Raw genomic sequence first — 68233 nt, 5'->3', positions numbered from 1 at the left:
GCGCTGAAACAGTGCATCCTGGGAATAAAAGAGTGTATTTTCTTCCAGTAAATGTATTTTTCGCCTATGCTAGAAAGGAGTGTGGTAACTAATTATATTTTGCCATATAACCTAATAGGGTCAACATTACATCAAATTTGCAAATCCCGAATTCAGCTTAAAAGACAGTTTGGTATAATCATTTTAAGTAGAACTAGTGAGTTCACCATGACTAGGTTTTGATTTTCAATTACTAATTATATTTATATGATTAAGTTAAATATTCTGGTGCATTCCTAAGATTTGAGAGTAGAGTTAAATATTAGAAACATTATTTGTATTCAAATATTTTAACCACACTTTAAATACAACCATAATTATTACTTTTCAGGCTTTTGTTAACTCTCCTTACAAAAAAGTTCACTTTATATAAATAAATGGTGCTATTATACAAAGTGATTTTTCATTTTTTTTGTACAATTTTAAAAGCGATTTTCTGGCAGAATGACTTGAAATTTTAGTTATTTGAATGTCAGTTTTCTTGGTTACACAAATATTTAGAAATATTATTACAGAGGTTTCTATAGAGATGAGAGAAACTATAGTTTAGTGGTTCTCAGAACTGTAGCCACATCACCTGCGAACTTAGAAATACAAATTCTCAGGTCCCACTCCAGACCTGCTGAATCAAAGAGGGTGTGGTAGAACCCAGAAGTATGTGTTCTACAAGCCTTCCAGGTGATTCCGCTGCTGTTGAAGTTGGAGAACTACAGCCACAGGAGTTGCAGGGTCTCAGGTCCCTGCAATGAGAACAGAAGACAGTCGATGGTATGCTTTGGGTAGCTTCTATAAAGTTCTTGCTGGGCTTTTAACTCAATAATCAAACATATAATGTAGCTTTTTTCTGAATAGCAATTGTTTCCAAATAATCAGAAAAGTGGGTTAATACAATATTAATTTCATAAGTTTATATGACTATTAAATGAGATATTTGTAAAGTGCTTAGCACCATGCTTTCACACAAGGAATATTACTTGAATGTGGATAATTGGTATTCAATTTATTATACTTAGTTAATGTTCTCTTCCCTCATAGCAAACCAACCAAACCAAAAACATAAAATATATATTCACTATATATTCATAGACATTTAAACTTAAGTGAAAATTTAGAGGTTACCTAAATTCAATCCTCTCATTTTATGATGCCTAGAGAAGCTGAGTGGACAGGTCCTAAGCCTCTTATTTTATAACAGGAAAACATTAGAACCCCCAGCTCTCAACTCCTGGACTAGTGTTTGCAAACGAAGCCTTTCAGTTGTAGTCATTACTGCAACTGCCCTGCTTACTCTGGGATTTTCTCCTTTAGCCTTACCAGTGTTTATCAAATGCTAATATTTCCATCTCCACTACCCCAAATGTAAATTGACACTACTATTTAAGAGTGTAAAACTATTAGGTTTAAAATTTTCTGGATATACATAAATAGAAAATTAATGTAAAATATACATGCAAAAGCCACACGTTCCTACAACGTTCAGTAAAATCTCCTTGTTCAATAAATTCATATCAGATGCAAGATTTTTGCCAATTCAAGTTTCTTGTGGATACAGGGTCACATTTTATTTTGTGTTGTGGACCAGTAAATATGCAGGCAAGGAATAAGGAAGCCAGCCTTCAATGTATTATTTTATTCTGAAGCACATTTTTGGATTAGCCCCACCTGGCATGACCTTAGGGACTGCCCTCTCACTGAGCCAGGCAGCATCAGTCTCACAAACACCCAGCACCAGGAGGGAAACTACATGCGGAGAGGGGGAGATTATGTATGTGCAAGAAGAAAACAGATCTATTTTAATTAGAAAAGCCTCCAGCGACAAACGTTTCATTTTTCTCCTCTTTCTTTATATTAGTTCAAAGTAGTCCACAGGCATTAGATAATTACAGAAAATATCGTTCATAGTAAAACAATATGAAAATTCTCTACCAAGGTAACTTCCAGGATGACTTCAAATGTATCTTCTCTGTTGCATGTCCATATCTTATATCCAAAGCTGTTTACCAGCAGCTACCTTTTCTCAGCCCAATGCAATCCATGGATGTACTCCATTCTATTCTTTCCAGAAAACTAGTCATTCCCCAAGATCAGAATTTTATATGGTCTTTTTTCTACATTACAGGACATAAAATGATGCTTTATCCACTGCTGGTAGAACAGTTAATGACACACTAGTGATACCCCTTCTCAAATGGCTTTCATATAAAGGCTTTAGTGGAAGGTATAAGGAAATAAAGGGTTCGCAGCTTACATAGAAAAACTGCTAGTTTGCAAACTGAGCACCAAACTGAAACCCCATCCTAGTTTGTGCATCATTAGATGAAAAGCCTTAGGAACTGAAAGAGCTGTCTATGCCTTTTCTACTTTCGAAAGGCTTAAAGAAGTTCTAGATTAATGGGTTTTAATAATGTGAAGGATGAGATTAAGTGCCTTGTTAATTCCCTTGACTTTCGCTCATGGAATAAGCTGCTGCCGACTATTAAAGACAATTCATGATTACCAAGGTAATCTTTTCTGATTATAAAAATCCATTATGGGAAGAAAAACATAAAATTCAGAAAAGTAGAATCAGTGTATAAATACGTTACATTTATTTATGTGACCAGAATGTTTGCATGTGGGTTTAAAATTTCTCTGGAAGGATTTGTTAAAAGAGTTTAAAATATCTTTGTAATGTATTAGCATTCAAACTATTGCTTCATCCTTAAACTAAAGATTCATGTTTGTCATTTTTTTAAAAACTATTCATAAACTTCCCAACCACAATCACAACATATGATACAGTGGAAACCTGAAGTGATGAATTTAATGTTACTACACTAACCAGCTAACAAGATCTCTATCTTCTCAGATCAAGGAGCCTGGAAAAACCCAGTTATTAATTTCATACTAACCCTTCCCGAAATTTCCTGGTTTGCTTACAGGTTAATAAGATTACAAGAAATGGTCTAAAGAAAGCAAAAGCACCATAATGACGACTGTGTTTTGAATTCACAAATTATTTTTTCTCTCCTTGAATTTATTTTCACCTAAAATAAATTAAGCCCTTGAGTGTCTGCACGTAACTTCTTGGACAGGCTGTATTCTTTTATCATCACATACATATATTGAAAGCCCGAAAGATTATTCTTAAAACCTAATTCACATTACCTTTGCCAGCATACCAAATAACCACCGGTGGGTGTATTAAAAGCTCTAAAAAGATTCTGCTTTTACTTTTTAGCCAAATGGACATGTTTTATTCAGGATCCCAAACAAAATCCTTATTCAGCTCTTCCACAGCCACCTCTGAGGTATGTCTTTCCTTCCTAAATTCAAAGGGCCTTAACAGTCTTAACTTGGCCTTTGTCCTCTCCACACTCAACTCAGAGCCCTCATCCCTGACTCTCTGGCCCCCTGAACTCACCATCTTGCCTTAGGGCTTCATTATATCTGGGAACTACCTCTTCTTCCCTCTCTAGACTGAAGGCAACTGCCTGATTCTCCTTCAGGCACATCATTTCCTTACCAAGGAAACCTTACCTGACCTCCCTCACTCAGCTAGTGGTCCCACATGTATATAAATCTAGTATCACAACCTCCTCTCCCATGCAGCAGTTATTACAGCTGTCATTTTACAGTTCACTGTGAATTTTTTTTATTATTCTATGTCTCTAACACTTAGTGGTAGTGAAGTCAGGGTTCATGTTTTTTCCCCACAATGAACCTCAAGCATCTAAGTGTCTGCCACAGAGTAAGTGAATACAGTATATCGTTGAACGAATGACTTAAAAACTGTACGATTGCCTAAAACACATCAATGCTGGCAGGTGGCCAAAGGATTAGACATATGAGTAACTGCAGAGCATTTCTTTATGAACATTTATAATGGTCTTTATTATCCAAAAATTTATAAAACACACTGACACACACACATACACACACATACAGAGATGAGTAATTTTGGTGCTTGAAAATGCTCCACTCAACAGGGATAGGTCAGGTGTTTTTTTCTAATTAACTCCTGTTATTAAAAATCCCTGAGAGCTAAAGAAGTACTCTGCATTATGATCCTAAACAAAAAGTTAGGCAGGATTCGATAGTTCCCAATATGCTTAAGGAAGCTGGTGAAAACAGAAGGACCATGTAAGTAGACAACAGATTTCTAACAATAAGTCATTTTTCTTCTGGCAGTCTTTTCAAAGATGGTTAAAAAAAGGCTTCAGTTAAATTCAAATAGCTACAGTTTGCTGGGAGATAAGTGGTTGACACTATTATGTTGAGAAAACTCTTTAGACAATAGAGTAAGGAAGGGTTGCTGGTTTGAGGCGTTGGATGGGGGACATTTGGCACAGGGTATACCTGGGGCAGGCTTCTAGGGAGTGTGTGAGTGCTCATCTTATTATAGTGTGTTATATCAGTGGGTGGAGACCCATAAAATAAGAAGGAAGGTGTTGTACCCTTATCCTGGGGAGACCCCGTGTTCTCAAACAGAGGGGAGGATGTCTTTCGAGAACATGGGTGGCTCCAAATGGAGGAAGACAAACAAATGTGTCAAGCCCTCGGCATTATAACAAGTATCTATGAATCTTGTCCTTCAAGCATTGAAGCTTGGTTGTCACTGTGGGCCCTGAGAGGAGGGGGAGAGAGTGATAGAAGAAGGAGAATTTGGGGGGCAATGGAAGTGTTCTACATGAGCATGCAATGACGGATACAAGCCATGTTAAATTTCACCCAAAATTTATAAAAGCGTATGGTCTAAAATGTCAACCATAATGTAAACTAACCACTATGGTCAGTAGCTGTGTTTTGATATTTGTACATCAGTCGTAGTAAATGTAACATCTACATGTAAGAATATCATCATTGGGGAAGGGGGAAAAGGGGAGGATGTTGGGTATATGGGATTTCCCTATATTCTGTGTGTGACTTTGCTGTGACCTAAAACTTCTTTGGAGACATAAAAAAAAAAAAAAAAAAAAAAAAGACTAGTAAGACACTGAGGAAGAAATGGAAGAGATTGCTTTGCAACTGTACATATAGGACACTTATTACAGTGCTGAAAGGCAAAACCTCAAAAAAAAATTTTTTAATGTTTTTCATTTTTTAATACCCCAATTTTTTACTTTACTTTAGTTATTCTAAATTATTATGTATTTTATTCCTAATGTTTCAACCTATCATTACTATTTCATTTTCCTATTAATTGAATTGGGAAATATATTAGGCTCCAGTTTTTAAGATGTTTTCCATCACAGAGGGATTCAACTATGGCAGGGGAGGAGCACTCTGTGGGGAGTCATTGATGGGGGATGCAAGGGAGGAGTTTGCCTGGGTATGTATATAGGGTAAATAGATATGTTTGTAAGTTCGTTGGGTATTGATACAGTGGTAGAGATTTGCATGACAACTGAGGGAGTGCTGGGGTCTCATCCAGGGGAGCTCTGTCACATTCCCCAATAGAATAGCAGCAATTCCAAGTGCAAGGGCAATGACCAGTGAGGAAGGATGGTCCAGTGATGGGCCCTTGATATTGATGATTATGCTTATGAGCCTGTTGAGTTTGGAATTTTGACTTGGCCTAGTGTTGCAGGATGCCTAAGAGTTACCTCCTGAGAGCCTCTATGTTGCTCAAATGTGGCCACTCTCTAAACCAAACTCAGCATGTAAATGCATTACCTTCCCCACCCCCCCCCCAGTGTGGGACATGACTCCCAGGGATGAGCCTCCCTGGTGCCAAGGGATTTCTACCAAGCAACAGCTCGTGATGCAACTAGAAAAAATATCTTGAATAAAAGGGGAAAATGGTAAAGACAAATAAATTTATATGGCTAAGAGACTTCAAAATGAGTCAGGAGGTCATCAGAGGGGTCGCACTTACACACATCTCAGCAGGATCTTGAAGACATCCAAAGTAAATACAACCCCAGGTAATGGTACTCCTGAGGGCTACAAAGATACCCAGGTCCTAGTCAAGATAGATGGTTCCTGAGTATGGGGGAGTTGGACTCAGATGTGACATCTCTACACATGCCTCTTTTGTCCCTTTTATTGAAACTATGGTTGGCACTAGGGTTGGTGTATGCCCAGAAGACTTGAATCTCTGGATTATCCATGTGCCAGCTGGGTCCTGAGCCTCAGCGGTATTGCAACACCTATACTCCAGTTCGTTGGGCTTACCCAGGTCAGCTGACAGGGAGGTGAAGAAGGACAACCAAGGAACCAAGAGAGTCTACAGCTATGGCACAAGAGTCCCATCCACCAGTCATGTGGGATCGAAGCCTCCTCTCAATTGAGAGGTGGGGTGGGCATCACCATCCCAGGGCCCTCAGATGGAGGAATATAATATGGATTAGAGCAGATTTACTGTAGTCTACTACAGAATTATCATAACTCTAGCAATGGAAGAAACTATATCATTGATGTGGAGACAGTGGCCATGGGAGCTGCTGAATGCAAGGAGTGGGAAAAGGTATGATGATATGGGGGCATTTTCAGGACTTGGAGTCGTCCTGAATGATATTGCAGGGATAGATGCAGGACATTATATATGCTGCCATAACCCACTGAATGGACTGGAAGAGAGTATAAACTACAATGTAAACTATAATCCATGCTGTGTAGCAGTGTTCCAAAATGTACTCATTAAATGCAATGAATGTACCACACTAATGAAAGCAGTTGATGTGGGAAAAGTGGGGGGTATGAGGAGTGGGGTATATGGGATTCTCTTATATTCTTTAATGTAACATTTTGTGTTATCTATATATATTTTTAAAATAGATAAAAAATATATTATTATTAAAAAGGTTTCAATTAAATTCAAATAGCTACAGTTCCTTATAAAATTTAATAAGCCTTTGTTTAAAATTTATTTATTTATTTATTTATTTATTTATTTATTCATTTATTTATTTATTTATTTATACTATTCTGCTATATGGGATGGTTTTAAAAATTGAACCAGGCTTTACAGACAGAAATTCTACTTCATACTTGCTGTATATTCTTTAGCTTCCTCTGCCATACTCGGTTTCTTCACCTGAAAAATGGGAATAGTTCTGGCAAACTCCACTTCAGAATAAAAGAAATCAGGTATAGAAAGCACGTAACATGGTCCATGGCCTCAGAATGTACATCTGTGCTCTCCTCTCCACCTGTCTCCTGGAAAAGCTCGAGTTGTTCACAAGAGCCTTTAGTGTATGGGTATCTGTGCGATGTGCTTATTCTAGCAGTCATTTGGTTTAGCTCAAGAAAATTAAAGAGTAACTTTGAAAGGGAGAAAGAGTTTTTCTTTTCTGCCTCAACAACAAAGCAGCCTAATGTTTGATTTGAAACATACATACAAAAACACTTTTTGATTATAAAAACCATCCATGGATATTGTGTTAGACTGTACCAGGAAAAATATTTTTCAAACATGAAAAAATGAAGTATAATGCTTTTCTGAATTCATTCTCTCTTTCACACACACACACACACATATACACACTCGCACATACATCATTCTTCCCTCACAATTCCCCCTCCCTCCAGAGTCACACCCTTCATTTCTATACTTCCCCATTAGTAGAGATTGCAGTTGCTCTCTAAACCTCTAAAAAAATTTACAAGTATTAAAGCTCCAGTTAAATCTCTCCATTGTTTCATTACAGGGCTTTTTATTCTGTCCAAAGCTGATGGAAGGTCTTGTAACACATCTTTGTGGCTATTTCCATAGTGAGTGCCCAAGTATAGAGAAAATCATAGGCAGGTTTCCACATCATCTGTAAAGAGAAAAAAAAAAAAATACTGGAATAGTGTGAAAACAGAACACAGAGAAAATAGATGCTTAGAAAATGAAAAATAAGAAAGATCTAAAAGCCTAAGACTTAAAAGAAGATGGAATATCAATTACACCTGGGCTCATTAATTTCATAGCAAAGATATTTTAAAAACTATTAGTTCCCTATTAAATTCCTGTTTCTAGAACTAGAACTTTACTAAAAATAATGATTACAAGTAAAGCCTTTTTTCTTGATCCATCATCTATCATTGTTCATTGCCATGATGTGAATATAAAATTCCTTGCAAAATAGTTTGATAATAAGTGTTGTGGAGATGAAATTTTCACTCTCTGAGAGGCTTTTGAGGCTAAGGTCAACTCTTTTAATGTCATGTGCAACTGTGATTATTTTTATGATGGCCACATATCATAGGGAGGTCTACAGTGTATTTAACACTTTTAGACATTTTATTTAAACAGTTTTGTAAACAAGGAAAAATGTGGCTTCATGATCAAGTCTAAATGAAAGCAAAAATAAAATTCTTTCATTAAAAATACTTTAATGAAATATTTTATGACAAAAGAAAGCTCGATATTCAACACTTCATCATGCTTTCCCTAAGCACCTACCCGTACCAATGACGTGGTTGTTTCCATAGAAATAAATGTACGTCAAAGGAGAACTTCACATACAAGCTCCTATGTAATGGTAACCAAGGCAACCAGGCTCGGAGAATAGAGACAAAGACAGACCCAATAAGACAAACTGTAGAATACAAATACACATACACACACAGGCTCAAAATGAATTTTCTCTAGGAAAATAAAATTAATCATGTGCTTATGATTGGAATATAAACTTTATTAATTGCTACTTTTCGGGCTCACTAAACTAATTCCGTTGTGGTTCTATCGCTTGGAAAACGTAAGAACAAAGAATCTGAGCTAAATAATATGCAGAGCTGCTCTCAGAAATAGAGACTCCATTAACAGTAATATTACATGAAGTAGGGCCTTGGGATATATTTTTTCATCATCCCTCAATATTCCATGTACTCTAAAGTTGCAGTTAAATGCAGAAGAATGAAATACCTAAATTAGCAGTTTCATTATATTTCAGATTCAATCTACATAAAAAGTCCAGGCATCTGGCTCAAAAGATGATTTGATGCTATTTATCCAAATTGGCATTCTGGGGAGCCTTGTACACCCACCTTTCACCTCTCTTGACAAAGCTTGACTCTGCAAGGTAGAGAATGGAAGATAATAATTATACCATACAAGGGTGGTCATAATGCAGCAACAGATAACTTCAGTTCTTTGTATAACCAGATCTATGAAGAATTGCACTACCTCTTACTGATAAAAGGGAAGTGATGTGTCCTTTCATCTATTTTTCTGAAGACTCACACTGAAATCAAACCTTGCCAAGTGCAAGTTGCCACTAATAACTCAGCAATGGAAGATGAGTTGAGACACATTAATGGAGCCATTTTACCAGACTCAATCTTGCTTGTAACCACTCAGATGCAAAGAAGCACAAAACAAGTAGATGATACTGTAGAAGTAAATCTTAATTGTCTGTAAAAGCACTGGGACCTATGTTCTGCATTGCATTCACTTAAAAGTCACTGATGTTCAAGTAGAGGGTACGTAATTTTTCACTTTGCCATGTATTGTTTAAAATAATGGAATTTACAACATGAAGGCTTCTGAAGTTTTCTTCCAAGTCCCTTAGTGAGTGAGTCTGATGGGAAATGTGTTTGAAGGTAGTTTATGACAACTAGCAACTGAGGGCATTTCAGTATCAAAGTGATAGTGATGGCATGATAGATTAGCATAATGTACTATAGAAAACAGACCTCTCTTATAAATCACAAAAGGTCTATTTCCAGGTTGTTCAAAACTGCGTGAATTCAAAATGCCTACATAATTAGAGGCACCCAAAATGATCCCATGTTCCTGGGTAGAGAAGCTCTGCCTCACGTATCTTGCTGCAGCACTGTGAATCGCTGTGTATAGAAAAGCCGTGAAGCACACGCAATCATGAAGCTGCTTCTTGATGCCACTGGAGACAGGAAATATATCCAGGTAATGCAAAAATTGGAAACTGCAGATTCAGGAGTGGTCCTATGAAACATCCACCCTTGCCATTCAGCAGAGGGTCATACAACTCCTCACGTTTGACAGTGTCTACTGATAGGAGAACAGGGTGGTCAGAGATACTTGGATGGGTTGCTGAACCCTGGACTTGTGTGTGTGTGTAAAGACATGTCCCAGAATCTTCCCAAATTAGTCAGAAATGCAAGGAGGGATGTTGCCTTAAACTCATTTGGGGGTTGGATATAAATTGGTACAATTGCTTAGGGCTGAAAACACCAGAACAATGTAAACTTCATGGCTTGTACTAAAATATGAACATATTGTGATTGTATCTCATTTTTGCTCCTTTTTGCAGCAAACTAAACCTGCATATTCCATCAGTGCAAAATTTGATCTGCTGTATTTAACAGCAATGTTTGCTCACAGCACAGATGATAAATACTATTGCAGCATAAAAACAATGAAAATGTTCTGAACTACACCATTGTTCATTATTTCATTTATTAAAGCAAGAGTTATGAGTACCTACTACTGCAAGAAATTTTGTTATAAAGAGGAATAAGATGATGAATGTAGCATGTTTTTCTATTAAGAAATTTACAGTATAAAAGAGAGAGAGATAATTGCACAAACACTGGCCCAGTGTATGCCTAGATAGGACTTAATAATAATGACTAAGAAAAAGTCATTAAGAAATAATTGTGGAGGTGTTTTTGGTTCTTTAAGATAGTTCATAAAATGAGACTTTTTACATGCTAATGTATAATAAAACTTAAACGAGGTTATTTTCCATGTGAAATTTTTGAATAATAATGCTTCTGCATTCTTTGTAGGTATTGTGCCACTGTGCAACTGCAAAACTTTAGTGCAGAATTTATATTTAGCTAAATGATAAAATTTATTAATAAGTATATTTTATTTTAATGATATTTATAATTCTATAGAAATTGAACTATGAAAATTGTTTTAAAAAGTCAAAAATCACTCGAATGTTTTAAATAAATGAGAGGAAAAAGAATGCTGGTTCCATTGGCTGAGAAACATTATGATGCAATAGAACTAGGATAGGTTAGGATATCAGAGTACTGGGATTAAATCTGAGTATGATGGCCTACTGAGTCAGTTGATTTGCATGAATTAATCAAGTTCTCCAAGCTTCAGTATTTTTCTATCTATTAATATAAATTATGGATAATAATTTCAAAGTCTTATGTCCAAAGTATCTCATAAAGTATTTGGCATATAGTTTCTGGCCAGACCAGAAATACAGGAAATAGGAGATTGAAGAAAGCAACTCTGTGGAAAGGTTCATTGATGAGTGCCATCTGCTAACCAGCCAAGAAACTGCTAGGAGAAAAACTGCTTTTAGATCTCTCGGAGAAAATTTGCACCCCTTTAGTGAGTCCCTGACCCAATTTTGATAATTTAAGCTGGGCCAGGAAAAAACAAGGGCAAGAGACTTGGAGAAGAGTGTAGAACTGAAGATTAATAGGAAGGGTAAATTAAATGGTAAAAACACAGACAATAGCATAAAATGACAACAGAAAGCCAAAGGACAAAATGGATGAAGTAAGTAATGCCTTTACAGAAATAACATTAATGTTAATGTATTGAATGCTCCGATTAAAAGACAGACTAATGAATCTTTGACAGACCTGGAGCAGTTAAGTACTGCTGTTAAGGTTTCCACTACAGATGTAAGAAAAAGAAGCTCCTTGTGCTTTCTCTCAGTCTGGCTATAGCAGCCAAGGTTGAATGGGCAAGTACAGGAAATTCTAAAAACACGGGGAAGGGGAAATAATCTTTGCAACTCAGAAATAAACTTAAAAACAGCAAAAAAAAAAAAAAAGACACAGACTGATAGAATGGATTTTTAAAAAATGAGCCATCTATATGCTGCTTACAAGAGACTCACCTCAGACATAAGGACACAATCAGGCTGGAAGTGAAAGGTTAGAAAAAGATATACCATGCAAACAGTAACCAAAAAAACTGGAATAGCAATACCAATATTGGAAAAAATAGACTTTAAATGCAAAACTGTTATAAGGGATGAAGAAGGTCATTATATATTAATAAAAAGAGCAGTTGACCAAGAAGAAATAACTATAATATCAGCTAACCTGAGTGCCCCAAGATACATGGGGCACATGCTGGCAAAATTGAAAGGAAAATAGGGATCTCTACAATAAAAGTTGGAGACTTCAATACACCACTCCCAGTATTGGATAGAATATGTGGACAGAGGATAAATAAAGAAACAGAGAGCTTGAATAATATGATAAATGAACTAGACCTAACATATTTATAGAGCACTGTACCCCAAAACAGAAAGTTATACATTCTTTTCAAGTACTCATGGCTCCTTCTCCAGGATGGATCATATTTTGGGTCACAAGACAGGTTTCAATAAATTTAAAATGATTGCAATTACACAAAACACTTTCCTTGATCATAATGGAATAAAAGTGGATATCAATAACGGCTAGAAAAAGGAAAAATTCACAAATATATGCAAATTAAACAACACACTCTTAAATAATCAGTATGTCAAAGAATTGTAAGAGAATTCAGGAAATATCTTGAGATGAATGAAAATGAGACCAAAACAAATCAAAACCTATGGGACAACACAGAGGGAAATTTATAGCTCTCAATGTTTACATTAAAAAGGAAAAAAGAGTTAAAATTGAAGACCTAACTATACATCTGCAAGAAATAGGAAAAAAAAAAAAACAGCAGACTAATCCCAAACCAACCTAAAAGAAAGAAATAGTAAAGATCAGAGCAGAAATAAATGAAATCAAGAAAAAAAAATAGACTCAACAAAACCAAAAGTTGGTTTTTGTGAGAAGTTCAACAAAATCAACAAACCCTTAGTTAGACTGACAAAAAAAAAAAAGAGAAAAGATGCAAAAAAATAAAATCAGAAATGAGAAGGGGAGAGGAGCAGATGTAGCTCAATTGTTGAGTGCCTGTCTCCCATGTATGAGGTCCTGGGTTCAATCCCAGTACCAAAAAAAATTTAAAAAAAAGAAATGAGAGGGTGGACATTACCACTGATCCTGCAGAAATAAGAGATCATAACAGGATACTATAGACAACTGTACACCAAAAAACTAGACCATGTGGACAAGAAGGACAAATTCCTAGAAACATACAAGTGACCTACACTGATTCTAGAGGAAATAGAAGATCTCAACAAAGCAATCACAAGTGAAGATTGAAAGTCATTAAATCGCCCAAAGATGAAACACCCGGGACCAGATGACGTCGCAGGTGAATTCTACCAGTCATTCAAAGATGAAAAAATACCAATCTTGCTCAAGCTTTTCAAAAAAAGTGAACAAGAAAGAACGTCACCAAACTCTTTCTATGATGCCAACATCACCCTAATACCAAAACCAGATAAAGCTACTATGAAAAAGAAAAGTATAAACCAGTACCTCTAATGAATATAAAGGGGAAAATCCTCAACAAAATACTTGCAAACAGAATCCAAAGCATATTAAAATAATTATACACCATGATCAAGTGGATTTTATCCCAGGTATGCAAGGGTAGTTCAACAAAAGAAAATCTATTAATGTAGTAAACCGCATTAATAAATTGAAAAAAAAAAAACAACCACACGATCCTCTTGATTGAGACAGAAAAAGCATCTGACAAAATACAGCATACTTTCTTGATAATACACTCCAAAAGATAGGAATAGAAGCTTTCTCCATATGATAAAGTACGTATAAGAAAAACCTACAGCTGACCTTGTACTCAATGGTGAAAGACTGAAAGATTTCCTGCTGAGATCAGGAATGAGACAAGGATGCCCGCTTCATTACTGTTATTCATTATTGTGCAAAAAGTTCTAGCTAGAGCTATTAGGCTAGATAAAGAAATAAAAGGCACTTAAATAGGAAAGCAAGAAATAAAAATTTCACTATTTGCTGATGACATGATCATACATCTAGAAAATCCTGAAAAATCCACAACAAATATACAAGAACTAAGAGAAGAGTTCAGCAGACATACAAACAACCAGCAAAGTAGTGAGATATAAAATTAATATGCAAATATCAATAGCGTCGCTATACATTCTGATGAGCAATCTCAGGAGGAAATCAGAAAAAAAATCATTTATAATAGTGACTAAAACAATCAAATATTTAGGAATAAATTTAACCGAGGACATAAAGGACCTGTATTTAGAAAACTACAAAACATTGCTAAAGAAACTGAAGAAGACTTCAATAAATGGAAAGACATTCTGTGTTCATGGACTGGAAGACTAAGTATCATTAAGAAGTCAATTCTAACCCAAACTGGTTTACAGATTCAATGCAATCCAATAATAATCTCAACAGCCTTTTTTAAAGAAATGGAAAAACCAATTAGCAAATTTATTTTAAAGGGTAAGAGGCCCTGAATAGTCAAAAATGTCTTAAAAATGAAGAAGAAAGTTGGTGGACTCTCACTTGCTGACTTTAAATCATATTACTTAGCTACAGTGGTAAAAAGCAGCACGGTACTGGCATAAAGATAGGAAGAAATTATATCACTGATGTAGAAACAGTGGCCATGGGAGGTGCTGAAGGCAGGGAGAGCAAAAAAGAGGTGTAAGATGGGGGCATTTTGGGGACTTGGAATTGTCCTGAAAGACACTGCAATAACAAATACAGGACATTATATATCCTGCCATAACCTACAGAACTGAGTGGGAGAGAGTGTAAACTACAATGTAACTATAATCCATGTTTAGTGGCAATGCTCCAAATGCATTCATTAATTGCAATGAATATACCACACTAATGAATGAAGTTGTTAATGAGGGGAGGGGTGGGAGGTATGGGGAATGCAGCATAAGGGAATCCCTTATATTTTTGTGTGTAACATTTTGTATAATCTAAGTATCTTTTTAAAAAATAAAAACATATATTTTTAAAAAATGACAGACTGACCAATGGAACAGAATTGAGAACTCAGAAATAGACCCTCATATCTACAAGTAAGTTGTTTTTGACAAAGTTATTAAGCCCACCCAGCTGGACCAGAACAGTCTATTCAACAAAAGGTGCTGGAAGAAGTGGATAGCCCTCTCCCAAAGAAAGACAGAGAATCCCTAACTCACTCATACCTTATACAAAAATTAACTCAAAAATGGATCAAGGACCTAAATATAAAAGCAACACCATAAACCTCATGGAAGAAAATATAGGGGGAAGTGGATGTGGCTCAAGTGATAAGGCTTCTGCCTACCATTTAGGAGGATCCAGGTTCAATCCCTGGGACCTCCTGGTGGAAAAAAAAGAAGAGAAAGTGTACCTGCATGGCAAGCCAGTGCCCATGTGATGAGTCAAGTGCCCATGCAGTGAGCCAAATGCCCACATGGTGAGCTGAGTGACCACATAGAGAGCCGAGTGTCCATGTGGGTGCCCACGCAATGAGCTGAGTGCCCGCATGGCAAGCCAAGTGCCCATGTAGCGAGGTGAGTGCCCATGCGGAGAGCTAAGTGCCCATGTGAGAGCCCACATGGTAAGCCAGTATCCATGCAGTGAGCCAGTGCCCACACAGTGAGCCAAGTGCCTGCACAAGTGCCTGCATGGCAAGCTGAGTGCCTGCGTGGTAAGCCAAGTGTCTGTGTGAGTGTCCACGTAGTGAGCCAGTGCCCATGTGGTGAGTCAAGTGCCCACGCAGCAAGCCAAGTATATGCGAGGTGAGCCAGTGCCTGTGCAAGTGAGTCATGCAGCAAGATGATGACACAACAAAAGAGAGACAAAGAGTCAAGAAGAAGCACAGTAGAGACCAGGAACTGAGGTAGCACAATTGTCAGGGAACCTCTCTCCATATCAGAGGTCCCCAGGATTGAATCTCAGTGAATCCTAGAGGAGAAAGACAAGAAGTCAAAAAAAAGAGAAATAGATACGGAAAATCAGCAAATGGACAGACACGCAAAAACAGCAGGGTGGAGGAGGAGGAAGGGGAGGGGGAGGAGAAGAGACAAAAAAATAAACGAAATGTAGGAAAACATCTTCAAGACCTTGTGGTAGGCAGTAGTTTTTTAAACTTTATACCCAAAGCACAAGCAACAAAAGAAAAGATAGATAGATGGGACTTCCTCAAAGTTAAATATAGCCTATCCACTGTGAGTGGGAATGTAGAATGGAACAGCCATTATGGAGGACTGTTTGGCATTTCCTAAGGAAGCTGAATATATACTTGCCATGTGACCCAGCAATACCATTATAAGGTATATACCCTGAAGAACTGAAAGCAGTGATATGAACACATATCTGCATACCAACATTCATAGAGGCATTATTCACAATTGCCAAAAGACAGAAACAAGCAAAGTGTCTGTCAACCAATGAATGGATAAACAAATTGTGTTGTATACACAGAATGGAATATTATGCAATTGTAAGAATAAATGAAGTACATGAATGAACATGAATGAACCTGGAGGACATTATGTTGAGTGAAACAAGCCAGACACAAAAGGACAAATACTGTATGATTGCACTATTATGAACTGAATATATTGTGTAAACTCATGGAATTAGGAATTAAAATATATGTCACCAGAAAAAAGGAGGGGAGAGAATGGAAAGCTGAGGATTAATCAGCACAGAATTGGTAAAAAGGTTGTTTGTAAATCTTTGGAAATGAATAGAAATGGTAAAAGCGTTTTTAACTAGCAGAGCTATTATGATATGGGTATGACAGTAGTTGAAAAGGAAATTCTAAGATCATGAATATTAGTAGAAGGAAAGCTAAAAAATGTAAAATGGAACTGTATAACATAATGAAACCTCATGTGAAATACAAAGATGGGTCATATGATGTATAAGACTCTCTATAAAATATAAACACAAACTAGAGTGTTAGAATAGCAGCTATGTAAGGCAGGTAAAGCATAGAGAGATTGAGTGGTAATGAGGTTTTTGTTTTTTGCTAATTATTATTGTCATTGGAATAATTAAAATGTTCTAATAATGATTGAAGTGATGAATGCAAAACTATGTGATTATACCAAATGCTATTGATTGCACAATTTGGATGGATTTATGCTTTACTAGCATGTATCAATAAAATTTATTGGTTAAAAAAATTAACCCACAAGTAAATCTGCAACTAGGTGCCATGAGTAAGATGTAGAAATAATAAAAAGATGGAGAAGAGCTGGAATCAGGGATAGATATGGAAAAGTCAAGGGCTAATAGTATCCCCAAAAGCACATCCAGGGAAGTGCTGGAGGCTCCTCTCCGTCAGATCCAGAGAGCTGATTGTCCACTTAGCCTCCCAACTCCATGCTCAGTGACATCAAATTCCTAGAAGCATACAAACTACCTATCCTGACTCAAGAAGAAATATAAGATCTCAACAAACCAATAACTAACAAAGAGAGTGAATCTGTAATCAACAACCTTCCAAGAAAGAAAAGCCCAGGACCAGGCCAGCAGAGGTGAATTTCACAAACATTCCAAGAAGAATTAAGACCTAACCTGCTCAAACTCTTCCAAAATCTTGAAGAATTATGTGGTCAACATCATCTTCCTATTAAAGCTAGATAAATATACCACAAGAAAAGAAAATTACAGACCAATATCCCTTGTGAATATAGATGCAAAAATATTCCACAAAATACTAGCAAACTGAATCCAAAAGCACATCAAAATAATTATACACCATGATCAAAGTGGATTTATCCCAGGTATGTATGAGTGGGTTGACATCAGATAAATTAACATAATATACCACATTAACAAAATAAGGGAAAAATACATAATCATCTCAATGCTGCAAAAAAACCTTTGACAAAATCCAGCACTTCTTGATAAAAACACTTAGAAAACTAGCAATTGAAGGAAATTTCCTCAACATGATAAAGGGCATACATTAAAAAAAAAAAAAAAAAAAAAAACCACTGCTACTGTAATACTCAATGGTGAAAGACTGAAAGCTTTTCCTCTAAGATCAAGAAAAAGACAAGGATGGCCAATGTCACCACTTGCATTAGTCAGGGTTCTCTAGGGAACCAGAACTGACAGGAGCTATCTGTAAATATCATGAGATTTTTATAAAATTGTCTCACTCAACTTTGATGATGCAAGAGTCCAAATTCCTTAGGGCAGACTGAAAGCTGGCAACTCCAATGAAGGTTTTTGATGAACTCTTCAAGAAAGGTTGGCTGGCAGGAGTAGAGATGGACATTCTTCTCACTGCTGAAGTCATCACTTCCCATTTTAAGACCTTCAACTGATCAGATGAGATGTCTCCCATTACTGAAAGTGATCTCCTCAGTTGATTGTAGATATAATCATTCATAGATGCAATCAACTTACTAATGATTTAAGTCCACAAAATGTCCTCCCTCACATTAACAATTAGGCCAGTGCTTGCTTGACCAAATAACTGGGCACCATTACCTGGTCAAGTTGTCACATGAGCCCAAACCATCACACCATTGTTATTCAACCTTGTACTGGAAATTCTATCTAGAGCAATTAGGCAAGAAAAAGAGGTAAAAGGCATCCACTGTCTCTCTTAGCAGACAACATGATCCTATATAGAGAAAATCCTGAAAAAATTCTCTCCAAAACTTCTGGAACTAATAAGTGAATTCAGCTAAGTGGCTTGCACACAGACTTGCTCAAAGGGTGTGTACATGGAAAACTACAAAACACAAAAATACATATTTGAATATTTGAATGTGGTTAAAAGGGAAATTTCTAGGTTGTATACATGTAAGGAATAAAAATTGTAAAAACAAAAAAAAATCATAGATCTGTATGATACAAACAGTGAACCCTATTGTAAATAAGGAACAATAGTTAATAGTACAATTTTTAAAATGGTCTTTCATGAAGTGTGACAAATACTTGACACTAATGCAAACAGTTAATAATAGGATAGTATAGGGGAATGCTGTATTTTATGCATGATTTTTCTGTAAAACTACAATTTCTGTAATAAAAAAACTAAAGGTGAATAAACAAAAACAAAACAAAAATAGGGTTAAGCAATAAGGCCACAAAAAAATCCTAAACACCATAATAAATTAAAGAGAAAATTGAGTCCTTTACCCTGGAATATTTGAAGGAATAAAATGGATAGAATAAATAATTTTCTTTCTGGGATGGCCTATATACAATTCTCCAAAAAGCTGGAAATGAGTTGAGGACTGTCAAGATCTCTTCCAGGTTTGTTATCTCATATCTGTTCAGTGTTTTAAAAATAGTTCTTCCGCTCTTGCTCAGAGTTATGATTAAGGGAGAAGATATGCAGAAGCTCTGCACTTTTGCTTTGACAAATCAAAAGAAAAGCATGTTGTTCCTGAGGGTGTGTTTTTGCTGAATATTCTTAACCACTAAACAAGTATTCTCAGCCTGCTTGTCTCTACTACAACTATTAGATATATAATTATCTTTCTTATGTCTCTAATCTTTGATTTTTTAATATTAGCCTAAAGGTTTTATGGGTCTCTTCCTTGAATAGGAAGCATGAGGCAGATAAAAGGACAGAGAATTTCTCATCTACGAGCTTTGATCTCTTAAATAGAAAGGACAATAGCATCAGTAAATGTTTAATCTATTACAAAAAGCAGTTTTCCAAAAACCAAGTATTTACATGGAAGAAATACGTGCTTTCTTTGGTTTATCTTCTTAGACAAAGTAAAAGGTAAGACAGCAATGAAAAAGTAATAAGTATAGTGCCAAACAGAACAGGAATAGAGATAAAAAAAAAAAATAGAATAAAGTTTCCCAAATTTAGAGCACTTATTCCCAGAAGCCAAAAAGACACATTAGATAATGTACTAGATAATGAAATACAACATGAATAAAAGCAATTCAGATATGAGCATAACACTCTGTCTTTTTTTTAGCTCATAAAATATGAATAGGATAAAGAATGCAATTGGTTTTAACTACCTTTGGATAATTACATTTTGCCACATTAAAGGATTAATATTCCTCCCACTTTCCTCATAAAATTATGAGTGCAACGTTTCATTTTAAGTACCATTAACTGAAGGAGTATTAAGGCAAGTTTGCCTTATTAGTGTTTATTACATGTGTTCTACCTTCAATATATCAATTACATATTCAGGTGACCTTTACATTGCCTATAATTGGTAAACACCTAAATATTGTTGAAGATAATGTTGCTGTTATCCTTAGGGTAGAAGGGAGGCTAACATACCAAGGAGTCCCCATTTCCTCAGAAGGGAAACGGTGCTTAGTTCAGACTGGATATGAGAGTCTCTGGGATAAGTTCGTTTGGGGACAGCCAGCTCTGCTTGCTCTGGAACCTCAGGGGTTATGAATGAGCCAGAGAAGAATAGAAGACCTATTCTTCGCTAGTGCATCTGCTCGAAATAATGTAACATCATAGGAAAGAATTCTGGTAGATTCATTTCTACCAAGTCCTGGTTAAGTTTCCTCACTGCCTCCCTGACATATATCTATCCCCCTTCCCCCAGCCCAGTCACAACCTTATATTAGTAGATACAACCAAATGTCAAAGTTTAAAGAAACTTGACCTTCTCCAATTCAACATTCCAGTGTAACTATTGAAGAAACTCAGGGAAAATAATAGAGTTGTAACAACTCTGGATTCAAAGGCACATGTCTTGTGTTTGAATCTAGATTCTTGACTTACTAGTTCCAGGGCCGTAGGCAGCTATAAAACTTCTCTGGATCCTATTTTTCTTTCTGAAAATAGGGGGAAAAAAAAGTTCCCAGTTACGAAAGACATTGCCAGTTGTACAAAGTAATGCATGCAAACATCCTGGTACACACTAGACAATTAATGTTATTTGGGCTTGTAGGTAAGTTTGAAGTTAAAATAATCATGCTCAAACACCTCGGTAAAAATATTCCAGGTCACCTAGCTCTAAATCCAGGGCTATTTTGCTATAGTATCAACATGAATTTATTTTAAAAAGTTTTAATAAATGCTGGTATAGCTTTTATACTTTGCAGAACTTTAGTTTTCCTGAAATTCCTCTTTGTTTGCATTCCCTAATAAAAAGTTTTTATGAAGAAAACCAAACATATAAATCAAATATTATTGTCTCTAAATCCATTTGCAAAAGCTTTTTAATATTCAGACTAATCTGACTCTTAATTCTATTTGATATTAGGAGTCAATGTAAGCTCTTGCTTACACTGATCATTCTATATTTAGTTAGTTTCTAAGGGACTCATCCACACAGCACAGTTGGTGTGATGGTATGTAAATACAAACAAATAAGCACAGTGGATTTTTTGTATAAAACAAACATAGATTTGAATGCTAGTTCTCTCATTTAAGAACTTGTAACTCTGTATAACTTACATAAATGCATTCACCCTCAGTTTGTGTATCTGTAAAAAGCAGATAGTCATAATGTCTTCCTTTCAAAATCTGTTGAATTAAGTGAGATATTTTAAAGAAGATGCTCATGATGACTTTTAGCTGACAGTAACATTCAATAAATAGCAACAACTATTATCATTTTCATTATCCATTATTTGCAATTATTTTAGCATCTAATCATACACTTTTTTAAATATTATAAAAATCTCAATCATTAAAAGTTCATCCCAACCACCAAGCCAAAATGAAATTTAGCTTTAGAGAGGAAAAAAATATCCTATCTTTCACCCTTTTTGCATTGTATTCTTTCTTTGCTTGCTTGTTTTATTGTAGCTCCTAAAGGAATGCTGGGAACTGATAGATCCGGAAAGCTTTCTAAGCATATGGATGAATGTTAAATGCTGAGGACAAAGATACACAGAAAGGATATTAAACAGGTGGAAAGAATTCTATACACAATCTTTACCTCACTTACAAAAAATAAAATTTAGCTGTTTAAGGCTTACCTACTTCCCCACTTTTAATCTAGACAGAACAAAGTGTCCAGATACTATATCCACCAGTCAGAAAATGAGGAAGAACAAAGACTGAGGCTAGAACATAAACTTTTTTTTTAACATTTAAAGAAATTTATTGAAGGTAATAAAAGATATAAATAACTAAGTTAAATAGTCATTGGGTAGAAAGTCCCTTAAGTGATAATGACATTAAATCCTTCTCTGAAACCACACTGTAAATTAGATCCTGATTAAGTGCTGACTACCAAAAAACTTATAAACCTACCTTACCAGTTATAACCCTCAACAGATAAGTTGTTTCTGAGGTGGAAAAATAGTATGATTAGAAATTTTTACTTCACAGGGGTCCCAAAGGGAGGGTGGTCCATTCTTGTGAGTCAGATAAGAAATCAGCTTTATCAGGTCTATTGGTGCCTGCAGTTGAGGTAGAGCCCAGTGGGTATAGGTAGAAGGTAATTTGGAGAGGGAAGTGAATCATTAGTCTCTGATGAATAGGAGGAAAAAAGCATAAATTTTAATGTGAGGAAGCTGTTAGGGAAATTGGAATGTATAGTAATAATCCTCAAAAGGCTAAATGAAGCACCCAGTTTAGGTCTGTAACTACCCTGGCCCTAAATGTTTCAGCATTTCACCTTATAAAGTCTGATTTTTTTTTTTAAAGTGGCTATTTTTCTATTATTATATTGATTCCTGTTTTTTAAGTGAAATCCCTAAATATCTTCAGAAAAACTCCAATTAATTTTCACTAATTTTCACAGGAATACCTTGGCCTTAATTATAACTTTGCATAGCATAAGTGTAATTTTTTCCAGAGAAATACTCTGAAAAATATACTTTGCTGATAGATTGCAAGTTTTATAGTTTTGCTTCTATGTAGAAAATGCAGTGTCATTAGAAAAGCTGAGTAACATTTCTTCAAATTTAACTTAGGAGATGATACATTTAAAAAGTGACATTTTCAAAAGTCTCCAAAGAGAGAATTCATTTGTCCTTAGAAAAGAATAAAAGATGAACAAAAGAACTCAAGAAAAATCTGACAAATACACTGTTTTAGTTTGCTAAATGCTGCCAAAGCAATATATCAGAAATGAGTTGGCTTTCACAATAGGATTTGTTAGGCTAAAAGCGTATAGTTCTGAAGCTGGGGGAAATGTCTAAATCAAGGCTTCAGGCAAAGTTCTCTCCCCAAAGGTCAGATGCCAGCGATCCTGGATTCCTGCCACATGGCAAGGCACAATAGTGGCTCTCCTTATCTCTGCCTTCTCCTCAAGACTCACTTTCTCCCTGAGCTCAGTAGTGGGAAGGCGGATGGCTCCCAAGGCCTTCTATCTCAGCTTCTGGATTCTTCTCTATCTCTGCAGCTTCATTCTATGTCTGCAACACTTTATTTCTCCATTTATGTAGGTCTTCAGGAAGAGGATTAAAACCTCCCTGGGCCATGCTCTATATTGAAGTGATGCAATCAAAAAGAGCTTCCCTTAACTGAATCTAATTTAAAAAGTCCCATCTACAAAGGGTTTTACGGGAATGGACTAGCTTAAAGAGCATGATCTTCTGGGATGGTACTATTTTAATATCCTCTATACTTAAATCTGCTTGAGGCTTGATAAAAATGCTAAGATAAAGTTGGTTGTGAAAACATTACTTGAATGAGGAAAAAGAAAAACTGAAGCAATTTGTTTAAACCCCTAGCCCCAACCACACCTCCCGGCCTTGCCTCTCAGGTGCCACTTGCACTTGGAGCAGACTGAGACCATTAAATGCACGCGCTCTCCAAACAAAGGCCTGTGTGCCAAACTTAGTTCATGACTTTCTAGCTGTGCAAGTGTAAGCAAGTTACTTAGCTCCTCTATGCCTTAGATAATGTGTCTTCCCCACAGGTTTTTGTTGAAAGGATTAAATAAATTTTGTAAAGTTCTTGGAACTGTGTCTTTTAGGTACAATAAAAATAGAATGAAGGGAACAGCAAGAAGTTGAAAAGGAGAGGAAGTGAGTGAAAGAGCTCAATTGCAGGCACTGGCCCAATGTAGGGAAATTTTTGGAGTCTGTGCCGTCTGAGGGAAGTGAGATAAAAGAAACAAAAGGAGCAGGGGAACCACTAGATCTCAATGCCAGTTACCTCCCTCTGCACCTACTATCCAAAACTAATATCTGTGTGCTTGGCAACAACTACTTGACTTGCAGCTTGATCATATTTAAGAATTTTCTGCTCCCAAGAAGAAATGTTGAGCAACTTCTGTTGCTTTGTTTTGGTTTTTAGGGGGATGGAAATTACCATACATTTACTCATTAGTTTAAGTGGTCTAAAAGGCAAAGATTCCTGTAGGTGTTTGCGAATGGCCTTCTGCCCAATATACCAAGTATCTTTCCTAAGTATTTAATAACATGGATCAGAGGTGGTCACAATAAATTGAATTATACCCGCTAGAAAAACATTTAGGGACTTTCCTTTCTACTCTAAGGATTTATCAGCCTCAGGCATAGAGATAGTCATTTGTGAGTTGGACTAGGCAAAGTAAATAATGAAAAGGAGGCTGTTTGTTGACCTTCAAAAAGATTTTGGGAAACCAAACTGAAAACAAAACAATTAGAGAGAGACCAGATGCTTAAAGAGGTTGAAAGAATGAATAACTCTGATTACCCTCTCAATAAAATCTTTTAAAAACAGCCTTGTTAACAGGAAAAAAAACAAAACAAAACACAACTCCTGATTCCAATTTTTAATTGGTTTACTGAAATATCAGAATTAGAACAGCCTATCCCAATCATATTGTTCTTTTCTTTGATCTTTCTTAGAAGTTTCTCATTTTTAGATCATTTAGTAAAGACTTGAGTCCATCAGTCCATCGTAAGCACTGTACTTTATATTATGCTAATTTGTAGATTACAGTGTCCTTCTAAATTTATGGAGAGAAATGTAATTTATGAGGGAAAGGTATGTCTTCATCTCTGGCTGCTTCTGATAAAAGAATTTGTTTGTTGTTTGCCGTTTGTTTTTAGAGGAGCTCTTGCTGGAGAGTCAGGCTCCAGAAACCTAGAATCTTGCCGGCTGAGATGGCCACTGAAGCCACAGGGATCCAGCTGACTGCTTTGACTCTTCTCTTCAAGGAAAGTTTGCCTTGCCCTGCTTACCCAGCAGGTTGGTGTAGTTACTTCTAAGAAAAAAATCCTTGAGAATTTAATACCTAGCTCTGAGGCCAAAACAGAAATGGAGTACACAGCTTCTGCCTCCTACCAAACCATCATCTAGTAAGAGAGAAGTTTTTCCTTAACTGAACTATCTTTAAAAGGTTTACACTCATGTTGAGAGGAGAGTATATAACATTTATATGTGCTCATTGAGAGAATATTTTTAAGGTTAAAAAATTGGCTCACATTTCTTTATGGTCATCTGGAAGAAAATATTTGTCTAACTTGTGCCTAAAGTTATACATTTGTTTTAACATTGATGAAAACAGTATTTCCATGGTAAATATTTACTTTGTATTGAGTGCTGTCATTCAGTATTTGACATCTAATTGTTCTAATACTGTTTGTATTGTGAAGGAGATAATTAAGTTCTTAGGTATATCACTCTCTTCCATTATTAGTGACCCAATAGCATCCTCTTACTGCTTTCTGTTACTGAGTTTATTATATCTACCTCCATGTCCTGACTTTGTGCATCACCTCCTTTCAAAATTTACCTCTCCTATGTCCCAACTTATTATAGCCCTGCTGACTCCAGGGCTGGAGTAGTCCAGCTGGTTGGCTAGCCAGTTTGGTCAATTCATTTGATTGGTGGCCATGTTACTATGCAGTCCAATATGAGAAACATCAGCATATTTTAAAGGCTCTCCTTGCCTTAGTTCAAAAGAGCAGTGTGTGTATTTCAGACAATTTTGACAGGTTAACAGGGGCAGGGACTTTCATTTGTGGGTCCCTTGGGACACACCCCCAATCATTCCATGCGTGTCATGCAGGCTTGGTTACATTTGCTTTACTAGGACTACAGTTTTTCATTATCCATTTGGCCAAACAAAAGTCTCATCTCAGCAGCAACATCTCCAGCTTTTCCTGGGTGAGGAATTTCCTATGCCTCCATTTGTTGCTTTCTGAGTCTTACTAGTTTTTCAGCTAGTTCCCTCTAGCTTTGTCCAGGCTTGACAGCTGAAGTCAGAAGAGCAGCCTCTTGGGAAGTGGACTTGGTCCAACGGATAGGGCGTCCACCTACCATATGGGAGGTCCGTGGTTCAAACCCCGGGCCTCCTTGACCCATGTGGAGCTGGCCCATGCGCAGTGCTGATGCGCACAAGGAGTGCCATGCCATGCAGGGGTGTCCCCGCATAGGGGAGCCCCACACACAAGGAGTGCGCCCCATAAGGAGAGCCACCCAGCGCGGAGGAGAGTGCAGCCTGCCCAGGAATGGTGCCGCACACACACACAGAGGTGACACAACAAGATGACACACACAAAAAACAGATTCCTGGTGCGGCTGATAAGGATAGAAGCAGACACAGAAGAACACACAGCGAATGGACAGAGAGAGCAGACAATGATGAGGGGGGAAGAGAAATTTAAAAAAAAAATAAAAGAATAGCAGCCTCTTAGATGAGCTGTACTACTAACCCTAGGCAATTTATCTTCAGCAAAGTCTGCAACAACAGTCACATGTTATTATTTAAAGCAATTAATTGGGGCTTGATCTAATTAATTCAAATTTTCATGTGCATATTCTAGAAACTAGAGTCCTTTTTCCACCACACATGTAGTACACTTTTCCAAAAACCCCCAAATTGGATTCACTTTTACATAAATCCATCAAGCAAAACACAGTGGACGGAACTAGACTAGCATTAGGGGAGATCTAGAACTAACTCTGTGACTAACTACTTATGGGGCCTTGGACAAACAATGTAACTAATGTTTCCTAATTTCTTATAAAAGGAGGAAGCTGAAGTAGACACTTCAAAAAGTACACTGAGTTCCTACCAGTCTATGATTGCTGAATTCAGGCATGATTATTTACTCTACATAAAATAATTCCTTGCTTTATCAGAAGATTGGCTACAGGATTTTTCTAAATAGTGACACACTCGTGCTGGTAAATACTACTCTACTTTTTACCAAAATGTGACTTAAAACTTCCCAGAAACATGCCTATTGCATAAAAATGAGACACTCCCACGCCTTTAGCAAAGCTATTGAGGTTTATGATTTAAAATACTTAACTATCTCCCTTTAGTACTAGTATAATGTTACTAAATATAACCCACAAGGCATTGAGGAAAAAAGATTTATTCTTCTAAAATGCAAAATGGAAAACTGTCAGACTCCTTCTTAATCAGGCACTGAGTTTTGTCACTTACCATGACTGTTTCAAACAAGCCTGTGAGTTTCTGTTTTGCCTTAGTACATTTTTTAAAGCATGAGCTTTTATCTATCTATATTTCTTTGTCTAGATGAACAAATAAACAAGTTTTGTTACCCATCCTTACTTTAAGGCACTTAGGAGCTTTGTTTGCCAACGTGAAACAATAAGTTTTATGAATAAGCAAGTAAGAAAACCATTTCTAAATCAGTCCAAAAGAGAGTTCATTCCCATGGAAGGGTACAATTTGAAGGATTATAGTTGACCTATGGTTTGCATACAAAGGTTATATTCTTTTGTGAATTTATTCTGAGGAGTTATTTATTCTCAGGAGGGAGAAGAGGTACTAAGCCAGCACCACTGAAGATGCATTTAGTAAACTGTGGAGTGAGTGCCCCTAAGCTTTTTCTAGTTTCTTATTGGGCATTCAAGGAATCTGTATTTAGAGTCACAAAACCTGAGTTTAAAATCCAGCTCCACAAAGTAGAGGACTTCCGATGGATCATGGAATCTCTCTACTTGTTGATTTACAAAATAGATATACCAATAATACCATCCTGCATAATCAATCCTCTAGGATCACTGAAAGTTGAAGCAGATGCTAAAGTGCTTTAGAGAGTGTCAAATGTATAAGAACTGACTAAGCAGTTAGATCCTTCAACCTTTATCAGCTCATTTCCACCCCAAAATAAATATAAGTATAAATATAAATATAAATATAAATAGGTAGGACCTCTATTCCCCATATTCCATCACCTTCTGATCAGGTTGTCTGGCCTGAGCGCCTTCCATACAGCAACCTCAAGCCTCTACACAGGCACATGAGATTTTGTGACTCCTTGGGAACTACTCCCTTGAAAAGGCTTTTTCCACAGCACTCTCTAGGTAGCCACCCAAGGTACTCTATTACTTAGCATATCCCAACTTTTAGTAGGTATAATCAGGCATAAACTTTAAACCATTTGGCCAATATTATTTGACCTTTTATTAGGTCACTAAGAGAAATGAGAAATTTTCAATTCACATGTTTGCTTAACATGAGCTATGGAAGGTAATGAGCTATTGTAAAATACAAGTGTAGCTTCCACCAGGTAAAACAGCCTCTAAAATTTGTTCTCTGTAAACTCTGAATGGCCAGGATTAAGTGAGCATGCAACATAGTTTTGTAGCCCCAAGCATCAATTCAGAAGCTACACACATCTTTATATCAATCTTTATTTCCCTGAAACATCATAATAAAGCTATCCATTTAGGATGTTAGAGTTTTTAACACTTAATCCTGCTCACTATCATTTTAGAATCATTAAAATAGTTGGAGAAGAACTGTTTTAGTTAGACTTATTTCTTTACTATAAAAAGTACTGTTCATGTCAGAAATTAAATTCTTCTCCAAAAGAATGCTTTCTCGCCTTGTTTAAAACATTTCTCCTCTGTATGATCCTGCCTATATAATTTCACTCATCTTCTACAGGATACTAACCCACATTGTTATAATGGTATTAGAATTTACTACACATACCACACACATACACATACATTTTACTCAATACAACACACACACACACACACAACACATGCATACATACTTAGATTTGTTCCAAGGAGGCATGGTGGCTTAAGGCATGAAGCATGGTTTTGGAGCCAAAAATATTTCAAATCCCATCTCTGATATTTACTAACTTTGAAACCTTGGGCAAGTTACCCAACTCTCCCAAGACTCAGTTTCCTCCATTTGTAAGAAGATACTAGTTATACTTACTTCATAGAGCTATATTGGCTAAATAATATAACGTATGTAATACTCAGTACGTACCAAACAAGTAGGAAGCACTAGAGAAATGTTAATTCTCATTATTCCCATTTAACCATTTTTAGAAATCTGTACTTTTCCTACTTTTATAAAATACTGAATTTCCACTTTAAAGCCAAAACAGTTCTCCATCTTCTTTATAATTCCCCAATGTGCCTTACACCGTGCTAAACACTATGTTGAAAAAAGTCGACCCTGAGAGATCTATTAAAACATGAGGATTGAGAAGAAATTAGAGATGTCATTTTGGGGGGTTGTATTTGCGTTGTATAAGATTGTATAAGATTGGATCTTTAATCTTCCTTTAAAATAAGATGATTGATCTTCAGGAAGCTATTTTTTAGGAAAAACACAATTTAATCTCAAATTCAAGAAACCAACTATATTAGCTTCTAGAAAAAAAAACAAACTCTATATGTTGTAAAGTGGCTTCAATTTATTTGGGACTGCTGAGAATTTTTTAACTTGCCCTCTCTTCTCTTTGGTTATAAATATTGTCAAGGTAATAAAGCTATTTGTTCTCAGTGACAGATAAGTTACTATGATCAAGAAATAGCATAATAAGTTCATAAAGAAACTTCCTCATATTTCTATCAGCATGACAATCTCCCTTTAACTTCTTTACAACATAAGAAACTTTTTCTGTTTCTTTGTCTGCTTGTATTCGATTAAAATCTTCCAGTGTCACATGTGAGTAACTTAGGACATCAGCTAAACTTTCCAGTCATAAACTTTTATTGATGCCAAGGTAAATACAACTTACTAGATATAAGCCAGATTTTTAAAGGGCAGGTCAATTTTTTCTAGAAGCTCCCCAATTGTAAAGACACTATTTGACATAGACGTTACTTGTTACTTTGAAATTACTCTGACATTTTTGCAATGCACAAGTCCAATCTTACCTCAGAGGACTCCCATATACCATTCTTTCACTTTGGACTGTCCAATGGATTTTCTTTCTCTACTCCAAGAAGAGCTATTGTGTCCCCTTTGAAATATTCAAGTAAGTAGTCAGTCTTGCTTTGTCTTAACACTGCCTTCAAAGTTATTCCATAATTGGTCAAATTCAATTTTTTATCTTGAAATGTGGGGTATTTAAAAGGCACTGTTTGTAATAAAGGAAAAGACTTCATTTCTTTCTCATCCTGCAAGTGATGGGGTAGATTGGAAAAACTTTTTAGGTTTGGGGCTAGATCAGTTATAATGACAGAGAACTGTGTTATGGGTCTACCATTGGGAGGTGCTACTTGGACATGTAAAACAAATATGTGTATTGCCCCATGCTCAACTAAAGAAAATAAAAATTGCTGATGAACTACTTCACCTGTTCACAACTGTTCTTGTTTAATTTCTTTCTTTTCTTGTACCTTTACTTCAAAATTAGAATCACACACACACAAAAGAAATATTAAATCTTGTGGTTTGTCAAGTAAAAATGAATGTTTCCTCCAGAGCAGAAATATAACTGGAGATATGCTTTTCCCACTCTTTTTTATATCAGTAATTGTGAGCTTTCCTGGCATATAGCTGTGTCCACAGACTGAAAATCACAATGAAACTGGGATGGATATATTTGGGTCCAGAAATTCCAAGTGAGGCGGTTTTGTGGCTATAATCCCAAATGGTGGCCACTGGTGAGAGAAGAGCTTTAGCTTGTGTGGCAACCACCAGATACATCACCTAACTCAAGTCAACTAGCTTGACTTGAATGATGTCTTTAGAAATGTAGCAGTTGTTTAACACTTTGAAAGGGCCTCCTTTATCCAGGTTGGGGAAACACACCATTTCTGTCATGACTTGACTAAAACGATCCTTTTTCACTTCAGTCCCAATTTTCATCTCCAGCAAAGAGCCTTTCTTGTGTTGAGGTTGCCTAACATGATTTCCAACAGTGGGCTTAAGTGCATGAACGATCATGGTTAGGAGTTTGTGGAGGCTCCAGAAAAGCCCATAGAGATATCTCTTGGTGTTCACCAACAGCTACATGGCCTTGGGGCACATGAACAGTGATATCTGTCTCAGGTAATTGTACTGACCCTCCTTCGTGGTTTAATTTACAAACTAAGGTGGACTCTGCAACTTGTGTTTGGGACCATCCAGTATTCTGATTGATTGTATTCCAATCCACACAAGGAGCGGGCCAGCTGGTGTCCACTTAGAAGCCATTTTATAAGCCTCTCGATCATTTGGAAGCCATTCTAAATCTTGTACTAGGATCCTGTTAGAGGTTTGTGTATTCTGATGGGCATGTAAAAGTTCTGAAACACTTTTAGATCTTCCATATTTCCTTGAGGAAACTGTGTAAGCCACTGATGGACATCAAGGAATCAAAGGAATTTCCAATTACTATTTCTTTAAAAAAAAGAAAAGGGTCTTCTTTCAATATAGAAATATTGTCTCTCCTCTAGTTATTTCTAAGTTGAGTTATATCAACCCATATCATCCAAAAAATGGGTTAGAAACAGATAGTTTATAACAAAACGGATTTGTAGCTTTGAATATATTATTGCCATAGGGGTATAAGCAGCTGCACAGTTAAGCACATCTGGGCCTTGACATTCTTGTAAGTTAAACAAAAACAAAGCAAACAAAGTTAAAGTAACATTCTGACATAAATCCAAGACTAATTTTCATCATAGCTTAAAAATTCAGGATCTACTTTTTCATTTGCTTTTTGCTTTCCATTCTAATAGTTACTACAAAGCTCCATAAATTATCCATATTTTTCTAAACATTAGTTTGCCTCATTACATCTAGATTATTGATTTAATATTTTAGAGAATATGCAATATTTGAAAAATATCAAATACAGCTGTTAACAACTGAAATATTTTTTGAAAAAAAAAAAAAAACGATAAACTAAACAATATAGTTATCCTGAGTTTCTTAGGTTATTTTCTGGTAACTTGGTATTGGTAAATTTTAATAACTTATATTTGAAATACAGAACACTTTTGGTGTACTGTTTGGAGTAATTCTCCTCCACCTCCTCCCATGCATTCAATGAAGTAACAAAAAGCCAATGTTCAAGACAATCCAGAAGAGGAAGCACATGATAGCTACGACACATCAACATCGATTATAGATATGTACTAAGACAATGTGAAGTTGGAACAGAAGTAGTTCAAGGGAGCAGGATAGAGACTTCAGAAACAGACCCACCCTTATATGGACTTGGTCTATGACAGAGGGGGCTAGGCAGAAGTGTGAAGAAGGATGAACAGGTCAATAAATGGGTGATGGTATAATTGTTTGCCCATGCTGAAAAAGTTACATTGATCACTACCTACTAACACACTCAAAAATTAATTAATTTAAAGACTTAAGGCTAAAAGTAAAATTTGAAAACAGAGACTAAGAGATTATCTTTAGGTATTCTGAAAGTGAAGAATTTCCTAAAAAAGACAAACATTAAAAATACAAACAATAAATTTAAATTTAGAAATCCTTTATCTTAAAAGACATCCTTGACAAAGCGTTAAAACACAAGCCAAGGGAAGCAGACTTGGCCCAATGGATAGGGCATCTGCCTACCACATGGGAAGTCCACAATTCAAACCCCAGGCCTCCTTGACCCATGTGGAGCTGGCCCATGCACAGTGCTGATGCGTGCAAGGAGTGCCCTGCCACGCAGGGGTGTCCCCCGTGTAGGGGAGCCCCACGGGCAAGGAGTGTGCCCTGTTACAGAGAGCCACCCAGTGCAAAAGAAAGTGCAACCTGCCCAAGAATGTTGCCACACACACGGAGAGGTGACCCAACAAGATGACACAACAAAAAGAAACACAGATTCCCAGTGCCTCTGATAAGGATAGAAGAGGTAATAGAAGAAAACACAGTGAATGGACACAAAGAGCAGACAACTGGAGGGGGGAAGGAAGAGAAATAAATAAAAAATTTTTAAAATCTTAAAAAAAAAACAAAACACACAAGCCAAAAATTAGGAGAAGATATTTTTATGACATATACCAAAAAAAAAAATTACATTCCAAAACTTATTAAAAACTCCAAAAAAATTAGTGAGCAAAATACAAACAACTCCATAGAATTTTTTTTCAAAAAGCTCTAAGCAAGTATTTCTTGGCAGAGGGAACACAAATAACCCCTAACTATACAGAAATATACTCAAGATCTTTGGTAATTAGGGAAATGTAAAATGAAACCACATGAGGCATGATTACTACCTACCATAATTACAAAAAATTTAGTGAGGCAATACCATCTGTTGGCAAAGAGCAAAGAGAAATCCTATATTCTGCTAGTGGAAGTGTCAATTGGTACAAACACTTGGAATTTGCCATTATCTAGGAAAACATTTGTTACCCACCAAATCTAATCCTGGTTACATGCTCTGTAAAACCTTTCATGTGTGCATCATAAGACATATACATTAATGTTCATTACATGGTCAAAAAATTTGAATCAACCAAAATATCCTTTGCCAGATGAATGGGGAAATAAATTGTGCTATTTGCATACAATAGAGCACCAAACAAATAGGAAAACAAATGAATCACAACTAAGGCAAATTAAATGTGCTTGTGCTAGATGTTCCATTGCAGATTCAGTCTCCTTTAGATACCTGATTTTTCTTAGTTCCATGATAACACTGAAAAGTAGGCATTTATATCAGATTTCTCAGAGTACAAAACTAAATCTCAGTAATGGCACAGAACTTACCTAACCAGGTCAAAAGGCTGCTGTGTGGCTGGCCTAGAAGTAATTACTCACACATATTCCAGCTACTCTATACAGTCCTGAGCTCAGAACACTTTATACGCTTCCTCAGACTCAAAGCCCCCAATGGTATATTCAGAGAAGAGTTCACCTTCCAGTTACCATTTCAGTTATGCCAAACTTAACTCTGCTTTCCTCAGAGACTTAACCATGCCCCCTTCACCTTTGACTCTTCTTTTTGTCATACTCTTCTTTCAAGTTCTTAACATTTTTTTCAAAGTTTATTTCCGAAGAAATTAAGTCTTTTTCTACTACAAAACAGAAAAAGAAAGAAAAAGAAAGGACTGAAAAGAAAACAACACAGGAAGAGGTTAAAAATCATGTTTTCCAAACATGATAAATAAACACAAAATTTATCCTATAAGGTAGACTGGGATAAAAGCATACTTAAAAGATCAAAATCTACAAGAATATTTTTTTTTCCACTGGCAGGTGAAAGTAAATGGAAGGATTGAGTGAAACCCTAAATTATGCAATATGTAAATTGAACTGACCTCAAGTTTCCTGGCAAATTTTCAAAATTCTGTGGTTGATTTACCAAATATAATGTCCAATATTAAAACTTCTTACCATGCACAGTGTATGGGTAGCCAAAATTCTGAGGTAGGAAAACTGAGCTCAAGTCCTTCAGCAAAATTAAGCAAATTAAATTAACATATAAAAAAGTTTTAAATGGAAAATATTTTTCAAAAAGATAAAGTATATTTTAAATGTCAAATTAGCTAGCATCCACCGTACCTAAACACTTAATTTCTTGTGGAGAAAAGAACGGAAAGGAACAACTTACAACTATTCCTTCAAGGGAAATAAGCTTTGATGTTAAAAATATTAATAACCAACTGAAAAACAGTTGGAAGTCCTCAACTGCATAAAAACCAGGAAGTAGGAAACACAACAAGGCACTTTATGTATCTAGGATCCTGAAAAATCTTAACATCTCAGAAATAGAGGCACACGTTTGTTGGTTAGCTGGAACACATTGTGGATTAGCCCTTTTCTCCAGGAACCCAAGCAGATCTTCTCTGTCCTGTAAGACAGGGATTCTAAGTGTTAGTGGGATCCAAATTACCTGGAGGGCTTGAGAAAGCAGTTGTTGGATCCACCCCAGAGCATCTAATCCAGAAAGTCTGGGGTTGAGCCTGAAAATCTGCATTTCAACCTAGTTTACACGGTGATTCTGATGCAAAGTCATGGAGGCACATCCTGAGAACCACATTCTAAAACCAGCACATTAAGGTCTCTTTTCCTGGACAACTATTATAGTTTTCTCCCTCTTCACCAATTCCCCTTGTCCCCCTAACAAATCCCTCTACCCCCAATCTTTCTGCACATACGCGCACACATGCACATCTCACAAGCTTATTTTATAAATCAGTGTGTTTTGCTATGAACAAAGGGAGAATCGGTATGGGGAAGAAACTTTTACTGGGAGCACAAGGATGTTAACCTGTGGAGGGCAGTGCTTGTTTACACAGATGCAAATAGCACTGGCCACATTTATCATTTCCCTGTGTTTTCTTGAAAGTAAACTCCGTAGTCCCTAGCAATTGCTGTCCAGTAACTGGAATTTTAGAAAACTTTTTTCAGAGAAGAAACACGAGTCAGTGTTTATTGCAGTGAATACATGGGAAAAGAGTAGTCCACAACCCACTAAATTTGGGACAAGGCCTTCTCAATAGGCTTTTTACGAATGCTTCGATTCTGTGTGATTTATTGTTTATTCCTCAAAAAACTGATGGAACAAAGATTTTCTCTTCATTTATCCTACTATTAAATTAGGCCCTAAGCAACTGGGAATATTTGCCAACTGAACAATTTATTTATTTATTTTTGTCTTTATTTATTCTTTTAATGTTACATTAAAAAAATATGAGGTCCCCATATACCCCTCAACCTCCTCTCCCCATTCCTCCCCCCATAACAACAACCTCCTCCATCATCATGAGACATTCATTGCATTTGGTGAATACATCTCTGAGCACCACTGTACCTCATGGTCAATGGTCCACACCATAGCCCACACTCTCTCACAGTCCACCCAGTGGGCCATGGGAGGACATACAGTGTCCGGTAACTGTCCCTGCAGCACCAACCAGGACAACTCCAACCCCCGAAAATGCCCCCACATTACATCTCTTCCTCCCATTCCCTACCCCCAGTATCCCCCATGACCACTTTCTCCACACCAATGCCACATTTTCTTCAATTGTTAATCACAATAGTTCATGAATAGAATATCAGTAAGTCCACTCTAATACATACTCTATTCCTCCATCCTGTGGACCTTAGAATGGTTGTGTCCACTCTACATCTATATCAAGAGGGGGCTTAGATTCCACATGGATGCTGGATGCAATTCTGCTTTCAGTTGTAGGCACTCTTGGCTCTCTGTTGTGGTGGTTGACCTTCTTCACCTTCATGTTAGCTGAGTGGGGTAAGTCCAATAAACCAGAATGTAGGCCAACTGGACAATTTAGATCTCATAAGCTATTATGGGGGTGTGGGGTTGGAAAAGAGTAACCAAGGAAACAATACCATTCAAAAGAATTATTCCTTTAAAATGGGCTTCCTTCAAGTGTTTATAGTTGTCACTATAGAGTAAAAAACCTAGCAATTCAAAGTGGTTGTTTTTTTCCAGTTTGTCCTTGGATACCTCAGAACTTTACAAGTTACCTAACTTTGAGCTAATATTGAAAAATACTTCCATGAATGCCATAAGCCTTAGAAGTGGCAGCAAAGGCCAAAAAGCCTGGATAGCAATTATTAGAATCGCAGGCTTTCCCCACCAAAGGCCAAAGCTACCCAACTATCACTGAATTATAATGTAAATACGAGTGGCACCAAAGCCCTTAGTGGCTCACGAAGGAACTGCCACCAGCTGATGATGCTGGTGGTGTGGCCTGACTGGAGATCACTCTCAGGACCCTTTCTGTTGGTCCACCGCACTTTCTGATTGGTAGTATATATGTCCTACTACCAGTTGTTAGATAGTCTTACCCCTAATCATTATGGCAACTATTTAAGAGAACTGGTAGGGAAAACTGTCAGCAGTCACTCTTCCTAGAGGCGAATGGCTTTACAAACTTCTCCAGGGATGGCAGTAAGGACTCTGGTGCATTAAGCAGTGTTAATAGCGTATAAAAATCTCTACAATGCCTCCAATTGTGGCAACACAAAACCTCACCTTGCTAATATGACCATGTCAAGATGTTCCTCACTTCCATTATATCTAATTACCCTTCTATTACTGACAGAACTGAAGTCCAGGAAATTATAGTAATGGTGAAAACTAATATCACATTATTGTGCAAATCAGGAGCAGAGAAAACAGTAGATTGAAAACTGTTTTTATGTCCCATATAGGGATGTAGCCAAGGGTTTGTTACTTCCCAAGAGCCTCAGTCTAGAAGGGAAAGTGTAAAGGATTTTGAACAGATATATAGAAGGAAATCACAGGCTGCAATATAGTGATAAATAATAATAATAGCTATTATTTACTGGGAACTTGCTGCATTTCAGGTACCTTGACTTTCTCATTTACAACCAGCAACACTTTCTATAAAGTTGATCCTACCATTATTTCTATTCTAAAAGGAAAATAATAAAACAGAAGCTTTGGGAGTTTATTTGCCCAAGATTATAGTAGCAGAACCAATGTTTGTGCCTAGGGATATGAGACCCTAGAGAAGAAGCTTTTAACTCTACACTACACAGTGCATCTTCTCCATGGGTCAGACATTCCTTTCTAGGAGATGAGATTTAAGGCTATGTTCTGGGCTTGTTGCTGGAGAGAAGCATCAAGTCTCAAGCTGAGGAAAGTCAGAATTCCCGGAGATCTTCTCCAAGTTCACAGCCAAGTCTGCAACATACATGTATGATCTGTGCAGCCTCACAGGGCCCACCCTCAAGAGGACACCATGCTTGGTTTAATGCTACGCTGTCACCATCTTGAAATTCTTAAGTTTTGAACAAGGGGCCCTACATTTTCTTTTTGCTCTAGGCACAGCAAATTATGTAACCGGTCCTGGTTCACAGAGTTGGTAACCCTTAGCCTTCAAACCCAGGTAAATGGCTCAAATTATAAGTGGCCATGAATACAGGAGAAAACCCTTGTTTTAGATGAAGAATGTTTCTTTTACAGGTAAGGTTGAATGAGTTGCCCAAGTTTGTGCATTAATCACCAACTGGGCCAGAAGTCAAACTATCATTTCCTGATTCTAAATACCACAAGAAAGAAGGTGTGAGAAGACTTCTACCCCATTTCTATGCAACTAAATGAGTTATAAAATGAGATCTTTTAAAACTCTGCTGCTAAATGATGTCAAAAGAAGTAAAAGCTCTGATATTAAGGTCCCAAAACACACAGAAATAGTTTAACCCCAGCAATAAATAAGAATGAAATAAACTCATCTCCAGCTGTAACTTTTCCTATCAGTGCATCTATCATCATGATGGAAGAGGTTGCTGATATGGAAGGAGTGAGGTAGGGAGGGTGGGGGCGTATATGGGGATGTCATTTTTTTTAATGTAACATTTATAAGAAAATAAAGAGAAAAAAAAGACTAGGGAAAAAAGTCCTAAGACGTTTGATAACCTTCCATTGCAAATTACTATTTTTTAATATTGAACTTGGCATGCAATTGGTGATCAATACTTGTGTTTATTTTAAAGTTACTCTAGTACCTTTACTTATGACTATTGAGACTATTGAGTTGGTGTCTTGAATTCCCTTCCATATATTCCTTTTATGATGATATCTTTGTGGCTACACACCCACACCCACACACTCTTCATTGGTGTAAAAGAATTTGAGAATGCTTACAAATATTTAAGCAACACGAGTTTAAACAACAATTAAGTGTATAATATTTTCAGTAAAAAACATTCAAAAAGAAAGCAAGTAACTGAATAAATTAGGGTGACATTTTCAGGGAGTTATTAAGAAATATCAAAATAAAAGTAATTTCACACACATAATGCTGTGAGTTCCAGCATGAGCCACTTATAAGAAATGAACCACAAATTTGGCTCATTCACTTTCTAAAAGTGACCACAATAAGGAAAATATTATTAGTTACAAGCTTCACAATGTCCATATGATCCAAATAAACCACTTAGCACAAGCACCAGCATTACCAAGAATTAAGAGTATTATCTTTCCCACCCTTTACAGCATGTTCGATGTGCCTTTTGTGGAACTCTTTCTTGATGTGTTATCGAGGCATCTCACCCAAGGGCATACTGTCCAACCAGAAGAAGAGTAGTGGGTGGGGGTAAGCAGCTCTCTGTTGGCCTGAACTGATACAAGAATATATTTCATATGCATGATGGTTCTGTAAATCCACAACTTCTCTAACAAAAATAGAATAAATAAAAAGAATACATTGCAGGTTACACTCCCAAGAGGGCAGTATTTCACCAACTGGCAGGGAGCCTACCATACTCAGTTTCTCAAGTGAGTTCCTGCCGCTTTCAAACTCGACAGTCTATGCTGTTCTAGCCCTTGGCAAGGACCCAAGGTACAGCTCCCTTGCTCTCTCTCTGTCCCCTTTTAGAATGTAAAAATAGTGTTTTTATTGCCAAGAAATGCACAGAACAAAATTCTCTGCCTGAAACCCCACTCATTCTTCAGTGATTTAAAAGTATGCACCAATTCTTTGTTATTCCACCCTTCAAGAGATTGTGCCTAATTCCACTCTCTCTGATTGTAAGCTGAACTTAGTGACTCACTTCTAACCACTGGAGTAAAGTGGAAATGATGGCATATGATTTCTATAGCTCTTTCTCTTGAAGACTCAAACTCTTAAAATCAGCAAAGCTGAGGATGGAAGTAACATTCTCTTATGAAATTTGCTAAAAGTTAATAAATTGTAGGTCTCAACAGATGATCATTTTACCTCTGTGTATTTTGATTGTGATATAGGATACAATTTACTTCAGAACTCAATTTTGTGATCACTCCTCACAGAAATAATTGGTTTTCTAGGGTGTAAAACAAGGCTTTATACATTCAAGTGGAAAATATTTAATAAATGTGTTATCAAATGCCCAGTGATGTGCCCCTCAAGTTTAACTTTAGGTGATATATGTTCCTAGAAAACCACTGAAGATAAACGTGCTACAAAACCTGTCCCTGGGAACCAAAAAAATGTAATAGTTACATGAGTTGCTGGAAATGACTTTGTGTCAGAATTGACCTTACAATTTACCCAAAAAAGCAATTTTTTTCTGGACCCTTCAATGCAAAAGAAATTTTTCCAGTTCTATTTTTCAAAAGATTCAGAAGGGGTGAATCCAGAGGCAGATTTACAGTATGCCTAAGGAAGCTGAACCTGTGGGACCCTCGCGGCATGGTCCTTTCCAAGGCCATGGAACATAATTTTGTACTTGTTTACTTATAAGCATCATACCTTGCAAAACTCACTGCCTTGCAGAATGTTTGACAGTAAGAGATTTCACCGGTGGTCTATATCAGCAGGGTTTGTTTGGTTTTTCTCTTATATGTAAATATTTTGGGCAAAATACAAATACAGGCTTTGAAGTTGGAATTCTCTTCTATCAGACCCCTGAGTAGAACCTTGGGAAAAGTTAACAAACTTTTCAGGGACTCTATTTCTCATCTACATTAATGATAACAATAACAAGTACTTTCATTATTATATAAAAAGACCACATTCTTCATGCTGATGCTACAAGGATCAAATGAAATACTGTCTATAAAGTGGCAAAACAAGGTGATTCCTTTTGTCTTCCTCTGGTCCCTCCTGATTGTTCCTGTGCATACAGAAATAACTTCAACTGGGCCCACTCCTGAACTTTCTCTCCCTCAGCTGCCTTAGACCCTAATACATTCCCTAAGGAGGAAAAAAAATCACTGCCTACCAGTTGTGTCCTGGACCCTATCTTATACTTCCTCTTAGAAAATTTTACCACCAGTGGACATTTCTCCTGGCAAAAAGAGTGCCTGGGCTCATGACAACTCAGGCATGGGTTGTATAAGACAGAATGTAGGCTCTGAAACTGGACAGATAAGGTTTTAAACCAAAGCTTAGAAATGAATTTACTGATCTGGGCATCATTTTTTTCATCTGTAAAAGGAGGATAAAAATATCAACTTCAAAAGGTATTATTATTTGAATTGTAAAGCTGTCTAAAAGTGTTGTCAAGATTAAATTAAATACAATAAGTCCCCAACGAATACCAATTCCTGCTAAAACTGACAGTTCCTGTGTGTTTTCTTTTGTTTCTTTCACATCTATACCTATTGCGTTAGGTTTAGCAAGAGTAATAAGTGACTATTAACAAAGATACTTAAAGAACATAGGAAAAGGGGAAGTTGAAAAAATACTATGGAAGTTTAATGGCCATTTTAGCTTAAATGATTATTCAACCTGATAAAGCTGCTTTCACCTCTCTAACGAGGATAGTTGAAAAATAATTGCATTATATTCTAATTAGATTTCATCAGTCCTTTTGCAACAAAATGAACAAAGTCTTACATTTTTTAGCCAGCCCTTGCCCTGCTGTTACTGGATGTAATTAATTATAAGATTGCCGATATTCTTTGGCAAGAGAAAAATAACCTCTAATGAACATTTCCCCTACAACCAAGTCTTCCTTGGTTTGAACTTTGAATACTGGTATGAATCATTTACATATCCTCTGAAAAACAGATTCACTTGACTGAATAAATATGAACATACAGTGCTGTTAAATGAGTGTGTGGTATTCTTGCACTAATATTTACCATGAGAAGGAGATCTCAGATGAAATTTTGTAGACCAACAAGATAAAAGAAAGGAAGACTAGTTTTGACACATCAAGCAAATCCTGAAGCAAGAGTTTCCCTTAAATTCTCAGCATTTCATCACATCATATTTTTAAAGTATCAGGGGATCATGACTTTTTATTTGTCATTTTTGTAAACAGAAAATGTTTGTCAATTATGAATCATTTTTCAAAATCACTAACTTGAAAAATACTATGTTTACATGTGTATGTACACATATATATTCAGAAATATATATACATATATCATTTATCTGAATCAAGTTTTTTGTTATTAATAAGACTCCACTACCCTTTAAGAAGTTGGAGTCCTGGAATCTGGAAAATCTTTTTTCTTCTAAGAGACGATTCTTTCATTATTTGAAGACAGTATCAAGTAGAGAAGGGAATGTAAGTGTCCAAAGAAGCTAAGAGAGACCACAACTACCCTATGCAAGAAAAGAAGCTGATTAAGAGATTGGGTTTGGGACAATAGGTGATTGAAGTCTAAAAAGAGATGAGGAATAAAATGGCAAAACTAACAAGAAAATTTGGGGTGAAATACTAAGTGGTATGCAACGTCAACCCTGCCCTCTAATTCTCTTACACGGTCTTCAGTAAAATCCATATTGCTTACCAGAGGAAGAAAAATGTTATACCGAATAATAAGAGGCGTTAAGATCTACTTGAAGGCAGTAATACTAGGAAAACACAGGTGCATGCGTGGACATACAAGTTACCAACCACCCACTTAGGTTTGCCCTGGACTGTCTGAATTTAAAGTCAAAAGTCTGGTGTCCGGGGAATCCTCTCAGGCTTGGGCCAACCAGGGTGGTTGTTACTCTAACCACGAACACAAAGTAGGGTGTAAGTACCTAGACCCACATGGAGAAAATGAAATAGTAAACATAAATTCCTTCTGTCTATACAAATTAAAAATATGTTTTAAAGTACCATGTGTGGAGAAAAGGATATTACTGAGTTGTAAAGAGTGATTTTAATTTTGAGGTTTAAATTATGTTTTGATATGCTATTTTCATGTGTACACTCTAAAAGAAACAGCATATCAAGTATAAAGGAAACATCCAGAAGGGAATGAACAGAATTGTCCATCATTGTCTATTTCATAATACCATCATCGAAAATGGAATCCCACACTTTTCACAGCCCAAACCGAATGTCGACCTTTCCCCAAAGGAGCTCATCTTCTCCTTTCCTCTCCATTTCTCCTCGTGTAAACAGGTCTCCTGAGATCCTTCTCTCTTCTGGGGGAGCAGTGGGCTCCTCCTGCTCAGCTGGGAAAGCGGGAAGGCGGCTCAGAGTTGTGCCCACAGCACCACCTGGTGCCAAGTTCGGGCCTTCCTGGGCTGCTCTTCCAGAGCGTCACCCTGCTCTTGCCTCCCACTCCCGCACAGTTCTAACAGTTTAGTATAAAATGGTGGTTCTCAGCTTTGCCTCTGCACCAGAATCAGCTTGAGATTGTTTAAAAAATACAGATGCCCAGAATCCATCCCGAGAGTCTGGCATGGAGCCCAGGCATCGCTATTTTTGCAGAAACCTCCCCAGGTGATTCTGATGCACAGCGTTTGAGAACCCAGTCATGATTCCAACGGGAGCAGACTGTTTTCGTTTCCCTTTAGACAAATATAGTACCATGTGTAATAAAATATATGGCAGTTCAAAATGCCCTGTCAGGCAACTCTCCACTAGCAAAATAATCTGTAGGGGCATTGAGCTAGAGATGGAATTTCAGTGTGATAGAGGGAAAATTTAGGACTCTCTCCTTCCTGTGGGTGGCATGGCCCTTCCAGGTATAGATGAGGGATCATAGCTAAGACCAATTCTGTACTGTTCTCCACAATATGCTTTGTTGGGGCTGATGTCCTTCTCTTAGAATTTTTAAATCTAGAGGGACATGCTTCTGGATATTGAGCTAACATAAAAGCCTGCTTTTAGAGTAAACCATGGCTCTGCTTGAAGCCTAGATAAGAACAGTCTTCCTGCACTTAGGTGGCATTTTCTAGCTTATGGTGGAAGTACAAGGGGGATAGGGTCTGAGCCCAGCTAGTCATAAAAACGTGTTTTTGCCTACCATTGTTCACGTCAAACCCTCCTCACAAACCTATGGTGATAATAAACACCTCACTGATGATTAAGGAACCCTCAGTTTAGCCACATTTCACCTTATCCCTACTAACTGGTCACCTCTAAAAGGTAGAACACTGCCTTAATTTGCCACGGCTGCTGTAACAAAATACAACACACCAATTAGCTTAAACAACAGAAAGTTATTGTCTTTTGGTTCTGGGGGTAAAAGTTCAAATTTGAGGTGTTGGCAGGGCCACACTTCCTCTGAAAGGGGCCCCTCTGCAGGCTTCTGGTGGGTGGCCAGCAGTCCATGATGTTCCTTGGCTTGTGGCAGCATAACTTAACCTTGGCCTCCACCTCATGACCATCTCTATCTGTCTCTGTCTCTCTTACTATGTCCAAATTTCCTCTGCCCACACCAGGCATATTGGATAAAAAGTCCATCTTAAACCAGTTTGGCCTCATTTTAACTACTAATATCTTTAAAGATCCTACTGAAAAAGAAGTTCACGTTCACAAGATCCAATGATAGGACTTGAACATGTCTTTTTGGGAGATACTATTCAATATATAACTACTTACTCCAACTATCCTGCTATTAAACTATTTTAGGGCCTATGGCACATTCATACGAATTTCCTCAAAATAGATATTTACCCTTTGGGGATTTAAATTATTTTTAAAATGAGTCAAAATGATTTAAAGCCAAGACTAGTGAATTAAATGCATAAAAATTACCAAGTGAGTCAATACAGGGGCAAACTTAGATGAATGCCTTGGGTGTGACAGGCAAACTGACTCTGAAAGTGGGTTAAAGAAATTCAACTCTCTTTTGCGGAGTAGCTTCATTATGTGAGTATGTATATACCATGGGTGACTACCAGCCTTTGGTTAGAGAGGTTCTGATTTGCTTATTTAAAAGAATTGACTCAGATGTGCAGTTTCAGAGAATGGTCAGATGAACAAAGGACAAGACAATGTACCATATTAATGGGCAACTTCCTGAACTCAGGGAATGTCTGAATCATCTTTGTACTCCAGCACCTGGCAGAGCCTCTAGAATAAGTGCTGAATAAATGTTGGTGGAATTATTTAAATTAAATGAATTCACACATGTGAAACTTATCGAAAGACAAAAGAGAACAAGAAGAACTTGCCAGTGAGCAAGATGGCAGCCCATCATAATAATCATGTTGAGAAGCTTTCCTCTCTCAGCACCTAGCAGGATTTAATGTATTTCAGTTGCAAGCAATGTAAGGAAAATAGTTTTAAAACTTTGAGGTTAAAATATAATTAAACTATTCCTTAAATTTAGGTATGAGAAAGAAATTTCCAAACGGTTAAAAAATGCCATAGGAGCAATAAAATCAATATTATAAAAACATATAATGATGTCGGAAATTACTGGTACTATAATAATGGTAAGTGAAAAAGCAAGATGTAAAATCCTTTATATACAGTATGATGCCTTCTGTGTGTGCATAAGTCTACAAACATATTTAGCCTGAAGAAACCTATTAAAAATATAAGAATAAAAAAAATCACCAATCAAAAATGAACTTTTAACATTTTGTATATATCATTTCATGTGAATAGGCATTTTTTTATTCACATAAAATACTGCCAAAAAACAGAAATATAAAGTGTGTAGTAAAAGTAATATAGTGTGCACGTATCTATGAATATGAAATAAATCATTTTAAAACTCTTTTCATATAGTATATAAAGAACAATTTTTAAAACTACATTATTATCTTTAATTTCTTCTTTTGTGAATTCCTTTACTGCCATTTGCCAGTTTTCAGTTGATGCACTTGAGAAAAATTCTTATACTATATATATCAACCCCTGATGATATTATATATTACAAATACAGATTCTTCCAGAACCTTGATTATTACTTCATTTATGATATTGTATGTCATATAGTCTAATTTTATGTTGACAAATCCATTAATCTTTTCTGACTTAACTTCTATTTAAACCATTGTTTAGAAAGACCTCATCCTCCCTTAGATTAAAAAAAAAATTCACTTTATTAATTTATAGTTCTTTATGGCCTTATTTTTTCTTTTTATGTAACTCTTTAACCCAGTGAGAATTTATTTTGTTATATGACATAAGATTGGAAGCAATAATTTCCAGATTACTTACCCTTCATACCATTAAAAATTCTGTCATTATTGATAACATGAAATAAATTATGTGAATATGAACTAAATATGTAGAGATATTTAATAAATTTTGGGTCTTTCTATCCTTTTTTAACCTCTTTAAAAACAATATTTTGAGACATATTTGCATATCCTTTTTAATGGACAATTTTTAAAATATGGCAGACAAAGATTTTCAAAGAAAAGTGATGGACTGAAATGGCATAAAAAACATTATTCTAGCCTAGGTTCGGAAAATAATATTATAGATTTTTCATATAGCTACATTTAGCATATGTATTATGTATGTATATTAATATAATAAAATGTGTATTAAAATTCATAGATTAAATGTTTAATGGCTTTAACAGCGGTAAATACACAAGAAAAATTCAGATAATATTCCAGCCTCTTACCATAAGACTATTTCACTGTCTTTCATCTTGAAGTCATGTTTTATTTTATTTTTCATCTTTCTTACCCTTTATTAGGACAAAGAGGTAGTATTTTAATGTGGTTCTTGGTCCCAATGATAAAATCTAATGCTAATAAGTTAGCTGACACTGATGTTGGAACAGCTGTAAATCAAGTCTCTTAAAACGGTTTGCAATATAACAAATTTCAGCCTCAACACTGATAAAAAAAATGTTGCTTTGTGAGCCACAGGGGAAAGATAACACTGAAAGTAAAAGATCAGTGGTAGAATCAGGTTCCACAACTGACCTCTTTGATGTCCTTGAGTATTCCTTCTACCTCTTGAGCCATATCTCATAGGACTGGTATAGAAATGAAATAAGATAATGCACATAATAGTGGTTTGTCAACTGTAAAGATAATTATTACACACAAGATGAAATGATTATGTACATATATACACTTATATCAAAATTTTACAATGTTCATTGTGATTTTTTTTCTTTAAAATGAACTGACAGCAAAGTGCATTTTTTTGTTTCAATTGTCAAGTTATAATTTAATTTCTTTTTCAGCAGAGAAGTTGTCTACATCACAGCTGTTCCTTGAAATTTGTTGAAAATTCCTTTACAATATATTAATGTTCTATGTGTAATAAAAAAATAATACATATACAGGTATAGCTCAAAGAATTGTCTTGCTGGTTAACATTTTCCCAATAGAAATCTCATATTTAATATACAAACTTTATAGAGCATATACATATATATCTTATTATGACTTTTTGGCCTATGATTTTTAAAAATTAATTGTATTTATTTTCCTGAAAAATCAAAGGAATATTTTTTAACAAAACAATATTTGAGAAAACCCAAAATTCCTTCAAATCCATCTAGAACATAATAATTGTAAGTAGTTATTTCAAAAACAAGGAGACTGCAAATTGCTAAGCAAATGTTTTAAACTATAATAATTGTGTGGTGTTTACTCTGTGTTGTATGTGTGTGTGTGAGTGGTTTACTACCTATTTGCGAGATTTTAGTAAAGAAGTTGACAGTTTTGGGTATTAATATATAATGCATTATATTATAAAATGGGAAATTTATGATCTTGAAGAACAAGTAACTGACTTTAAACAAAGGATTTCTGTATTCAATAGGCTGCAAAGATCTCATATCTATAGTATCTTTTAGATGATGGTTTTTAACTATGCTATTTCAGTATACTTCAAATTAGAATTATTTTATGCATGTTTGATGTACAACTTATTGGGGGTATGATAACATTTCCAAAATGATTTTGATTTTGTTAAATTCTCTTGTAATTCTGTCTGTTCTAGCTTTGTGTTCAGAGCTTTGCTCTTAGCTTTTTATAAGTATGTGAAAGTTTTGTTTTCTTAATGGATTTTTCCTTTACTTCTTCTCTAGTTCCTCTCTTGATCCTTAACAATTTATTTTGTTCTAAATCTAATTTTTTATATTAATACTGCCATACACATTTTATTATGAACTTTATAATTAATACTGCCATATATTAATTTTTTTCATTTAAAAAAAATTATTGAAGTATGTCACTCACACATAAACATAAATAAACAGTAAGTGTATAGTAATAGATGTGAGCTTACAAAACAAACATACATAGCATCATACAGGACTCTCAAAACTCACCCTACCACCAATATCTTGCACTGTTGTTAAACATTTTAAACTGATTAAAGTCCATTGTCAAAATATTACTACTGATCAAAGTATTTTTCCCCAACCCACCCTATTATTATTATTATCTTTATATCATTCATATAAGAACATACATAAACAATGAGTATATAGTAAAATTGTGGACTGACAAAGCAAACACGCATAACAATATACAGAGGTCCCATACATCAAGTCTCCACAAACACTTTGCATTGTCGTGAGAAATTTGTTATATATTATGAAAGAATATTGTTAAAATCATACTACTAATCATAGTCCTTATCTTACATTTGGTGTTTTTCCCCAACCCACACTATATATTATTTTTAAAGTATATTTTTTATGACAAAAGTTGTAAACTTATAAAACAATCATGTACATGTGTGGAATTCCCAAACAGCATCCACCTGTAAACCCACCACACTGTGGTGGAACATTTGTTACAGAGAAAATAATATCATCTGATTATTATCATGCCCAGAGTATAAATTTGGCACACATTCTCCATACTGCCCCATTATCAACACAATACATCTTTGGCATAGATGCAAGAATATTATATTATTACTGCCAACCACAATCCATAGGTCACTCCAGTCATATTTTTCCCATGCTTCTCCACGTTCCCACCACCCTGCAGCAGTGATGCACATTTGCTCTAGCTCACAAAGGACACTCTTGCATCTGTACCATCAACCACAATTCTCATCTACCTCTTGGTTTACTGTACTATTCAGTTCCTAGATTATTCTTTAGTATTTTGTCAACTGGCATTTATATCCCTAGACTACCATTTTCAGCCACATCCCCATTTATAAACTAGCTGTTACCATCCACTCTATACATTTCCACACTTTTACAGTAAATTAATTAAAACTTCTACATACATTAAACATCAGTAGTCCATCTCAGTCTTCCTCTTATCTCCTTTAAGAATCTACCACCTACCACCAGGTCTTGAAGATGTTGTCCTCAATTTCTTTTAGAAGCTTTGTGGTTCTTGCTTTTATTTTTAGGTTTTTGATGCATTTTGAGTTAAATTTTGGATAAGGCATGAGATAGGGGTCCTCTTTCCTTTTCTTAGCTATGGATATACAATTCTTTCAGCACCATTTGTTGAATGGACTCTTCTGCCCGAGCTGTGTGGGTTTGAGAGGCTAGTCAAAAATCATTTGCCCATACATGTGAGGGTCTGTTTTGAACCATAAATTTGATTCCATTGGTCTTTGTGTCTCTCTTTATGCCAGTACCATGCTGTTTTTACCACTGTAACTAGGTAATATAATTTAAAGTCTGGAGATGAGAGTTCACTTTTCCTTTTTAAGATTTTTCTGGCTATTCAGGATCCTTACACTTTCAAATAAATTGGATAATTGTGTTTTCAATTTTTAAAAAAATGCTGATGGAATTTATATCAGGATTACAACGAATCTGTATATCAATCTGAGTAGAAGTGACATTTTTATGATATTTAGTCTTCCAATCCATAAGCATGGAATGTTCTTCCAGTTTTTTAGGGCATTTTTTATTTCTTTTAACATTGACTTGCAGGTTTCTGAATACAAGTGCTTTACATCATTGGTTAAGTTATTCCTGACTATTCGAGTTTTATTTTTCACATTTTATTTTCCTCACTCTTTTGAAATATTTTGGCTACTTTTATTGATATAATCTTTATTTCTAGACTCTCTTACAGGCTTTTCTCTTCTGTCTTTTCTTTTCATGCTCTAGCATTCCCTTTAGTATTTCCTGAAAATCTGGTATCTTTGTTAGAAATTCTCTCAGTTTCTGTTTATCTTTGAATATTCTAAACTTCCCCTCATTTTTGAAAAACAATCTTGCTGAATATAAGATTCTTGGATGGAAGTTTTTCTCTTGTAGTATCTTAAATACATCATACCACTGTCTTCTTGCCTCCATGGTTTCTGGTGAGAAATCAGCACTTGATCTTATTGGGTATCCCTCATACGTTATGCATTGCTTTTCTCTTGCTGATCTCAGAATTCTCTTTTTGTCTTTGGCATTTGACATTCTGATGAGTATGTGTCTCAGAGTTGGTCTATTTGTTTTTTTTCAGATGGGAGTACATTGTGCTTCTTGGACATGGATACCTATGTCTTTCAATAGGGTTGGGAAATTTTCTACCATTATTTCTTCAAATATTCATCCTGCCTCTTTTCCCTTCTCTTCTCCTTCTGGGACACCCATGACACATATGTTTACATGTCTTTTGCTGTCTTTAAGTTCCCTGACGCCTTGTGTAATTTTTCCATTCTTTACTTCATCTGTTCTTTTGTATGTTCACTCTCAGAGACCATTTCTTCTAGCTCACCAATCCATTCTTCTCCTTCCTTAAATCTGCTATTATATGATTCCAAAGTTTTTAAAATTTCATTTATTGTGCCTTTCATTCCCATTACACCTGTTATTTTTCTGTGTATGCTTTCAAATTCTTCTTTGTGCTCATTCAGTGATCCTTAATATCCTTTATCTCTTTAGCTATCTCACTGAATTTATTAAGGAAATTTGTTTGAACATCTGTGATTAGTTGTTTCAACTCCTTTATGTCATCTGGAGGCTTATCTTTTTCCTTTAACTGGGCCATAGCTTCCTATTTCTTGGCGTGGATTGTAATTTTTTGTTGGTGTCTTGGCATCTGGCTTACTAGAGTATGTATTCTGAATGCAGTTTTTCCTCTTAAATTTAGGGATTCCTGCCCTTTTTCCCTTGCCAGTTGTGCAGTGGGAGACAAGGATGTAGTTGGTGCTATAAGCTGTGGACTCTCAAGCTGCTATCATTACCCCAGGGACTGATGAAGCTTTTCCCAACTTTCTCTTTTGCCAGGGGTAGGACAGAGTCACAGCTGTGTGGAATAATCCAAGTTGTGCAGGCCTAGACTGTAGTTGTCCAGAGAGACTGATGAAGCTTCATGTCCCTTTCTCCCCTGCGGGGGTCAGGGATGGAGCTGCAGATGTGGGCAGCAATCTATGCATTGCAGGTCCAAGATGACCTCAGTTGCCCTGGTAGACTTCTGATTATTCAGTCTGTGCCAGTCAAAGGTACCTGCAGTTATCTGGATAGGCTGCTGCAGGGCCCACAGCCTCCTCCCTGCCAGAGGTGGGGCTGAAGCCTAGACTAGGGCTGCAGTTTAATATGGGTGAAAGAAACTGGCTCCCACCATCACTGTGATTTTCGGTCCTGGCTTCCCCTCAGGCTGGGGGTGGAATCAAAGTGGCAGCTACTGGCCTCTTTTTGACTTTGACAGATCCACACACTATTTGTTCCTAGGGTTACACCTTAGCAGTCGCGTCTACTCATCAGTAGCCAAAATCAGTGGCCAACCACCTATTCCTTTGCTGTTTTTGGGAAATGGAGTTTCCAACTCCAGCCACAGACTAGATCCTAGGGCAGTTTGCACTGCCAAAGTAGGACAATCACTGGCCTCTGCTGCTTCTCTGGTAATTTCCCAGAGAGGCTGGCACAGGTCCCCCAGCTTCCTCCCTCCCAGAGGCAGGGCTGAGGCTTAGGCTAGACCTGCAATCTGATCTGGATGGAAAGAAGCCAGTCCCTACCAGCACTGTGATTTTCAATCTGCCCCATTTCCCCTCATCCCACGTGCAGAGTTAAGATGGTGGCTACCGGCCTTTTTATGACTTGGATAAGCTTAAACTTTAGTTGTTCTCAGGATTATACTTTAGCCTGCTGAATTTACTCAGTAGCTGAAATCAGTGCCCAATCATCTCTTCTTTTCTTGTTTTTGGGAAGCAGATTTCAATTCCAGCCACAGAACAGCTCCCAAGGCAGCTTGTGCCTCCAGTGGAGGATGGGCACCAGTCTCCGTGGCATGGAGTGCTCAACTTATGAATCTTCTTTGCAAATGGGCAATCTCTTCCTTCCATTCCTTCAAGCATGTGGCAGGATGCTCTTCTGGTCTCTTGGAGCCCCCAAACAGGTGCTTTAGCTAGCCCCAGATAGCTCTGGGTGTTTACTAGGCACCCTGTAGCAGGAGCTGGCTTAGGGGCTCCTTACACCATTGCCACCTTGTTGGTTGTCCCACCAGATATAATTTTATGCTTCAACATGCCATATATGGAATTTATTGAATTTTACAACTTTCCTCACAGTTTAATATCTCAAAAGTGAAGGTGAATATGAAATTGATGTCAGAGTTTAAATGGCTGTGTTTTTTCTTTCTTGGTACTATATAAAATAATGGTGTGTTTTGAAATGGATAGTGAATTAAATTCAAAGAAATACAATATTATTTGACATAACTTTTTTCCCTCTCCTTATTTCAACAATTCTAGCTGGTTGTTAAGTATGTAACCAAAAGCAACCAAGAAAAGGTGGATTTTTAATAAGTCACACTGACAGATAAATTCTCCTTAAATAAATGAGTTCCCTCCTTCTATAATCATTTAATATTCTTTTTATTTCTTATTTGCTCATATTCTTTTCTCCTTCTATGGATTTTAAAATTTCATTCCTTTTCCCAGAATTCTAAGCATATTCATATTTCTATTCTTTTTGTGGTAAGCTGTAAATTCTCAGTTTACCTATTTTGTTATAAACATTCATAAGAATGTCTACATTTATTTGGTATATCTATACTACTCTCAAACCAAAGATGACCACAACAAATTTCTACCATTTGAAAAAATTTCACCCTTTTGAAAAAATCTCATCTCAAATCTCACAGAATAGTAGTTTTATTTAACATACACACATTTTAAACCAACAATGATTAGTCAAAATTATGGCCATAATTTTATAAAGTTCTGTGTTCTGCATTGTTCTTATGTTCTATGTTTTTGTTCTTACTTCACTGAATTTATAGTTTAGCAATTTCAACATTTTAAAGATATTATTTTATTATCTTTTGGCATCTATTAATGTTGACAAGACATCTTCCACAAGTATAATTGGTGTTCCTTTGTAAATAAACTCATTTTCCCTTGGATTTCTCAATATCCTTAGTGTTCTTTATTTCACTGTGGTGTACATGTACACTGATTTACATCTTTTATCCAGCTTGTTATTTAGACTTCTCAGTAAGTCTGAGAGGTCATTCTTATCTTCAATAATGGGATATACCCAGATAGGATGACCTAAAATATTTTCTCTGTCCTATTCTCTTCCTAGTTTTATCCTAGAACTCTAATAAAGTGATATTGTATACTTTTCCTCCATCTTCCACAACCATTGATTTTTCTTTTATCAATTTTATCTCTTTTGACGTTTGTGAGCTGTGTTCTGAATGAATTCATCAATACTAATTTCCAATTTGTTGATTGTCTTTTGATCTGCATAGTAGGCTTTTCATTACGTAATATTCATTTATATATTTTTAATTTGAAATTTTCTTATTGGTGCTTTTTCATATTCATTTGTCCTTTCTTTAATTTCCATTTATTTTATTGCCTAATGCCTTGCTATTTTATAGAAAAACATTCCATCATATAATATTTGAAGCATTCTTTTCAGATTGTATCATAAAAGGAATTAATTGGATTAAATTCATTTAATGTTAAAGGCTGTGTTAGCTGTTTTCCTTAGCATTCCATTTCTTCATGTGTTTAGGAACTCTGGTTTCCAGGACCATGTTAAATGGAAGGCAGTTTGTCTATTTTCTATTTTCAATTCTGTATTCACCCCTCTTAGCCTAGGAGATTTTGATGGCTTCTGTTTGGCTTCCTAGACAAAAAATGACATTATTTTTTGCATTACATATATTGCAGATCTATAAAAGAGCCTGAAAGAAGTTTTCTCAGTTCCTGATTAGAGGCCATGTCTCAATATTCTCAATTTCCTAGACTGTTTCTTGGTAATAAGGTAGAAGTCAGCACGAGTTTTTCTTTTCAAACGGCTCTCATGAATTTGAGGTTAGAGGTGACTCACACAAGCCAGTAGTTTTGGTAGTGAATATGGTTCTGGTCTTCTGTCCCAAAAAGCATCTTAGATTCCATTAACTTGCCATAGCCAAATTTCCACTACTTGCTTCCACACTCAACGTAAAGTAGGCCTGTAATGTCAACTAACACTTCACTTTGTGCGTCTATTTAAATTCTGGTCCATGAAATGTCAACTTTGCTTTTGGATACAGAGATACCTCATTTGTTTTTCTATCTTGTTATCTATCATCTCTGTGTTTTTAGTGGAGATAGGAGAATGTCAAAGTCCGAACTTGATCAATTTGATGACAATTTGCTAATTTTTTTACACTAAGATGCAAATCTCTGTATTTTTTTTCAGAGATAACATAAATTTTTGATCAGTCTAGATTGTAAGAAAGAAAGCTGTACCTGTAGGAAAACAAAAGCTCGCCCGATTGTGAAGAAGAAAATAATTTTATTAACAATCTTGCAAGGGGGGGGCACACCTGGATAAAATGGCAGGCTGGCCAAACAACAAGAAACAGTGTTATTTATAACCTAAACCTAACACGCTGGTCCCTCCCCTGTTCCCCATTGATTGGGTACTTCAGGGATTACAGCCTATCCAAGAGATCTAATTTATGTGGGTCAGCTCTGATTCCCTGCTTCAGGGCTCCCTACGCTACGGTGGGCTTGCCGGCTCAGCACTGCTTTCACTGGGGTGCACTTTCCAAAGTGGGCACTGCTTTCATTACTGGTCCCGCCCCCAGCACTCAACATTGGCTCTCCCCACTCTTGCCCCGCCCGCAGCACTCACCATTGGCGCTCCCTCATTTCCGCACCACTTTTCAAATTCTTAGCACGCTAAAGCCACTGGAACCCTTATCCCCCTCCCGCCTGGAACAGCAGAGCCCCCTCTGGCTTCCCTTTTGTGAAAATTAAACTTAACCCTTTCCCACATAGATGCTGACAGGAAAATATGTACCAAAAATTTATAATTTTAATTATGCTTTATGAGAAGCAAGGAATACTGAAAATTAAAAGTTGAGCTTTCAGGTGAAGAAACTCCCTCAAAGAAAGACAGCAAAATGAATGCAATGAAAGGAGAAAGAATTTTTTTTACATTAGAGCAGATAAATATCAAAATAAAAATATATAAATCATGCAACTGAGTTGATAAATACCTCCAAAGTACAATTCAATACGAAAATATATATATATAAGATAAATCTTTAGAAAACATGCCCAGAACCAAAGTGAGAAAAAAAAGAGAAAGATTATAACTGCAGCTCCAAAGAAGAATAAGAAATTATTAATAAAATAAAAATATTTCTTTAAGCCAAAGCCTAGATTACAAAATATTTTCACTCTAAGTATATATATAATCAACACCGATAAAATAACCTTAAAATTTTTTTCAATGGACTTAAGTAAACATAAAAGAATTAGAAATGGTAATCAAAGATAAACCTGAAAAATCTTCCTGACCAATCTAGTTTTATACCAGTTTCTACCTAAACTTTGTTATAAACCTCATAAAGTATAATTATTCCAGATCATAAAGAACAATGAACTGTTTTTAAGCATAACACTGAACAAATAATTGTAGTAATATAAAAATAAATGTAAGATCTCAAATCTGTATTAGTCAGGCTTCTCCAGAGAAACATACTTATACATATATATGTAAATATTAAGAGAATTATTAACCACTGGAATTGACAAGTCCAAATTCCATAAGGCAGGCTGCAAGCTGGGAACTCCAATGACTGTTCAATATAGTCCCCAGGAGAAGCTGACTGGCTGAGGTAAAGCTAGAAATTCTCTCTTACTGCTGCAATCATCAGTTCTTCCTTTAAGGCCTCCAACTGATTGGTTGAGACGTCTCTCTAAATTAGACTTCTTAGGAAGAATGAATGCTAAAACATTAGGTAATATATTAATCTAATCATTAGATTAATTTAATAACTGGGAAAAAAATGATCATCTCAATGCATTCTGAAAACTCCTTTCTAAAATTCCATGTCATATATAAATAGAAATATGCCTTCAAGCTAGGAATAGATGAAAACTTTTTAATTAATAAAGGGTATCTGCTAGAAACCTTCCTCTTATACCCTAATTAGTGATAAAATATTAGACACTTCGTGTTTTAAAAGGCACAATAAAAGGAGACTCCATGTTACTGTTATTCTTCCATACAGTACTCAGAGTTCCTCTCAAAACAATAAAGCAAGAAAAAGAAATAAAATGTAAAAACAAGAAAAAGAAATTTTAAAATTCCAAAGAAAGAGGAAAAGTTTTTTCTAGCTTATATGATGTTTCCCCTAATAAATGCAAGAGAATAACTGACATACTTTTAGAATTAATGAAAAAAATAGACCATTAGAACGAATGAGAATAGCCACATAAAAGATAAATACATAAAGAAGAATGATAAAGCAACTAGGTAATAAAATAGAAAAAAATGTCATTAACCATAGCAACAATATCTATAAAATACAATATCTATAAAAAGTAATGTGCAGATCTTAGATGAAAATAAATTAAACTGAGAAATATAAATGTTCTTACTTGAGAAAGATGCCAATACTTCCAAAGTAAAGGTAAAAGGAAAACACTTAATCGAATTTGACCTATATGGTAGGTAGACTTCTAAGATTACCCCCAAACTCCCTGAATCATATATAATCCTCTCTCTGGGTGTGTGTTAAAATGGTTAATATAATAAGATACCACACCTATGATTATGTAACAGCATATGGCAAAGGGGACGTGATCTTGGGTGGGCCTGGCTTAATCAGGTGATTCCTTTAAAAGCAGAGCATGTTCTGCATCTGGTCACAGACGAGGAAGAGATTGGAAGCATGAAAACGATTCACTGCACCATTGTTGGTTTCAAGACTGAGAGGGGCATCTAGTAAGGAATATGGGCAGCCTTGAGGAACTAAAAGAGGTACCTGTCTGATAGCCAGGAAGGAAACAGGCATCTCAGTCCTAAAACTGAAAGAAATTACTCCACCAACATGAATGAGTTTGGAAGCAGATTTTTCCCCAGAGCCTCAGACAAGAAATCAGCTGGGTAACGCCTTGATTTCAGCCTGGTGTTGCCATCAACAGACAATCTAGACACATTGTGCCAGACTTCTGAATGGCAAAACTATGAACTAATAAATTTTTTTTGTTTTAAACCATGAAAGTTGTGGTAATTTATTCATGGCACTAGAAAATGAATATAATTAATTCTAAAATTCAACCAGAGGAGAAATTATCCACACCTTATCTTCTAGTTCTCCCTCTGCAATAATCTCAATTCCAACAAATTTTCAGTTCAGGGTCCATTGATACATTGACTGTATCCTTTGGAACTATTCCTCATTCCTTTGTGTCATCATTTTCCTCTTTATCTGTTTAGATTTCACGGTCCAGCATTGTAATCATTTACCCTCAATTCCCAAGCCCATATTTGCTCTGTCATACTCATCTGAAAAAAACCTCAACCTTGATCACATCCAATTCTCTGTCTATTGCTAAAATTGGCTGGAGAAAACCATGACCACAAACATTAAATATGCCTGAAGAAGTGTGTGCCAAATTCTACATCCCTCTAACTACCTCATTCTCCCACTGTCTCAAACATATTTTCTCAAATCTTCTCATCTCATTTCAATTTTGCAATATTCCTTCTTTCTTTCTCTTGGATAAATTCCTTGCTACCTATTTCACTGAAAAATTCATTACAAGCAAACAGCAAAATAACTTCCACAAGCTCCTGCCCCGGTCTACCAATCATTTTGCATCTATAGCTTCATAATTAAGGTCGTGCTTTTCTTGAGTATCTGCTCATGGGAATGATTAGCAGAGAGAGAAATGATGATTTTGCCCCTTACATGTGAGAGACGTTAACACTTTCTCTGTCATTGATGGTAAAATATTTTCACCAGTTAAACAATATTCTACTCTTAAAAAAGAAAGGTTTGCTTTCTACAAGGAGTGTAGTTTTCAGCAATTTTGATAAAATAGTTCGAAAGAAATGACATCATTTTCCCCCTAAGGAAATAAATGACATTTTAAAAAAATGATCTTGATTATGAGGGACAACAGTTCAAGGGAAGGTTATTCATAGGAAAACTAAAGAAAATTACTTTCAAAATTAATAATTAATATTCTATTTTATTTTCTTTTGAAAGAACATTATAATCAATTTTATAATAAAATTATGTGATTTAAGGTTTGCTACACCAAACCTTAGAGTTGGGAACACTCTCAATTTGAACTTAGAAATCCCCAGGCAAAAGGCCATTCAGTTAGTAATAATGAGAGTCCTTTTACTGGATAACCTTGAGTGTAACCCAAACACCGTTACTTTTCAATTTTTCCGTAAGACTGTGGAACATACATAGCATCATCCTTCCCGAAGAGGTAGAAAAACTGAATCGGAATCACCAAGATATTAGGCTATATGTTCAGAGGTCTACAAAGTGTTCTTATAAGAACAAATAAGAGAAAGATTGGGAAGTGGATGCGGGGCAAGCAATTGGGCTCCCATCTACCATATAGAAGGTCCAGGGTTCAATACTCAGGGCCTCCTGATGAAGGCACGGTGGTCTGTGTGGTGAGCTGGCCCATGCAGAGTGCTGGCCTGCATGAAGCACAGCCCTATGGTGGAGAGCTGCCCCACACAGGAGTGTTGGCCCATGCAGAGAGCTAGAGCAGCAAGATGATGCAACAAGAAGAGACACAGAGGAGAGGTAATAAGAGACAGGAGACCAGGGAGCTGAGGTGGTGCAAGAGAATGATCACCTCTCTCCTACCCTGGAAGGTCCCCGGATCAGTTCCCAGAGCCACTTAATGAGAAAACAAGCAGACACAGAAGAATACACAATGAATGGACACAGAGAGCAGACAATGGAGGGAGGGGAGAGAATTAAATAAATAAATATTTTTTTAAAAATAAGAGAAAAATTTTTCTTTTAAATTCTATCAGTGGAACAACTTCCAGTGGACTAAGATAAGAATGGACCAGCATAAGAATCTTTGAGCAACTAGCGAAAACTGGCAAAGCCTAGTTTCAATAACTTAACAAGTGCCCAATCTATAAAAAGCAGCTTGGAAAATGGTAAGCAAACCTTGGGGTGTCCCTATTAGCCTCTCTCTCACCTCTTCCCAGCACAGTGTGGAACCAGCCTGCACTCTCATTATGGGTCCTAGCTCTATTTCAGACAGAGTAGAGTAGCTACGATGCACATACTTGGATGCCTATATGTCAGTGCCAACCTATCTGATAAAACCCTAAAAGACTGAATTAGGAAACTTGTCTTAAGGCTCACTCTCCCAGAACTTATCTGAAAGCAGAGAAGCAGCTTCCAGACAGCTAAAGAAATGAAAGAAATAATTAAGGCAAAATGTCCTGAGACAAAGGATTACTTGCATTAAGTCATATAATAGAGCACCCAAGAAGGGAGAAAGTCTATTTCAAAGGGAGTAGAAGGGATACTTTAATTCCTATAAATGATGAATTCCTAAGGCCATAGGCAAATACAAGCCCAGGACAAGAAGCAGACTCCATATAGGCTCAGATAAGACAGAGAAGACCCTGAATTTTCCACTGGCCTTAGGCTAATCTTCTTGACAGGAGGGCTAAACTCTGAAGCAGACCACTAGCCAAAACAGAGCCAATTTGTAAAGTCAGTGAAAGGTGCTTTTTGTTTGTTTTTTTTTTTTTTTTTTTTTTGGTGTTGAAAGCTCTTGGCATTCAAGGAAATCTCTATCATATCATTAGCTGAATACAAACTTAAGGAGCAGACAGCTCAGGGACTAAATCCAAGAGTTAACACTTTAAAATATTAAAACATACAATGTGCAACAAAAGATTACAAAGATAAAATAAGAGGAAATGGTGGACCATCCAAAGGAACAAGATAAAAATCTGGAAACCATCAATGAAAAGGAACAGACTTTGGACATACCAAAGACTTTTAAAAAATGATCTTTAATATTCTCAAGGAGAATGAAAACATGGGTAAAGAATTAAATGATATGAGGAAAGCAATGAATGACCAATATAAGAAAATTAATAAGGAAATAGAAATTTTAAAAAGAAACCAAACAGAACTACGGGACTTGAAGACTACTATAACTGAAATGAAAAAGGCCCAGGAAAGTTTCAAGAGCAGAAAGGAGCTGGCAGAAGAAAGATTCAGTGGTCTCAAACACAAGATAATTGAAATGCTTCAGGCTAAAAGAGTAGAAAGAAAAGAGAAAAGGAAAAGTGAACACAGCCTGAGAGACCTGGGACACGGTCAAGCATATTAATGTATGCATTATGGGAGTCCCAGAAAAGGAAAGAGAAAAGGGGCAGAAGGAATATTGAAAGAAATAATGGCAGAAAACTTCCCATATTTAAAGCAAGACATGAACATGCACATGCACATTCGAGAAGCTCAAGTAAACCCACATAGATTAAATCAAATAATTTGCTGGACTATTTGTTTAAAAGAAAAGGAAAGAATGAATTTGTAAGAATTATACTTGGGAAATCTAAAAAAAGTAATTTTTTTTTAAAACCTATGCAATTCTGTAATATATAAAAGATTGAATAAAGTATGAAACAGCCCTTATGGGAATATTATGTAGTCACTAAAGATGATCTTTATGAGATATAATAGCTTGTAATATGTTCATGCCACTATAGTAAGATGAAAAAAGCTTAAGACATGGTACAAAACAATTACAATCATGTTTAGTAATTACTAAAAATTACTATTTAATAGAAAACAAAGCTACAAATTAATAAAGAATGATTACAATTGTATTTCATGAAAATCAATGAAAAGAAATAAGACTGAGAACGATATATTTAAATACTCTCAATTGCTTGTTTTTAAAGACTTTTGATAGTGATTTTCTTTTTTTCCTTTTCTGTATTTTCCTATTTTGATGAGCATAACTTACTTTATTTTGAAAATTATTATTTTACATAGAAGGAACAATAGTGATCTAACTATAAATAGGTTTTTAAAAAGATACATTTAATGAAAACCAGGATGCAGAGGAAACCACAAAGATAATTTAAAATTTGAGAGTAACTTCAATAAGAATTATATTTAATTGCACTCCCTTGGTTCCAACAATCCTTTCCCCCTATGGGACCAGTGATTATCAATCCCACCACTTTTCACAGATCCTTCCTTGCCTGCCACTCTCCATTCCCAAGGCTTCTCTTCCTCTTTTCACATCTTCAAGTCCAAGGATAGTCATTATAATCGCCTTTGTGCATTCCCCCTTTACCAGTTTCTCTTACTAGCTGGCAAAGCCACAACCTCAATGCAATGCAATTCCCTTCACATTTATCTTAGCCTCGAGAGCTGCTTGCTGCTGAAGAAAAGCCCACAACTCTACAGATCAGACTTGTTTTACAGTCGAGATCACTTCCTCCAGGGAGGCTTTTAGTGCTTCCAGGCAAATTTACTGTATCTTCCTGCCACAGCTACTCTCCCCTCCCCAAGACACATATTTCCTATCTTTCTATCCTTGTCAAATTCAACACATTTCTCTCTTATTTTTAGCTGATGACCTTGTTTGGTAGTTTATTGATGGAGGAATTAGGCTGTCAGAGAAAATTTCCACATTTTCCTGCCATCACATCCTTTAAATTGTATTGAACCCTTATATGTGGATTTCTTTCCCGCTACCATGGATGAACTGTCAAGTTCGGCACCCCGCAATGTGTACAGCTGATGCCATTCCTGCTCACCTACACAAAGAAAAAACTTTAGACACTTGCCTCCGTCTGCCCTGCATCCTAAGTGTATTCATCCCTACTGAATCTTTCCCATAGCATAAAAGCATACCATTTTTCACAGCTTACAAAATGTCCAACAAACCTTTCTCAGCCCTACTTGATCCTTCAGCTTCTACTTCATGCTCACTGCCTTCCATTTACAGAAAAACAAAAAACAAAAAGCCCTTGCTATTTTTCCACAAATACATCCCTTCCTGTCTCTCTCTCTCTCAAACCCCCTCCAATGAGCTCTTCACACTGTCCCTTCCCCAAAACTTCGGTCTCCTCTGACTTCCCCATTGCCAAATTCAATGGTAAATTCTTGCTCCTCATCTTTATTGGCCTATAAACGTCATACAATATAGTTTATCACTATCTCCTCCTTAAAACAGATCGTATCACTCAGATTGAATCATTCCTCTGTCCAAAATCCTCCAGTGGCTGAGCCAAATGAAAACCCAGGAAAGCCATGTGCCCTGGCCGCCCCATGCTGTAACACGCAGCCCCACTAGCCCTCTGACCGTGCCCACAGCTCACTCCAGCCACACTGGCCATTCCTGCTCTTCTTTGAACACTGACTACTCACTGCTTCCTCGGGGCCTTTAGGATTGCTGCTTTTTCTCTTTCAAATCCTCTTTCCCCAGATATCTAAATGGCTGACTTCCACACCCGCTTCAGATATTGACTAAATCGTCACCTCATTCATGAGGCTTTCCTTCGCTTTCCAGTTTGAAAATAATAACTCTCAACACACACTCCTTGTTGTACTTCTCTGACTTACTTTTCTCCATATCATTTACCACATCTAATACATAATATATCCCACTAATTCATGTTGGTATGTTCTATTTACCCTCCCCAGGTTGCAAGCATCATAAGGGTCAAGATTTCTATCTTCGTCTGTTTTGTTCTCTCTTGAATTACCCAGAAAATAGAAGTTTTTGGCACATTGTAGGTAATCCATAAATAATTGTAGAGTGAATATTGACTGAACTTCATTTCCTCTGAAAATTAAGAGAAAGAAATGAGCTGGATTAACAGGCCTAAAATCATGTGCATCAAATTAGCAGAATTCTGGCATATTTTCTGGCATAGTTTACATGAATTTATACCATAGATTTTTCCAAGAGACTAGTCAATTTAATAGTACAGAGTTTCTCAACCTGGAATAATATGTAGATTCTTTTCAAAGGAAAAAAAAAGTAATTATAATGGACTTCCATTCTGGTCTTAAGTTTCAAAAAGGATTTTAATGTATTTGATCATTAAAATATTTAAAAATTGCATGCGCTTATGGCATTTTGCAATAGAAAATAAAAGTAAATTGCTAATTAATAGAAAACAAAGGTATGAATTAATAAAATTTCAAAATAACCACATTAATTTAATGTCATGGATGATGTTGCTTTGCTGAAACTGAATTGCTACAGGAGTATGAATATAGCATGACTACAACTCACAGATTCCTTTGAACTCAATGCACTTACCGAGTACATATATTGACTCAACTTTCTCAAATATTTCTATATTAAAACCTCCATAGTGCCTTTACAAGACACATATGCATTATTTTTGCATTGTCTGACCTAGTCGTATTTTTTCACTCTGAAATGGTACATCTAGGTAGCGTTTCCACTCCATCATAAATACCTGCACATAGTAAAAATATATATATATATATCAAATTGGGGTAAGGAGTAGCAGAATGATAAACAAGGATGATCCAGAATACATTACATCAAAATAAAAATCAAAACTTTAAAAAAATCTTATAGAAAATATGTAGCCTCCCAAGACTGTACTCTTTAACTCCAGTTTGAATAATACTATATCAGTGGAATAAGGTGTTACATTGCAAATAAGTAAACCTGACAATCCCAAATACTTGGACTCTTCTAAATTATCTTCAAATTTCAACATTTGAGTGGGAAACTTCTATATTCTTCTAATGCTATGTTCTTAGATCCCATTCTATGAAGATTTGCATAGCCCATTTGTAGCAGTTTGATTTAATTGATGAATTCCAAAAAGAAATATTGGATTATGCATGTAATCTGATCTGTACCTAGGCATGATTGATTTAGGATTAGGGCTTTCATTGGGCCACGTCATTAGGGCATTGAGTCCCCCCGGGGTGTGGACTCACAGATAAAAGTCATGTCAAAGGACAGAGTTGGAGCTTTTGATGCGAGGGTTTCTGGTGTTGGAGTTTGATGCTAAAGACTTAAGCTGCAGCCCCGGGAAGTAAGCTCACAGAGGAAAGAGAAGCCAGCCCCAGGAAGAAAGGAGCCTTGAACCCAGAGAAAAGCAAGCTCCAGGAAGGTAGGAACCCAGGAAGCCTGAACCCTTGCAGACATCAGCAGCCATCTTGCTCCAAATAGACTTTAGTAAGGAAAGTAACTCATGCCTTATGGTCTGGTATCTGTAAGCTTCTACCTCAAATAAATACCCTTTATAAAAACCAACCAATTTCAGGTATTTTGTTTCAGCACCCCTTTGGCTGACTAATATACCATCCTTGACCTAGTTTGATTATCAATTTCAAGCATTTGTCCTCCATGCTCTTGAAGACAGACAGTAGCATGAAACAGTATTCCAAATCAGCTCTGATGTTCTGGGGTGCCAACTTCACCAAGGTCAGTATTTTGCATTCCAAAGGTACTTAATGTTAAAAAGAGAGATGTCTTTGGATATGGATTGAGTATAAATAAGTGGCATTCTAAAGATAGAAAAATAATTACCAAATCTGACATGAGAAGCTGATCATTCCAGCCACCAGTCATAAGACAGAAAAAAATAAACCAGTACCATTTTATATGCTTGTTCAAATATAAATCATTTTTGTCTGCTGACTATCAAAGATAATTACAATGAAGACAAAATGAATGTTTAATTTTGAACAGTTTTCCTCTTAGCTTTCTTTATTCAAAGCAATTCGATACTAATATTTTAATTATTTTATATTTGCACAGTATCTAATAGCTACAAATTATCTAATAAATGGTTATTGGATGTAGGCATTAAATAAACTTTTTTTTCATGATATGAATTTTTCAGAACTGACAAATGAACATAAGAGCTAAGGCATAACAAATGAAGACCCTCTTTGTGGATTCTTTTGTTCAAAAAGGAATTGGCAGTGCCTTTTTCCATTCCCACAGGCTGCATGGATAATTTTAAAGCATGAAAATTCTGGAGTAGTTCATGGCTTCAAAATTGCAGCACAGCCAAAATCTAATAGCTAGCTTTTGTCAAACCGAGAAAAATGGATGGGTTTTCATCACAAACTCTCTTCCTAACAAAAGCCCACTCTTCTTTTTAAGAGCCTGCCTGAGGAGTGCTAATGACCGAATGAGCTGTGGACCTATTCCTGTGACTTCTGCTGTTACAATATTCAATTTAACTGACAAGAAAAATGAGTATTATTTCCAGGAATATTTGCTTCAGTTTTGTGAAAATACAATCTTTCCTTGCGAAACACCACTGGTGCTATGTACACAGAGCCTATAAACTAAGAGATGGTGCTAAAAACACAGAAAACAAAGCACACTATTTTATGAATGGCTTGCTCATAAAGAACCGTCTTTCTTCCTGCCAGCTGCACTAAGTTGAGCAGTTTCTTCCACAGTAGACATTTTACCCACACCTGCAAACAAGTAACCATAACGCAGCACCTAATGTAGCACTTAGTGCTCATTAAGGAAAATAGAAAACACATGGGGGATTTCAAGTAGCATGAACTAGTTGCAGAAGTGTTTGGAAGGCTGTAAGAGAAAAATACAGAATGTGAACTAACCCAGATATTAATACGTGCAGAAAGCAGCCGCTGTCCTCCGGGACAGAGGAACAAAAGAGAGGAGGAAGTGGTAGAACCCAGGAGCCCACTTGCTGATGTACTTGTGGGGTGCCTCAAGGGATCCTGGGAAACACCAAGGAGGGGCCACCATTCCAGTCCTGGAAGTATGTTCAAGGCACCATGCAATAGGTGTTTGGATAGCAGGGTGGGGTGTGCTGTACATCAGAATGGAAACAGGTGGACTCTATGGGGCTGGTGCCATTCAGCAGGTGATGGGGACACCAAGGGAGTTCTGCTTGGCAGGTACTGGGATGGCCAAGGGGAGTGCCACTTGGCAGGATGGGGACATCTAAAATGGCCAAATCTTTGGTGCTGGAACCAGGGAAGAGTTTCCATGCTATGAGTACTGAAACTGCCAAGGATGCTGGAGTCCATAGCTACGTGTTGCTGTGGAGGGAGGCCCTGAGTCTGAAACAGGAAGAGAGTCACTTTTCCCTGTCTTACTTTTCCAGGCTCTTGCCAGGGCCTCCCACTGGCAGGACCTAACTGAAAAAATTGGAAAAGTAATCTATGGGGTACCAGAATCCTACAATGCATAGAAGAGCACAGAAGGGCAGAAATGTAAACTGAAAGCAAACAGGCTAAATGACTGTTTAATGTATTATTTTCTATACCAATTATTTTCTAGTATTTATTTAACATGATGACAGCTAAATTTGCTGTTGTGAATTTGTATCTCCTTCCTCTAATCTTAAGGAAAAAAAGGTGATAAATAAGTAAACAAGATGGTGTAAATAAAAGACAAGGACATAATATATATAATATAAATAAATTAATGTCTAACTATAAACCTATGACTTTAAGCCATTTATTGAAAACTTCTGATTTCTCTATTTTAATAAAGGCGTATTTAGTAGATTTATGCAAGTTACAAAATGATATCTATCTCTTCTCACTGTCATGAAACCGTGGTAGTTTTCAAATTCCAATATATGAAGCTATTGAACAGATGATGTACCCAGAAATAAATAATAAAGGAAAAACTAATAGCCTGTGGTAGATTAAGTTCTGTACTTCTTTCAACTCCTCCCTTTGAGATTCCCCTTCAACCTGGACTGCCTTTAAAGACTTGCATGACTAATAGAAGGCAGAAGTGACATTCTGGGATTTCCAGTTCTAGATGTAAAAAGCATTGTCCCTTCTGTGAAAACTTGCTTTGAGTAAAGTCAGCTGCCGTGTGAGAACACTAGCTGCCCTGAGATCATACATAAATGTTCTGGTCTACAGCCCCAGCTGAGCCCCGCCTTCTAGTCATCCTTGTAGGGCGCAAGACATGAATGGGAAACCATCTTAAAACTTCCAGACCTGACCATCTGCAAGCTAAGAGCCATAATCTACAGTATGATGAACAAAGCTCACCCAGTCAAGCCCTCTCAGATACCAAATTGTATGATAAAACGGTTTTGCTTAGAGCCACTAAGTTTTTTTATGTAACAATAGATTATGGAACATATTCTTTCTAATGAAGAAATGCACCCAAAAGCAAATTAACTACCATATGTTATGCATAAAAAGTTATGCCAGATTAATTAGCTAAATATAATTAAATCACAAAGCAAGTGCTCGTGAAAGCTTCAGGGATGAAGACATTCTCATATCTTACGGATGAAATTGAAAATTATTACAGTCCTTGAGGGAACATCTTTGACAATGTGAAGCTATACAACTAGGGACACTGGGAGGGACCCTAGCAAATAATATTTGTGATTTTGCTTTCTTTGTCTCAAAGAGGTCCCCAACTGGTATAAAACTCAGGCCTGAAAAAGCTAGACTCTGTCCCTGGAGGGACACATTAATAATCATAAAAGTCTTTGGAACTTCCTCAGTAATCTGTATTTTCCAAAAGAAAACAATTCCAAAGAAAGGGGAACAGCTATGTTTATAAAACTACCTAACAGAGTATTACATATAATAGAAAAATAAACTAAAAGCAACTTAAATGTACTATAAAAGATGGATAGTTAATTTATAAGCTATCAATTTATGGCATGATTACAAAGTCTCTAACAACATGCGAAATTGTTTACAATATGTCTTAAGTGAAAAAAGCTAAACTGGAAAGTTTATACAAACTATGATTACAAGTACAAAATGTATATATAACAGATAAAAACTGGAAGGAAATTTGGAGAAGTGAAAACAGTTAAGTTGAGGTAATGGCCATGGGATACAAGTTTGCCTTTATTTTATTTTTTTAAAGTTTAATTCCTCATCTAATTTGCATCCATTACAGTCAGTGGTTAAGTCACATAAGCTCTCTCAGAAACCAGCTTTTGAGGTTTTCTAAGAGACATTCTATAAAATCTGCTGTTAAACTAAGGGAATTACTGTAATACACACATCGAGGGAAAGCAGGCTGGGGTGTGAAAGGCGACTTTTCACTCTTTGCAAACAATAAACTGGAAAAATAAACCTGTCGTCAGGAAGGTAAATTCAGACATTTGGGGAAGTTTGGCATTTTTCTATTCTGTTTCGCACCTCTTGGTGAGAATGGCAAAGTAAAACTGTCAGGAGCCAAAACTCAAAGAGCCAGCACCTTTATCCATCTCCTTATCTTAGTATTTTTACACAAATAGGTATGTGTATGTGCAAGAGCATGTGTGCACATGCATACACACACCTTCGAAAAGACGATATGTTTAAAGAAACATCAGCAATTGTAATAATTGTTTGGATTCTGAGATGTGATAGAAGAGCAATAAAAAGATCTGGAATCTGGTCTTGGGTTTATGACCAGCTGGTTATATGAGCTGCAGGGACCTGTGCTTGCTGAGAGCCTTCATGTCTTCACCTGGAATATGAAGGTTCCTTCAAATGAGTCTAACCACCAAGATCCCATCTCATGCCACCATTATCTGGCTTTTTCTCAGATGAAATGGGGTCTGTTTAAAAAAAAGAAAACTTACAAAGCCATTCTGCTCTACGTAACTCTCTCTTTTTCTTTCCTCT

General features: G+C 36.3%; 1 protein-coding gene across 1 annotated transcript; it reads right to left on the bottom strand.

Moving 5' to 3' along the window:
• Nucleotides 1-7568: 7568 nt before the first annotated feature.
• MACC1 (MET transcriptional regulator MACC1) lies at nucleotides 7569-34803 on the bottom strand. The gene is given in 18 exon segments (XM_058296533.1): nucleotides 7569-7619; nucleotides 7621-7739; nucleotides 7742-7786; nucleotides 25792-25924; nucleotides 26340-26388; nucleotides 29471-29633; nucleotides 29636-29872; nucleotides 29875-30461; nucleotides 30463-30766; nucleotides 30769-30816; nucleotides 30819-31047; nucleotides 31049-31076; nucleotides 31078-31213; nucleotides 31216-31242; nucleotides 31245-31356; nucleotides 31359-31432; nucleotides 31435-31522; nucleotides 34720-34803. Coding segments are annotated over 18 exon segments (2514 nt in total).
• Between the last annotated feature and the right edge of the window lie 33430 nt (nucleotides 34804-68233).

The sequence above is a fragment of the Dasypus novemcinctus genome, chromosome 5 (assembly GCF_030445035.2).
Source record: "Dasypus novemcinctus isolate mDasNov1 chromosome 5, mDasNov1.1.hap2, whole genome shotgun sequence".
Lineage (NCBI taxonomy): Eukaryota > Metazoa > Chordata > Mammalia > Cingulata > Dasypodidae > Dasypus > Dasypus novemcinctus.
Note: the sequence above shows the minus strand (reverse complement) of the source record. Positions and strands in the feature narration are given on the sequence as shown.